At 38.4% G+C, this 72,089-nt stretch overlaps 1 protein-coding gene across 1 annotated transcript; it reads right to left on the bottom strand.

Annotated features, from left to right (window-relative positions):
- Window positions 1-13,250: 13,250 nt before the first annotated feature.
- Window positions 13,251-57,277, bottom strand: SLC13A3 (solute carrier family 13 member 3; the record flags this gene model as incomplete). Its single annotated transcript, XM_083357657.1, has 13 exons — window positions 13,251-13,442; window positions 17,104-17,241; window positions 18,239-18,400; window positions 20,010-20,122; window positions 23,393-23,490; window positions 24,826-24,930; window positions 29,626-29,721; window positions 33,018-33,143; window positions 33,624-33,809; window positions 36,249-36,315; window positions 39,626-39,789; window positions 44,351-44,616; window positions 57,167-57,277. 13 exons carry the CDS (start codon window positions 57,275-57,277, stop codon window positions 13,251-13,253), a joined length of 1,824 nt encoding a protein of 607 aa, XP_083213783.1.
- Window positions 57,278-72,089: the final 14,812 nt, after the last annotated feature.

Genomic DNA, 72,089 nt, shown 5'->3' with positions numbered 1-72,089 from the left:
ACCACAAGACTGATCTGGGAGGCGGATGGAGACCCCATCCAGGGGAAAACAGCATACCCTCATGGATCTCTCACTTCCGGAGAGCTAGCAGATGGAAAAAAACTGAACCGCCCTCTCACAGCGACTCTTCACCCTGGGTCCTTCTGAGTCTTTGGAGGACAAGGGAAACAGCATGCAGGAGTCCATCTCCATATAGGTGATAAGCGAGCCCGGCCCCAGCCCCGACCCCAGCCCATGCCGTGCTGACTGTCATGAGACCAAGGCACCTCACCACAAGGGGGAGGATCCTGGAACTCATAACTCCTGTTGCTAACAACAGGCCAGTACACCACCTAACCTTCCAAGAACCTGGGAAGCAGGCCAAGCTGCCTCAGATCCCTTAAAGGCAGCAGGTCTTAGCCAACATAGGAGTCCACCACCGTCCTGATCTCCTCCTCGATGGTCTCCAATGGCTGCTTTGAAACAAGCAGGGAGTAGGTAGCAGTAGGTAGCAGATAGAAACAGGCGGGGAGTAGATAGGAGTATCCCGCTGATCTTCTGCTAGGCCACAAACCAAGATGGTCCACGCTGCCCGGCAGTCCGCAACAAGGACCGAACCGCAGCATTCTAACACACCCACGCCATGGCTCCTCCAGCAGCATTCACTCACACCGCAGTTCCTCTGGTTGCTCCAGCCATTCCAAGCCGTGGCTCTATCTGCCCCAAAAACCAGCTGATTGGGGCGTTTCAAGCCACGGCTCCTCCAGCAGCATTCACTCATGCTGAAGTTCCTCCGGTTTCTCCAGCCATTCCAAGCTGGAGCGTTCCAAGCTGGAGCGTTCACTCCCGCCAAGGTTCCTCCAGCCATTCTAAGCCGCGGCTCTATCCACCCCGAAAACCAGCTGATCGGGGCGTTTCAAGCTGCGGCGTTTCAAAACGGAGCTGGAGCCTCCACCACAATCTCCCAGCAAGACTTCCAGCTGCCTCTCACCGACATGGAGGGCACTGACTCCCCAAAAAGCAGCGATGGTAAGGCAGTCTGATCACCCAACCCTAACACGGAAGCATAGTGCACCCCCTAGGGCACCCCCAAGACCACCAATTAACGCCGAACTCATGGAGCTCACGGAGCTCAGCTCGACAAGTCTGCCATCTTGAAAAGCTCTTTCTACCCAAATCCCTGCTTGTGCAAGAGTTTCTGAATCTCCTTTTTTCTCCTTTGAGGAATCCAAGAGCCAGAGACTACAGGGGGCTTAGGAAAGTGCTTTCCTTTTACATGTTCCCAAAGCATCCCATTTATGTCCTATTCTCATGTATGACCTGTGCCCACAGTTCTCTCTCTCCAGTCCTGGAGAAACCATTCCAAGCTATTTACAACCTTCTTCCAATAGTAAGGTACTTCTGCTCCTGTTTTTTTTTTTCCCCTAGGTACTTTTAATCTCCTTTTCTTCTCTTCCACAGCCCTTCGCCATGCACAGGATATGTTATCCTCATCCACAGGACATTGATGAAAATAATAGGAACCCTTTGCAAATGGAACCAGAACTGTACTTATTAGGATTTATGGAAGAAGAACTGAGTAAAAAGCACAGTGTCTTATTATTCTATATCAGGGGCTTCAAACTTGGCCTTTTTATGATTTGTGGACTTCAACTCCCAGAATTCCTCAGCCAGGCATGCTCAGGCCCGATGAATTCTGGGAGTTGAAGTCCACAAGTCATAAAAGGGCTAGGTTTGAAGACCCCTGTTCTATATGATTACTGCAGCAAGATTACATGTGCAGAAATGGAAAACTAAAGAATCTCCACATGTTGAAAATGGGACATTTTAACTATTTTTAACAGAGATGGCAAATGTGACATGCCTAGTCATAGAAATGTATAGAGATTTTAATAAGGACTGGAGTCTATTTATGGATTATATTATATTACAAAAATAGAGAAATTTGTTGATAAAGAGCTTTATAAATTAAATAAGGGGAGATAATAAAAAGTTCAAATAGTAACTATCATAATTAATGGATTCATGAGGAAAGCATATATAAATATTTTTAAGTTAGATGTTTAGTTTTGTATTTCAAGGTTTATGTTTCAGTGGGTTAGGACACCAAGCTTGTCGATCAGAAGGTCGGCAGTTTGGCGGGTCGAATCCTGAGTGCTGCATAACAGAGTGAGCGCCTGTTACTCGTCCCAGCTTCTGCCGAAAGCACGTAAAAATGCAAGTAGAAAAATAGGCACCACTCCGGTGGGAAGGTAACAGCATTCCGTGCGCCTTTGGCGTCTAGTCATGCCGGCCACATGACCACGGAGACGTCCTCGGACAAGTGCTGGCTCTTCGGCTTTGAAACGGAGATGAGCACCGGCCCCTAGAGTCGGAAACGACTAGTACGCATGTGCGGGGGAACCTTTACCTTTTACCTTATACAATTATGTATTTATTTATTTATTTATAAATGTAAAAATAAATGTATTTAAAAAACTGTTATTGTCCAAACCATGAGTTTTCAGAAAACATACCTGGGCATCTATTGTGCTGACGCAGTGGCCAGACTTTCTCCTTAATGAAACCACTGACTGTTACAGATCTTTCAATGTTAATATGGGGCCACTTAAAGAAAGGACTTGAGAATTTTCTCTCCCACCAAGCATTACCTGCCGGTGTAAGAGATGACAACCTGCTGTTCCCTCTAACATGAAGCAGGGCAAGTTGACCAGTTAGCTCAGTTATTTTTCAGTGTGGAATTAGAGACTAAGAATACTAGATCTGTGCTCAGAAATATTCCAAACAAAGATCACAAGTACAGAAGTGGGGCTGTAAGGAGCCCTGGGGTGTTCCCTCCCTAATCAAGGTAGTACTGACAACATTGTGAAATAGCTCATGGATAAGTCAAAATGACACTTCCCCAAATAATGAAAAAGACTTTTAAAAAAGAGTCACATGGAACCCGATTAGAAAACACAATGAAAAACCTATACTGTACTCATTAGTCATAGAATCATCAACACAAAGTATACAGACACAAGAACTCTCTTCCCCAGTTTAAAAATGAACCCCAAATCTCTGCATATTAGGAGTACTTTGGAAAGCACTGGTGAGGCATCATAGAGGCAAATTCCCCTATAGCAGGGGTGTCAAACCTCCGGCCCATGGGCTGGATGCATCATAGTGAAACCGTGCCCACTCCGGCAATGGCAAAAAAGTCGTGATACATCGCGACACGTCATGTTGCGAGTTTGACACCCCTGCCCTACAGAGAGTTAGCCATGATCTTGGAAGATCTGAGACTCTGGACTGAGAGAGACCAAACTGGGAGTGGTTTGGATCAGGATGGATCCTTGGCTAACTTAAAGACTACCTTTTTATTAGGATGGAAAATCTCTAAGAAGAAAAACCAAGGGCTGGTAAATCAGGCCACAACAGGAGCCATCCAGTGAGTCTTGCTTTCCTCGCAGGGATGTGAAAGGCACAAAGCAGAGAAATGAACAATCAGATATTGTAGTGGTCATAGTCCAGATTAAGAACCAGTCCAGCTGCGTTGCCAACCCACTGCAATCCACTGGAAGAGGTGGCTTAAGAAACTGCTTGTAGAAGCATGGGAGACGAGCAGTGCAAAACTGATTCAAGATTAGTTTAAAGAAAAAGAAAATTAAGAAGAGAAAAAGAGTGATGGGGGGGTTACTTGTCCCCATAGCCCCCACATTTGATCAGAAGACTGAGTAGGCACATCACTCATAGTCATCTTCTTAAGTTGAGGTACATTTCAATCCTATTTCAGTCATAGCCATGATCCATGTTTGTGCTAGATTTTTAAGGGGATGCTTTTTCTTTCTCCTCTTTCTGTCTCTTGGTAATGCATGTTCTGAACCAGCCCTCTTCTATCAAACCCCTATTCAAAAGAAGAGACTGGAGAGCGTCCAAGGCTAAAAGGCTTCTGCCAAGATTTAATTACGCAGTTAACAAAAACACTAGAGCTTGTCTTCTCAAGCGGAAAAGTTGCTTTCAGCAACCAGCCCCTCCCCAAACACTCCTTTTATAGAGAGCTCAGGGCGTGGTCTCCCTGTGCCTCCTCCCGAGGAGTCCCATAGCCTTTCTTTGTTTGTTCCTGCTCGACTGCCTCCTGCGTCGGGCGTCCTTGAACAGGGCCAGCTGTGGGTCATCATCCTCCGCACTCTCGGGCTCACGCAGCTGAGAAGAGGTCCCCGGCTGAGGACTCTGCAAAGCCTCCAAACCATCATCAGCCGGTTCGTCTCCCTCCTCCCCCTCATCTGAGTCCTCCGATACATCGGACCCGGCTGTCGGACCCACAGGCTGGCCCTGAGTCACAACAATGCATTAGAGACAAGTAATACTGTTTACAGACAAAAGAAGGAGAGAGGGAAAGAGACATAAATTCTTCAGCTCCATTTCTATCCTTGCCACAATTATGACTCAAAGCTGCCCTCTTCATAATGAAGACTATTTCATTAAAATTTCAGTAATCTTCCTTGACATTATAGCAGGATTTTATTTTATTTTTTTATTTTATGTTCACTATTTGTTTCCGGCTCAGAGCTAAAGTCATGGATATCCTGACATCATTGGTTTTAGTGATGGGTGAGAGTGAATTTTTCTTGATTTTTTTTCCCTTTACTTTTCTTTTTGAGATTTAATGGGTATTCTCACATGTGCAGCGGCTTATGGTATCATTTTCAGCCATCCCTAAATGGTAAAATAGGCCTGATTTGAGGAGTTTTAAAGAATACCTATTTTGCCACATGTTTTATATAAATTATTGTTATTATTAATTTTATTTGTATACCGCCCTTCTCCCGAAGGACTCAGGGCGGTGAACAGGGCAATACATGTTAAAAAACAAGAATACAAATATTAAAAGAGATTAAACAAGATGCCCAAAAACTACAGCAATAAGTTAAAATACATTAAACAACAGTAAAACCCAAACCCATCACCCATCAGGCCAGGCCGGCTTGTTCGAACAAGTAGGTCTTTAGATCGCGCCGGAAGGAGCAAAGGTCGGGCGCCATCCAGAGCTCAACCGGAAGAGGGTTCCACAAATCCGGCACGCCCACAGAGAACGCCCTCCCCCTGGGGGCCACCAGTCGACATTCTTTGACCGGAGGCAAAGAGTAATAAGAGATGATCTCTATGCATCTGGTTCTGCCACTAAGTATCTAATATATGGATTTGAATTCAAGCACAGCTGGTTTTATTAGAAGTTAACTAGAGATCACACACAACCTTATCAAGCTTTATTTGATTTTTTTTTGTTAATGCTTTGCTGTATCATTGGCTTACATAGTTTGCCCTGCTGACATGTACATTCTTTTGCAGTACCTTGGGACGTGAATGTTTTTCTCCTTTTTACCCTCTTCCTTTCATTTATTGCAGATAAATAAAATTGTAGAGGTTTGTCAGAGAAAAATCTTAATTGATAAGAGTGTCCTTCCAAGATTTAAAATTACAAAATATTATATGTATCAAATAACTTCGCTTTATAGACTATACAAGTTATCAAGTTGTTTCTTAAATTTAATCCCCAAATTGTCCAAGTCTACAAGAGTGAGATCTTACTAGGCATTTGATATAATAGCAACATACATTAATCTCTTCTTAGCAAATTGTTTGAACATTAATGTATATTGATATCCTTATATTTTAAAAACTAAACCTACGATTTGAAGCATTTACTAATAGAGTAAAGCCTACTAAGAGCCATATCTCCTGCTTGATTGTGCCTCCTTGCAATAATTCTCACATCCAACTGTAGTGCTCTACCATTTCACAACATTTAAGGCTAGTCCTAAATCACAGTCCTGCAATGATTTCTTGGCATAATCTCAATGCCATCTTAAGAAACAGTTCTTCAGAAGTGCTATTTCAGCTATCAACATGCCTATTCCTCTCTTATCCATCAGACAAGTACCTGAGGAAAGGAAACATGGTCGATTTGATTTTTGATTTAGCTGGGAATGAGCAGATTCATTCAGTTTATGAGAGCACAAGGAAATTGGAGCTAATGATTTCCCCTGTTTGTTATCTCTCATGAGGCTCCAAACCAGCCTTTATTTTTACCCTGGAGAAACCAAAGTAAATAAATCATTGAAACCATTTTCAGGTATCAAGGAACACTTGTACAAAAATGGCCAAAATACAAAAACTTCACAATAGAATCCACATCTAACGTATCCAGTCCATGAATGACAGGTCAGCAGCCGAGTCACGGCACATAAAAATTTCAACCACTGCAAGTACCAGCATTGCATAATACAAAACGTTATTTAAAACGTTTTTACAAAAAAAAAAAGATCAGGAATTCTCACAGAACCCCTAGCAATCTCTTGTCATTCTGCAGAACCCCAGTTAAGAAAAGCTGTTCCTAAGGATTCGCCCCAGTTCTCCAGAGTTTTGGGGGACATAGGCAGCTGCAGAGAATAGAGCTTGCATAGAGTTCTTCTCTCTGCACCCCTACTCCTGTGGTGAATGCAAACCCATCATTTGCAAGCTTGTAATAGACTTCTCCAAATTTGAATTCTAGTAATTGCAAAACGTTTTGTTTGTCATCATCCTTGATCTAGTGTTAACATTCTCAGATCCCTGATTCAGAGACACATCTTAATAATTTCTGCAGTTGATATGTTCAATGCATGTGTCTTCATGAACTCATTTATTTGCTCTCTGGTTGATGACTAGTGAAAATGTTTGTACAAAAAACTTTTTAGAAAATGTTAATCAAAGCATCTTATGGTGGTTCTTGTTCAGAAAAAAAAGAGACAGAAAGAGCACAAGCTTTTAAACAGCAGCTCTCCTTTGAGTAATTCATCAGTGATCTTGGTGGTCTGCTGGAGTGTTGTCTAAAGCATGTGAAAAAAATATATTCTGTGGTATTATTAACACAATACTGCTGTATAACACAATACTGGCTCCTTGTGGCCAAAGCTGTAATTTTACTACAATGCTGCCTGAAAATGCACATTGTTCTGCATTGTGACCAGAGGTCACTTTATTATGAGTATAAATGCAAAGCAACAGTGTGTATCATAAAACAAACTAGCAATTATTTCCATTGTTTAGATAGGAACATCTCAAATAATCAACTAAAAGTCATGTCTCTAATTTGGGTGGTTGTGTCATAACAATAAGATGAATTAATGTTAAGTCACATCAGTCAATTGTTTTAAAGCTAATGGTTGAATAGTTATGCTAAAAAGATATTTTTTTAGGAGATAAAAGACCCAATCACCTAGAAATGTAAAATAATCAGGGATCTTGAGATTTACAAGCTTATTGTATGATCTGGTATGTGATGGTTTAATTTTTTAAAAAAAAACTTTTTTTAAAAAAAATGAGGAATTATAGGGTCATAAAAAGGGAGTTTATATGTTTACAGTGGTTAATTGCTTTAGCTGCAGAAGAATATATTTTGTAGGATGAGTGGCAATATTTATTTTATTTTTATTTAGAAAATTTATATTGCTGCCTACTGGCTTAACACAGATATAAAAACACTCCATAACCGCCCACCTCCCCACGCTGGCAACAACACATTCAAACTAACCATTTAATGGTATCTAGCCTGCTGTGGGTTCCCCAGGCCTGCTGGCAGAACCAGATCTTTAGGGCCTTCCAGAAGAGTGTTAGAGTGGGGGCCAGTCTAAGCTCTGGGGGACTGATATTCCAGAGAGAAGGAGCCACCACAGAGAAACCCCTTCTTCTGGGTCCCGCCTGATGTATCTCCTTATGGGACAGGATATGCAACATTCCTTGCCTCCCCGCTCTACTGGGTCGGATAGATGTGACTGGCAATGATATAAATCACTTAAATAAATAAATATTCACTATATAAAATGATTGCAAGAAAGTTAAGGAGAGTCCAACCAGGTTAGTACTCAGATAGAAGACCCCCAGAAATCCTATAACCATATGCTAAACTGGGAAGTCAGAAAGACATCCCCAGAAGGCAGCCATGGCAAACCATTTCCATGCTGTTGCCAAGATAATTTCACAGTGCATGTAGATCCAAGAAGTTTAATCCAGCTTCCAAGAGGTTAAAATGGATGAAAGAAGATCAGGAGTTAAACTTTATAATAGTAGAAATGCTGGTCATGTTTCAAGGAAGTGCAATTTCTATGTGTTGTTTTGATAATACTTGTTTGGTAAAGTGACCATTCCTGAATGCTTGCTATTATGGTATGTGTCTCCAAACGTTTCTATATCCTGCATTATAGAGCATTCAATAGTCATCATAAGTCATATGGTAGAGAAACTTTGGCAGCACTTAGCCAACCTAGGCTGATGTTGAAAATTTAAGCAAAGTTGGACTTGATTAATACCTGAATGGGAGACCACCAAGATAGCACAGACTTGTTGGCTAGACAGGGAAATGTTATATTAGCTACTGACCAATAGGAGGCACTACCCAACCAGTTACATCCCTACTGACCTTTTCTGTAAGCTACTGACTACAGGCCAAGATGACTGTAAAGCTAAATGCATCACGTAGTTAAGCTTGTGGGTTCAAGAGTTAAACATTGGGTTGAACATAGAACATTTAGCATGAAGAATATATATGTCTAAGAATCACAATAAGGATGAAAGTGTGTGCATAGTGCTTCCTTTTGTTCAGTAGCTAATATATAACATTTAAAGCAAGATAAGGACCCTTTAAGGGAAGGCAATCTTGAGGCTCAAACCAATACAAATCTCAAAATTCTCCAGCAGGAAAGCATATTTTAAAAAAGGAAGACGTACTTGCATAGCTTCTTTAAGGCAAGGAAAACAAAACACATCTTAGAAGAAAGGAATGTCAAATACATTATTACCAAACAAATTACACTGCCAAGAATAAAGCTTGATCACAGAAGCCTTTATTTTTTTAGGATCTGGGCAAGCACATACAACAAACACAACATGGCAGAAGTAGCTGCACCCATAACTAAAAATAGGTGGGCCCACTCTCTTCAAAGTAAAAGCTATACAGTATGATAGATGCAAAATTCCTGAAAAAACAGATGCTAAGTTTATAGAGACCAAATTAAGGTGTGTTTTTAATGGTTGCATTTGTAATCATGCCCAATACTTAAACATTCAATAGCTAGTTTATTTTCCATGCATGCTTTTATAGAAGTAAAAATTTCAATACTTAAAATTTTGTTCCCCAGTCAGAGGTGCATGGCAGCCATAATATAAGCTAACAAAGAAGGGTGTTGAATAAGTTCTGTCATTCAAAATGCTGACATTACTGGTGCCTCAGTATTTTTAAAGCAATGATTTTATTGTTTGTATCAGTTATTTATAAGCATGGTGATTTATCAGTTATATTTCTTCTATGTATTTTTTTAGAAGCTTCATAATACTTATGTCAAAAAATCAATACAGTTTTGCAGTTTTAGCAAAAATATTTCATTTCCTTAAGGCTACCAGATCCAACCTGCACAAATTCAGACAACCACTGCCATCGAGTGGATTTTTTCAGCCCAGATCTTCTACAATTATACTGTATAACTAGCTTAGTCGACATATATTGTTTTATAGTGTGGGAATTAATAGAAAAGTTTATTTGGACAATACATCATGTTCATGAAAAAAAATATCTAAGGATCATCCCTTCCTTGTGACTCACAAACACAGAATGTTTCAGTGATCACAATTATGCACCTTAGGTATCTGGAGTTATTTCATTTACTCTTGGGTACTTGTGATGCTTGGGTGGTTATATGTCAATGATTTTAGCTTGACCTTTTCCTATTTTCATATTGGTGATGTTGATTTAATATAATTTTTATAATAACATGAACCTTAACAAGAGAGAGTAAGAAAGGCCACATATGCTCCAGAAACAAATCCTGAATTAAGTCTAGGCAAGGAATAACAAAATTAATCATAGCAAAAATTCATGGCTGAACTTCCTTACAGCCTCTCAGCACAATTCCTTATATTATATTTTCCAAAGCATGCTTTCAACATTGATCTTATAATTGCTTAAGGTCCATTTCTTATACATACATTTTTAATAATATAATACAGAATCAGGTTTAAAGTGTTGATTGGAATCAATATTCATACACAAACACTTTCACTGAAAGTAGACAGATCATCAATCAATAAAAAACTGATCAGATTTTAACATCCATCTCTCAAATCCAAGCAACAAATAATTCCCCACAAAAGACTAATGGACATGAGAAGATCAACAATCAGAACTTTTACCATTTTCATGATTTGGCACATATGGTCACTATGATCTGTGATAAAGCATTCTCAGGTATGATGCTATCAATAACTAATGCTACCACATCAGCTTTGTCACTTTACTTCATACCAGATAAATTTCTCCAGTGAACAATGACACATCTAAAAAGAAGTCACACCCTATTCCAGTTTTGCTCAACCTAAGTCACTTGAAGATGTGTGGACTTCAACTCCCAGATTTCCCTAGCTAGCATGGGAAACTGAATTCTGGGAGTTGACATCCATACCTCTTCAGCGTTGAGAAACACCGCTCTATCCTATACCCAGCACACTAACTTATTCTATATGAAGTCAGATAGTGAATTTGCTGGAATTTAACACACTGTAGAGCAGAGTTTTTCAACCTTTTCACCCATTGTACAACTTTTAGGATATGGCAACATCCGAGTACCACCAGTCACCTAGCAAGATGTCAAAAACTTGATGACTCAAAAAAAAGGAGGGGGGGAAATGATGAAGTACAGGTAGTATTTCGCTTAGTGACTTTTCAAAGTTACAATGGCATTGAAAAAAGTGCCCCCCAAGCCACAGCTGAGCAAGACACCTGCCTGCCCGCCTGGTGGCGCTCTTCCTCCTTTACTGAGGTTTTCATTGTTGTGAGCATTTCTGTTGAGGATTGGCAGCAGGGATGGGGTAGGGGTGTTTGGTTTTTATTCCCCCTGTCTGCTGGGTGGTTGCAGCAGGTTTTGGTCACTTCACGACCCTGGGACACTGTGACCATCATAAGTATGAATCAGTTGCCAAGCATCTGAATGTAAATCACAAGACCCTGGAGATGCTGCAACATTCCAGCTGATCGGTGCTTCATCTGGGCTCAGCAGAAGCGTCAGGATCAGTGCCGAGCTCCAGCTGGAGCCTGGCACTGATCGTGGCGCTTCTGCTGAGCCCTGGCAGCCCTGCAGCTCCAGCCATCTCTCGCTCAGGCTTGTGCAGTGCTACCACCAATTCAGCTCACTCCCCTCCCCCGCTACCACTTTTCTAGGATGGCCGCATACCACCTGCCAGGTGCCAATGTACCACAGGTGGTACCCATACCACTGGTTGAAAAGCCCTGCTCTAGAGGACAACAGTACAAAACAAACCTTAGTACCAGTTCAGATCTCCTTCATATACTTTGCTGCCTACTGTAAAAATCTAGAATGATGCTAAGGGTAACTGATCTCTTAAGCTTAATGGTACTTTTCAATGAGAGCAGACCAATATTCAGCTTTACTTTCCACTTTATTTTGGATTACCTCAAGTTCCTGCCATTAATGGGATCAAGAACACACTGAAAGAATCTAGCAAGCCTGAAATAAGACAGGGTAGGGTCTAGAACTGGCTAGGCTCCCATTTCATAATCTTACTGTTGACAATTTTTTATAGTAATTGCTTTTTGTGAAAGGATAATTTTAATTAAGAAAGTCTGCATTCCTAACTTTTTTCCTCCAGTTTATTGTTTAACATTTACTGGACTAATAAGCTTGTGTGTGGCACTTGTGGGCACCCAACATTTTATGTTCTGCAGGACTCATTTGAACTTGAACATTGTGTTCTAAAATTCATGGACATATCCATGGCAATAACCCTACATAATTTCATTTTGCTCATATTTACGTGCAACTAACATTAATTATATGTCTAATGACTACTCTCTAGCCATATATTTAGCAATTGTCCCTTTTTATCACATAAAATACTACAATTTGAGAGCAACTTTCTGGGATGCTATATCCAATTCTTCCATACAGCTTAACTTCAGAGTTTATATCAGTGGAGAAATGGTTTAGAGATCACCGTGCACATATAGAATTTATCAAGAATATAATTAAAATCCCTAAGTGTGTAATTCTGGGAGGAAAGAGTGTACGTATTCAGACAAAATAAAAAAAACCAAAATAAGTACTTTGCAATGGTGGGATTCAGCCAGTTTACACCTCTTTGGCAGAACTGGTAGCTAATTTTTTGTTGCCCAACCCCAGAATAGACTTCCGGAAGTGGCATCCACACAGAGAAGCAGTTGTTCACATATTTGAATCCCACCACTGGTACTTTGGTTTCAAGAAACAGACATAAAAGGCACCAAGTCAAGAATATTGATCTACTGACATGCCCTTTAACACATATCAATGTTTTCAACAATTTTGAGAAATGAAACCCTGGCCCAAGAACATAACAGCATTTACTTTACTATAAATTCCTATCAATGTTCAACAGAATTGGCTGTCCTGCCAGTTCTGAGTAGCCTTATTTGGCCTTATTATGACTATTTTATTTATAGGTGGTCAATAAATATCACATAGAAAATAAGGATGGTAAACACTTTTCTTTCTTATTATATTCAATACTTTCCCACCCATATTTGCACATACATACAAACCCATTCCTTTTCCATTTTATCTTTCTTATCTTTCAAAACAACTCGGATTTATAATTTACCTGTCCTCCTGGATTCTTCTAAAAACCACAGATTAAGCCAAGTTGTCACCATCCTAGTCAAACAAGGTCATATGTTTTTTAAAAAACATTTCTGCTTTGATAACCTGCTCTGGCTGTATCTGGCAGAAAATATATAGTTTACAATAGGCTTTGTGATTTAAGGGAAGATACATTGTTTAAATTGCTTGTGTGCTTCTGTATTCAGATGGCAATATGTTCCTACATTAAATAGCCAGATATTTCTGCATTTAGGCAATGATCATCATTAGTAAAGTAAAATAATCACCTTTCTTTGAACAAGGAAAGATGGTAAAAGATCTTCCAGGCCTCAAACAGTGAAAGACTAGGCGTATCTAGAGCTACTTGATAATTCTTTGAATGAAAATAAAAGTCTTTTATGTCTTTCAAATAATCAATGAACATTTACAAAGATTTGTAAAAAACAAACAAAAGTACTTGATGGTCCTATGATGCAGGCACATCCGCAGTATGTCTTTCCATGCATACCTGCATTCAAAATTGATTTAATTTAGTGCTCAGATTTGAGGACAGATGTTTTCTCACCCAATCTCAATAAAGTTGCTTTACTTATAGTTGAGTAATAATTATATTAGTTTATTGATAGTTAAGTTCAAAGTAATGTTTTCAGCATCTCCCATTACGGTGGTTGCATTTCCTGTATGGATGTTGGCCCAGGAAGGAAAGCTGCCTAGCTGAAAAATGCTCATAGCCCAAGTATTGATGGCCAAGCTCAGAAGACAGATTCCCATCAAATTCATCAATAGGCCAGTCCTAGCCTGTAAGGAAAGAAAGCAAAGGGAGAAAATGGGTCATTACAGACTTAGAAAACTGAAGCAGGCTTTAAAAGTCATCAATCTAAGACATTTAGAGCTCCATGACCTACGGTACTAGTGGCTGTTCAACCTTGGTCTGGAGAGAGATTCAATGGCATACCAAATATTTCCTTCTGGAGTTGGATGTGTGTGTGTGTGTGTGTGTGTGTGTGTATGTGTGTGTGTGTTTTATTAGGATATTTCCTCTAATATTCAGTTGAAATACATCCATCTTAACTTAGAACTCTTAGAACTAAATCAAAATAATCTGTGCTATTTGTTTTCATTAATAGCTTCCCATCTCATCTTCCAGAAAATCATCTGTGCAACTGCCTTAAGCATGGGATTTCAGACACTGTTTCCTGATCAAGGAAGCCAAGAATATTTCAGTGCAAGAACTTCATGGTGAGTTAAATTCCAGTGATAGTACAGAAATGTGTTCAATGAGTTAATGTGGAAAATGTGCATTTTAGGCAATGAGGGGAGAGAGAAGGTGTTTTTTACTGAATATCTGATAATGAGCTGTTAAAAGATTAACATGCAAACAATTACTGTACTATTTTCTATTTTAAAACAAGACAATGATAAATTAATATCCTCAGGTCCTGCAAACCTGATCATTAATAAAATGAGACAGTTTTTAGTTACTTGCTCAAAGCTCAAACTAGATATTTACCAATAAAAGGAATAATTTTCCCAGGATTATCTGTTTAGACCTCACTTGCTAATGTCTCTGCTCTGGCTGGAATACAGCCATACTATATTGCTGGATACATTCCTAATGCTGTATATATAAAGCAAGGTTGTTAATATTGTGGTTCACTGCACAGTCATCCAAATGTTCAGACTGGGTTTAGCATTTTTGTCTACCTATCGAGTCCTTTCCAAGGACCTGGGATAGGCATATCTCGATGTTTGGTGGTATTACAGATATTGTCACAGAATAGAAGCTGTTCTAAGTAAAGCTGCCTTTTACAATTGACTGATGGTGAATTTGTATCTTCTTCTTCATCATCATCTTCATCTTCATCATCCTCATCATCACTGTCATCATATGGTGTTGTTACATTAGCCAGGAGATCTCCAATTTACCAGGTCTGTTGTAGGACACACTCACACTTCCCAAGGTATGCCACAGCAGGGCAAGCTGGTTTTGCACCAGAAAGAGAGATGAGCAACTCTTCCTTCAGAGTAATCCCTCCCTTACTTGGGGCCACTTTGTAAATGGGTACCGAGACCGGGAAGATTCAGAGCCGAAAGGAATCTGAGTGCTTTCACATAGCACCAGTTCGTCTCTGCACCAAAGTGGTACCTATTTATCTACTTGCATAGAACATGCTTTTGAATGGTTAGATGGACAAAAGTTGAGATGAGTGACGAGAACTCACCCCAACACACAGTGCTAGGATTTGAACCGCTAGAGCAGTGGCTCCCAATCTTTTCTATACCCCGCACTCCTAAAACGCTTCTGATATATTCTCATACTCTTTATAAAAGTTCGAAATAACAGCAACAAATTATGCATATATACTCTAATTTTGAAAAGCCAAGTTTTTGCACCCCCTGGAATATCATCTTGCACCCCCAGGGGATGCAAGCACCCCTGGTTGGGAACCTCTGCACTAAGCAAAGACCATCTCCAGCATCATTAAGCCACTGAAACCCTATGTCTCTAAAACGCAAGGTGTGTAGTAGCTACAAAAGATATGGAGATGATTCATGTTCTTCTCCAAAAGTTCCAGCTGGTGTCTACTGTTATATTCTTACAACGTTTTAGTGAATTTGGATAGCAGTGGACAAAATGGAAATCTCTGCATAATCATAGAACACAGGAACCATCTTGCAGTTTGGGCAGAAATAAGCAATAGGTTTTGGTCATAGTTTTTCTTTGTTATTATTAATGGCCTCCAAAGGTCATAGAAATAATAATGACAGGATGTGCTCCATAAATTGTGAGTTGCTTCATAGGTCATGAATTGGTTTTGGAGTGCTTTGTAATTCCTTTTTTTCAATTTCTTCCTAAAATTGTTGCCTCATGTGCAACCGTGCCAATGAATTACTCTACTTTAACCTCAGACAAATTATGGGGAAATTTGTAAGAACTGGTTCACATGCAGATATTAGCATAAGAATATTCAGCCCTTTATGTTCTTTAACCAATCCAAAAGAGAAATAATACTTTTATCCAGATGTGCATATTTATTCAGAATCCTTTGGTAAACACATGGTCTTTGAAAGTCCAAGGACTCCATCTCAACAGTTCTATACTTATGACAGGCTGGTAGCTAAATTGGGAAGCTGGAAATGAGGGGGAAGAGAAGAATTGTTAATTGTTTTTTCCCTATGCTCTTTTCACTAGTTGTATTCCACTGCTATAAAGCTATGATGTCTTCCGTTAAGTAAAATACACAGCTACCAGGCAGAGTTACATGCCATGTCATATCATACTGTACGTGTTTCCTTTGTGGTACAAATCAAAGCTATGAAGGAAGATTGGGGAAATGAGAGAGAAGTTAATCATTGCTTAATCATTGCTAATTAAGTTCTTTCTTAAGTGTGTATTATAATGTAAACAAAACAAAACAAATGAATTCTAGTGTCGGATGAATAGATTTATCAATGTGACAGAGAAATTGCTTTAGAATTTTTTTCTTTTTTGGCAGATGAGAGAACAATAAATCTGAAATTCTCATGGAAGAAGTGTGGCAATTGGATTTAATACAAAACATCTTTTACATAATGAGCTTCTCCAGTCATTATGGAAGTACTTGAAACTCGGGGAACAGTATTTCAAAGTTCTTAGAATTCAAAATGATTAGAATTGGAAATATTTCCAACACCCTTAATGTATGATGAATGTCTTGTCTTTCATTGGAAAATAATTTCTCCAGCTGTCTGTAGCCTCCCTAGCTTCCCATGCTTCAGTCAAATTTCAGATAAAGAACCTGGAAAGGAACTTTTCATAGTATTCATAGGGGTTTTTTTTCTTTTCAAAAGCAACGACAAAACCATCCACCCATTTTTTTCTCCCCACAAATTTGATGGTAAATTCAAAATACTATCTGTATGCAATTCTAATTTAAACATATCACTTACCACTAGCTTGAAATCTCTATCTGGCACACTTACCTGTACCCATTTTCTACTGATTTTTTTTAAATCTCTCACTTTAAATTAATTTTAAGTTTCATATGATAAATGATCTATAAAAGAAATGGTAACTACGTTGACATGTGGTACTGCAAACTATCTGGGCCTATGGGGCCAAAATATCCATCTTCCTCTATATTTGGTAATTTTGCTACAGTAGTAATTACCTCATAAAGCAACTTACCATGTCTTTCACCATCAAATGCCCAGAAGCAAAAGCAATGGAATTTGGGGGTGTAGAGACTGGAAGCATGAAAGCAAAAGAGCATCCTGTACCCATTTTCTACTGATTTTTTTTAAATCTCTCACTTTAAACTAATTTTAAGTTTCATATGATAAATGATCTATAAAAGAAATGGTAACTATGTTGACATGTGGTACTGCAAACTATCTGGGCCTATGGGGCCAAAATATCCATCTTCCTCTATATTTGGTAATTTTGCTACAGTAGTAATTACCTCATAAAGCAACTTACCATGTCTTTCACCATCAAATGCCCAGAAGCAAAAGCAATGGAATTTGGGGGTGTAGAGACTGGAAGCATGAAAGCAAAAGAGCATCCTACAGTTCCTGGTATCATTAAGTAGAGAGGATTCACCTTCAAACGAATGGCCTTTGAAAAGCAGAAATTAAAAATAAAGGGATTTTAAATGAAAATTTATTAGTGAATTACATATCTCTGATGAAGGACTGAAGATATATCTCTCCATCTCTATTATATGAGCTGCACTGGTTGCCAGTTTGCTTCTGGGTCCAATTCAAAATATTATTATCTATAAAGCCAACTGTGGTATGGGTCTAGATCAACTGAGGAACCATCTCAGCCCAATGCAATTGGCCCACCTCACTTGCACCAGTAATAAGGGCATGCTGTGGACCCCATTGGCCAAGGAATTTCAGCTGGGGGGGGGTTTCCAGGAGAAGACCTTTTTCTGCCACAGCACCAACCAGTGGAGCATCATATTTCTCCGATATGAGATTTGCTCCAACCCATTTGACATTCCATAAAGGCCTAAAAAATCTATCATCCTGTAACTGGTTTTTGGATTAGAAGATCCCATTTCTATTCTGTTGTATACCCCTACCATCTTGGCTATTTCTTTGTTAATTTTAATGTATTTATTATCTTACTGTTTTAATCTTTTATAATATTGTTTTATTGTAAGCCACCCAGATTTGCAAGAACAAGATAAGCAGCAAATAAATTTAATAAATGAATAGTATCTGGCATTTTGTACATGCTTTCACTAAATAATTCCATATGAACCTACTTGACAGAATAATTCAAGGAAAGCATCATGTTCATGGGATCTCTAAAATAAGATCATCAAAATAAGATCATCAAGAAAAGGAACTCCCTTTCTGAAGTCTCCTCAGATTCAGTGCAGATCTACACAAATTCAAAGTTCCAAGTCCTATGAAAAGGCTTCTACAAATGTGCTTATCATAAAAAGGTTGCCACGTGCAAGGATATAATGCAACCCAGAAGAAAAAATGAAGGTAAGGGCAGCTATTGCTGGCTACTGCCTGGGCCAAGATCTCCTCACTGATAAGAGAAAAGAGAGGTAATGCTGCAAGCTGTTCAAAAGATACATATGAGGTTTTTTTACCAGTTCTGCCAAGACAGGCAAGAAGATGATGATTGTAGCTGTGTTACTGGCAAATTCTGTGAACATAGCTATGACTGCTGTGATGAGAATTACAGCCACAGGAGGAGGGAGATTCTCTAGAGGGTCAAGACGACCTCCAATCCAGACAGACAAACCTGATTCCTATAGCAAGAAAAGAATTTCCCCAAAGTTATGTAAGAGAATCAATAATATTTAAACTCATAAAAATCTCCAGTTCTTATCATGCAATGACAGCATTTGGGACAAATCATTTAACTGACAGTTGACAGGCATCCCTGGAGGACACCAGCCAGGAGGACCAGGGAGATGAATAAAGGCAGCCATTTTACCCTTCATATTTACTGCCTCATATATTGTTGGTGTGACAAAATACCTCTTTGTACTATTAGGATAATAAAGACATCCAAGCTTCTTGGGACCAGATAATTAATTGTAAAAGACGTGGCACATTTGTGTTTTGAATTATTACCAACATCTGTGGTTGTTTTCAATTAAGCAGTCACTATAGTTTTTTTTCCCCTTCGGGTTCATATGATGAATTTTCTATGATCTATTTATTTTGCATTTCAGCTAAATATGACTCCTAGCAATTATATGAACAAATCCCTGTCTAGTTATTTGCCACTAACTTCTTCCTAGGGCTAAAAAAAAGCAAGTGACCAAAATCACCCAGCTGGTTTCTGGACCTAAGGCAGGACTAGAACTCAAATTTCCCCACTTCTAGCCAAGTATCTTAACCACTAAACCAAATTGATTTTTAGCTAGAACAGAACAGAATAGAGCTGAAAGGGATCTTGGAGGTCTTCTAGTCCAGCCTCCTGTTCAAGCAGGAGAACCTATACCATTTCAGACAAGTGACTGTCTAGTCCACAGGTCTGCAACCCGTGGCTCAGGAGCCGCATGCGGCTCTTTCAGACGTCTCTTGTGGCTCCCAGTTCTCTGCCATGTGCAGTCCAAAAAAAAAAAGTGGGACTAAAAAAGTTCAACCAATCAATTCAAATATACAGGGTAGGTGTATATCTTGCCTTGGCTCCACTCTTCAGTCAAACCCTGTTCTGCACATGCGCGCATGTATGTGCATGTGCACACATTTTTTGCGGCTCCCAGTTTTTCCTTTTGTGAGGGAACCGGTTCCGAGTGGCTCTTTCACTGTTTCAGGTTGCTGACCCCTGGTCTAGTCTCTTCTTAAAAACCTCCAGCGATGGAGCGCCCACAATTTCTGAAGGCAAGCTGTTTCACTGGTTAACTGTCCTTACTGTTAAGAAGTTTCTCCTTAATTCCAAGTTGCTTCTCTTTTGGGTCAGTTTCTAACCATTGTTTCTTGTCCTGGTGTCTGGTGCTTTGGAGAATAGTTTGACCCCCTGTTCTTTGAGGCAGCCCCCCAAATACTGGAATACTGCTATCATGTCACCCGTTTCTTCTTTTCTTTAGACTAGCCAAACCCAGGTCCTGGAGCCATTCTTCATATGTTTTAGTCTCCAGGCTAGTTAAACAAACTATATTATGCTGCCTTATCACGTGGTTGAGCTGCACAGCTATAGAAATTGAATAAACAAACAAATAAACAAATAAAGTGGCCAGTTTCTTACACACACTGATCAAATTACATTGAATTTAGTATAACGTGTGAACCAGGCCACGGTATGTGCATGTAGCATAATATAATATAAAGTCATATATCACAATAGTGCCTATAGAAGATCAGACACATAGACACAATGTTTCACAGGCTGAACTTTAACAGACGTACCTCACATCCTTTTGCCATTGCAAACCCTCCTCCAAGCAACAGGATTATATTCCAAGGCACGCTTTCTTGGGCTTTGCTCCAAGTTAGCAAAGGTTTATTCTCAACATTTGATGCTAGATGAAAAGGTTTGTAATGAAGAAGGACAGAAATTAGTAATATAGTCTATGGCAGCCTTCCCAGCCTAGAGCCTCCAGATATGTTGGGATTATCCAGATGTTTTGGAAGTACAAGTCCAGCATCCTTAACCAGTCAGCCCAGGAATAAAGGTGGTTAGGAATGATGGAAGTTACAGTCCCAACATAGCACTTTTTTTTTGTATTGAGGTACCTTAAATCTGCTAACTTAAAACAATGCATACAAAATCCAGGACCCGTTATTTCCTTGTAATTGAAATTTCAAGGATCTTTAAACCAGTTGTATTCACAATGTTGTAGTCACTGCAGCACTGTAGCCACAGTCAGTGATTGGGATTTCTGACACTCCATGCTAGCTTCCCACAAGCAAAGACAATGGGGAGGCCAGCATAAAGTTAGAAGTTGCTCCCGCTGCTACTGCTTTTTTCGCCTGTCCATGATCCTACCGTTTCTCTGTTTAGGTAAAGAAATATTTTTGAAATGATGACCCAGGGGGGCATGGGTAGTCTAGTGTAGCCTTAAACTGGTATCCTTTCTGCATATTTGCATAACAAAGTTATTACAAATTGATTTTCTTTTATATATATCTAGAGCAGTGGTTCGATCTGCAATGTTGTCACAGGGGGTCCGCGAAGGCTTGAAGAAATGTTATGATTTAAATTTTGAGTTAAGTCTTTGGAGTGCATGGCCATGGTCCATGGCCACAACAGGTATTTAAAGGGGGTCCATGGTGAAGGAAAGGTTGAGAACTACTGGTCTAGAGGGTCAAATATATCAAATATATGAAATAAATCAAACAGAATCATCAATTTGTATAGGAGTTCTGGAAACTGTAATCTCAATGTAGTAGAGGGCACCAGGTTTGAATAGGCTACCCTAAATAATAGCTTAACATGTGAAGGAGCCTAGATAAAGCTAAGCTGACGTCTTTTGCCCTTCTCCAAATTCAAGGCAACCATAATACGTGCAGCTGTTTTTGCATCTTTTGCCAAGCCTCAAGCTTTCAAATAAACTAGTTAATATTAACTATGATTTCCTAGTTCAGGCAACATGATAAGCAGTGCTTAAGCAAATATAAGAGCAAATCCTCTGGAATCCTCATGGCTATGCCGGTGGGGGGAGGAGGGAGGGGAGGGGTGATAGGAGCTGAGTTCATGATGCTAAATTATGAATTATTTTCCTGTTGTAATGGCTATCTCTTATGTCATAAACTAACTTCCATTAAAGAAATCCATTTATGAAATTTTATGCATATGAATCAAAATTTCACAGACCAATGAACCAGGAATTGATTTTATACAAATGCTTGGGAAGACAAGGCTTTTCAGTATAATATAAATGGTAATGTTAATACCAGCATTTCAGATTTACAGAAACCCTGAAAAGAAATACTTTGATTGGGCCTTAAAAGTCACAGAAGTGGAAGAAAATAAAAATATGTCATTTAATTCATTTCGTACACAACCATACTGTTGCATTCCAAATATGATAGGTTATGATTTCCATAATCAGCACCCATTCAATCAGCCTATTCAATCATTGGCCATTTTGGCTAGAAACAAGGAGCAATAATGTAGTGTCTGAAGAATACCAGATAATTAAACCTGACTTATACCACTATGATATATAAGAGCATTTTTCACTGAAACAACTTCAGATTATGAAAAATATGGATCAGAAAATCTACCACATTGCAATTTCTGGTCAAACAAAGGATGAATGCATGTGTAAATTGATAAATAAACTTCTTCCAGTAAATGTGATTCAACACTTGCTGCAAAGAAAAAATGGAAAAATCTAACGAATTCAATCTGTAACCTTATCCCTTTAGTAAAGTAATATATATTTTAGGATATAGCGTGCAGATATATTGTAACTTCAATATTTATCTAATGACCTTTGTCTATACAAATATCAGAGCAGAAATATTGACTATGTATGAGCAACATTTTTACACTTGTCTTTGAAATCACTTTTGTGGCTTTTGCTTTTATCGTATGCTTATTATTTATTTGCTATTTAAGGTTTTGGACTTGATTTTTGCTTATTTCAAATAAAAAAAATATTTAAAAATCTAATGCAACAGTGGGCATTTAAAAAAAATAGTTTACACTTTGGATTTAAAGGGTTAATTTTCCACTCATAGTTCAAACATAACACTTATGGCAACAAATAATCCAAATCTTATCAGAAAAGGTTTATAAATGGATTTTTGCAAAACAAGGCATCCTGACATCTAACAGGATTCTTATTACTAGAGTAAGCACATTTGTGTATTTATGTATTTATCCAAATTATATCCACCCCACAAAACAACTGAAATAGCTGTTTTCTGTCATTACTATAGTTCTCAAATGATATCCTTATACTGAGGACAAAGTTAGCCAAGTAAAATAATTTTCTGCAATATTGTCTCTGTATTACTTATCCAAATGTCTATAAATTAGTCAATGTCTATATACATCACTAGAACAGGTGCTGTTGGAAAGAAAGGCGTGGGAAGGCAAACAATTTGAGGAACTAGAGTGAGGATTTTCAATAGTCATTGCTTCCAATGCCCTCTACAATCTGTGCTGAAGAGAGCAGAGAACATGGTGATTTGTGGTGTACAGAGAAGTTGGCACCTGACAGAACACATTATCAATGAACTCATTGGTGGTTACCCCTTTCAGATCTTCATTGTCCTTCCTTCCTCAAGGTTCTTCAGAACATGTTTGGGTATGCATAACATCTGCCTAATCTTTAAGCCCAATGAGGTTTTTTTTCCCCCGGGATCACATAATACCAGGCATGTCAAACTTGCAACATCATGTGACATCGCACAACGTATCGGGACTTTTTCCCCATTGCCGGCAGTGGGGTGGGTGCAGTTTCAATGTGATGCATCCGGCCCACAGGCCGGCAGTTTGACATGCCTGACATAATAGAAAGCAACCACATTATCCTGAGGAAAGATACAGTTGTTTTCAAAGTGCTGAAAGGTGTTATGTGAAAGCCTCTGTGCACTCCAAGAAACCTATTTTTTTCAGTCCAATGTGAGGCACAGTTCTAACATCAGTAAATGTTGTCCCTTGTCCCTGTTTGCCTAGTTGAATATTTTTAATCCTCCATAGGATAAATGTGTTAAAAATTAGAAACCTATCAATCAATGTTTTCTATGGGGCTGTGGAAACCAGTGTCACAACACAATCTAGAGAGAACTCAAAAATATGACACTTGAGAGCAAACTTTGATAAACCAGCAATGTACCTTTTAGATCAAACCACCATTTAAGAGATGGCTTTTTCGCTGGGAAGAAGAATAGTATTATCACTATTGTGATTCCAGTAACTGCATCTGAGACAAACCTAACAGAAATGGAAAGAAGATTCTATGTAAGCAAATCATATTTTGTCAAAGAATAAGTTTTTACATCAGGTTTAATGAACATTTATAGTTTATAATTATTCTTTTTTTAAAAAAAACCCCTACAAATTATTGCCATAAATTAGAAAATAATTTGGAACCTAAAATTACAAATTAGAGAAAGCTTGACAAGAATCCTTTATTTTTTTTTAATCAAGCCTAGTCTTTAATCATTGAGTGATTATTGATAACAGACAAATTTTTGAGTACAATAATTGAAATAATCATATTCTAAAATGAAGAGTCTAGGCTATTTCACCATGTACAGGCCAAAGAATTTTAGAATCAGATACCATATATCCAGTAGGGGACCCAGTGAATATGCCTTGTTAAAGACCTGGAAGAGTAGGATGACTGTACAGTAATAGAGGATCCTGAAAGTAATGTGGATGTAGGACATTGAAACCCCCTACTGGCTTTTGAACTGGATTCAAAAAGCAAGTGTAGCAATGCAGCTTTTTCAATACAGGGTTGAAGTGGAAATTAGGCTTAGCCTATCTTAGCAATATAAAAAAAACTACTTTTCCAAAAGACAGGTGAGCATCCAAATCTTGGCCCTGTCCACTGCATGATGAAAATTCAAATACCCTCCTGGCAAATATTAAGTGTAGTCTTTAGAAGTTTGCCAGTCTTTGCTCTGGAGCCTTAAGTAAAAGTCTTTCAATTTCTAGATAGCAAGTTTGCTTTTAATTGGATATACCAGGTGTTTAATTTCCATGTAAAGTATTATCCTACAATACAACCATTATCTAGAGGAAATAAAAAAAGAAAAACCTATGACTCTTTCCTCTGATACATGAAATATGACAGTTCTCTCTTACATGATGCCCTTTGGGCATAATGAGATATAATTTCCATCTTTCTCTAACAAACACAGCAAAGAAGAGGTAGATCTGGGAACTTCAACTAAGACATGATCAAAATTTGGCATCACATAATTTCTTAGATACAGGAAAAAGATTTAAAATGCAATACATGCTGTTTTTGAAGACAATTGAGGTCAGTGGATTATACAATTCAATCCCAACAAAGTTTATAAAGTGTGATATCAGAGAAAATTGGAAGCATGGTTTCACTTTTCAAATCACCATATAGCTGCATTAACCTGATAGATATTTTACAGCAAAATTGTTGTTGTTGTTGTTAAAGTCAAATTAGAATGATATTTTCAAACAATATGTGAACATTTGGTTAAATTTTCCATTCAGTAAAGGACAGCATTCCTAAATCTCCTATTTACCTGAATGAGTTCAAATAAACTAAAAGTAAAAGCTTACCCTGGTTTAAATAAGCTTGCCCAACCTGTGATGAATTTTGGATCTCTGGAGAATAGCAGGATGGCAAATAAACAGAAGAGAACGAATACTGCCTGCTCTGCAAACCTGTTTTGGAATAAAATTAAGCATTGCTTTAAATATTTGCCTGAAATAGCAAATGGTAAGAAACATGAAGAGGAACAAATAATTTAAGGTGTTTTGCATGTGAAAGTCAATAAAATGCAGGAAAAACCTATGAAATGAATATAACTCCAAATGTTATTCATATGTTATGTAACATATAGTTATGTTGTATAATGAAAGTCAGTTTGGTTTATTGGATTAGGCATGGGTGAATCTGAGCTCTTATGTTGCTTTAAACATGAAGCCAACTGGGTGATTTTGGCCAGTCACTTTTCTTAGCTATAAGGAGAAGGCAGCAAAAGATCACTTCCGAAAATGCTGCCAAGAAACCTCCAGCAATTTCTCCATTCAATTGCCAAGAGCCACTACACCTTCTTATTTGAATCTTGGTTGTACATAAACATGGATATAATCTACCTTCGGGCATTCAAATAATGTGATATCAGTACAAACAAACATGAATTTTCTTACGTACACTTTTATTCCATTTGAGGAACTGATGTCTGAAATGGCTAATGTATATCTGGAAGGTCTTGAGTAGGCAGCAGCAGCAGCTGACCTGGGCTGATTATGAAAACCTAAGCAGAGCCAGACCTGGGTAGTATTTAAATGAGTGACCACTGAGAAATACTGTATATAACTGTTTAGATAAGTGTCAACGCTGCAAACATTGGATGTTTTTGCTTTGACAATATAAGAATCAGAACCATGACAACAAAGCTCTCTACATGGGGCTTCCCTTGAAGACCACTCGGAGGCTCCAGCTGGTACAGAATGCAGCCACGAGAGTTGTTTTGGGAGTTTCCCAGTACTCCCATGTTACACCTCTGCTCCGCGAGCTGCATTGGCTACCAGTTGTCTTCCGGGTGAGGTTCAAGGTTTTGGTAATGGTTTTCAAGGCCCTACATGGCATGGGTCCGGAGCACCTTGGGGATCACCTGCTGCCGGCGTCAACTTCCCTCCGCCCTGTGCGTTCCCACAGGGTACCACCGGTCAGAGAATGTCGGCTGGGGGAGGGCCTTCTCTGTGGGCGCCCCGGCTTTATGGAATCAGCTGCCGGTTGAGCTCCGGATGGCACCTGACCTTCGCTCCTTCCGACGCGGCCTGAAGACCTACCTATTTGAGCAAGCCGGCCTGGCCTGATGGGGGATGTGCTGGGGTTTTTATTGGGGATTTTCATTACTCTACTGTTTTTAGCTCAGGCTCTTATTTAATTCTTTTTTAATTTTTGTATTCTGTATTTTTATGTGCCCTGTTCACCGCCCTGAGTCCTTCGGGAGAAGGGCGGTATACAAATATAATAAATGAAATGAAATGAAATGAAATGAATGAAATGAAAATTAGGAAGTCAAAACAATTCCAGAAGAAGGCATCAGCAATCCATTTCCATACTATTGCCAAGACACATGAATGGATATCTCTGGGAAGCTCAACCGAAAGGAGTCTTGCCTATATTTATATCTGAAATAGGTTTGTCATGATGTTCCATACCTTGGTTATATTCACATTAAATGATTGTCATGTGCTATTAATGAGACTGCCCTTGAAGCCAGTAAGAAAATGTAATAGATATGGAATACAATGCCAATATACTTGTGGCAATGGAGATAATCTTCTACTGATTACTTTGGCTGCTTATTGTTTCCATGCACAATTCAAAATGATGTTTTTGGACTTTATGAACCTGCCCGTATTTTAAGAATGGGTTGGAAAACTTATTCTCTGGCTAGACAGTGAGAACTGATAAATTGGCAGGTACAGATAAATTTGATGCATTAAATCATCGTGGTGCAGTGGTGGAATTCAGCCAGTTTGTACCAGTTCAGCAGAACCGGTGGCTAATTTTTGTTGCCCATGCCCAGAATGGACTTCTGGAAGGGCATCCACACAGAGAACCGGTTGTTCACATATTTGCATCCCACCACTATCTTGCTGCCTTTTTGTGTGTACATTTTGACCTATATTTTCACATGCTTTGTGATTTATACATCAATGGCTGATGATAGTACCCTGAAAGGTGAACTTTGTTTTTCAATAAATAGATTTTGTACACATGGAGAGTATGTTTGTTTCAAGATTCATATAGGATTGTAGCATATAATGGTCAGAGTCAGAAATAGAAACTGCTTTGTTCCATATGTGCATTGTTTTCCAGGAATGCAAAAACAATTTAAATTTAATTTGGTTATATTAAATATAACACTGTGTACTAAAAGTCTAATTTAATAATCAGTTAAAATCTCAGTTGCTGGATGTTGAGAAGGGGCAGTATAACCGAGTATTTAAAAGGAGATTCATTACTAAACAACCATAGCATCAAAAAACACTCTAAAGGCAACCAAAGCATCAAAAGCAAATAAATAAATAAAAGCAGAAAACCATCAATAGATTTAAAGAAACAAACAAGAAACAGAAGCCATTTCAAAGAATCTGGAATTGCTAATCAAATTGGCAGGGGCTGATTTAATGGAGTTTTTATATTCATAAAACAGTAAAAGGCCTTTGATTTTTTCGGTGACATTTTGCAGGTTTCTGATTTATAATCACTTGAATGGTGGAGTGGAAAACTAATTTCTTGCATAACCATCCCTTAATGATGAAATCTTATAAGCAGCTTTTTGGGTAATCTGTCCCACCTTATTTTTGCAGTATCTATGCAATAGCTATACACAGATTTTAAACATCAGGTTTATAAAGGTAAAAGTATAAAGCAAAAGCAACAAAAATTTGAGGGAAGTGAATAATTAAAAAGGTTGTCTGGCTTTTTCTGAAAACGTCCCTTTTATTATTCTATCTGAGAATGCATAAATATAGATGCAATACACAACTACTGAAGCTGCACGAAGTTGCTACCTTATTAAAGAGGAAAAGTGAAAGTAATGATCTCCATGAATAATATATAGAACAGCCCTCTAATTATGTGGGCTGATGTTTTTTCAGCTTTTGTGATCATTATATACATGATAATTTATGAAGGACATCATTTATTACTTTAGGATTGTTCTTGAGTGCCCTGAGCTACAAATTTTCAAAACTCAATGGACTAGCTAATTAAATAATTAGCTCACTCTTTACTTAAATAATTTAGTAGAGATAATTAAACACAACAATAGCTACAATATTTCAAACTGATTCTGTCATTTGAAATCTGCACTCGAAGCATGGCTCCCACTAAGCAGTCTTCATCAATGAAAAGAAGACATGAAAACAGAAACAGAAAAGCCATAGGAGAATGTGTATTTCATGAACATTCTTATCACTACAATGATTTTTCTTGTAAAAGGGTTAAGTGCAGCAGATGATATGCATTCAAATCTGAAATTTGTGAAAAATCCCCATTATTAGATGACATTCCTGACATCAGATTAAATTAATTCTAGGGTCCTTAATTCTGACCTAGATATACAATCATAAACAAAGTGGTTTCGGGGTTTCGGGGTGGGGTATGCTGATGATACCCAGCTTTTTCCTTCCACCCCGAACCAACCCAGTGATGCCCTCGACGTGATGTCCCGTTGCCTGGAAGCGGTCCGGGTTTGGATGGGGAGAAACAGGCTTCGTCTCAATCCTGCCAAGACTGAGTGGCTGTGCATACCGGCATCTCAGACTAACCAATCTTTTCCATCGTTAACTATGGAGGGTGAGGTGTTACCCCCTGTTGATAGGGCCCGCAACTTGGGTGTCCTCCTGGATTCACGGCTCAGTTTGGAAGATCATATAGGAGCCGTGGCCAGGGGGGCTTTTGCTCAGGTTCGCCTGGTGCGCCAGTTACAGCCCTATCTGGACCGAGATGCGCTACGCACAGTCACCCATGCACTCGTGACCTCCCGGCTAGACTACTGCAATGCTCTCTACATGGGGCTGCCCCTGAGGACCACTCGGAGGCTTCAGCTGGTGCAGAATGCAGCCGCGCAAGTTGTGATGGGAGTCTCCCGATACTCCCATGTAACACCTCTTCTCCGCGAGCTGCATTGGCTTCCGGTTGCCCTCCGGGTGAGATTCAAGGTGCTGGTGATGACCTATAAAGCCCTAAATGGCATGGGCCCGGATTATCTAAGGGAACACCTGCTGCCAGCGTCAATTTCCCATCATCCTGTGCGCTCCCACAGGGAGGGCCTCCTCAGGGTACCGCCGGTCAAGGATTGCCGACGGGCAATCCACAGGGGGAGGGTGTTCTCTGTGGGTGCGCCTGCCCTATGGAATCAACTGCCAACGGAACTCCAGACTGCCCCCGACCTTCGTTCATTTCGCCGGGACCTAAAAACCTGGCTCTTTGAGCTATCTGGTCTGGACTGAGGGGTTTAATGTTTTTAAATTGTGATTTAATTTTTGCGGCTAGACTTAATTTAATTTAATTTTAATTTTATATTGGATTGTTTTTAAATTTTGCCTTGTAAACCGCCCTGAGTCCTTTGGGAAAAGGGCGGTATATAAACCGAATAAATAAATATATAAAGACATTTAAACACATATTGCACATAAAAAAATAGCACAGCTTCCACTGCATCATCTCAACCACTATCATAACTTTTTTGACCTGCAGATACCTATGATGTTAAATGTGACTGAATAGAAATGTTACCATTCTAATGCATCTATGTGATATCTCACATCCTTTCCAAATACGGTAATTTCATCTTCTTGCTTGTGATGTTTGTTATTCCCATTGTGACTTACTTTATTGGTCCCAGTTTCTCATAGTCTTCCTTTATAACTGCCCGAGCTCTGCCTTCTGCATCAGCTCTTATCTCCGTTTTCTTCTTTCTGCAGCCTCTGATAACCGGAAAAGGAAAAAAAGTTGCTCAGTTTAAGTTGTGTAGCCAATATTTCTCCAGATCATCCACAATACTTATTGTAAGATCCTGGCTTGCAGAAAAGAATTCACACTGCTCTTGATGAATATGATTCTATTTTCTGATTTTTCTGATTTTAAAGTTTTGGTTGGTTATTTTTTAACATTAAAAAAATGTTTTAACTTTAGAGAAAATAGGCTATACGTCTAAAAGATACCTCTGAATGATAATTTTGTCGTGCTATGAAAATACGCTATTTACATATAATGTACTAACTATATTCAGCATTATTGGGGCATTTTAAAAATATATTATCACTATTTCAGCAGCCAAAGGTTCAATTTAATGCCTATAAAGTCCTGTTTTTGAGAAAGAATTCTAAAGAAAGTGCCATAATGAGGAAGATGCAAGGTTCACACCAGTCTGCCTGGACATTGGTACATGTTGAGAATGTTCATTTTTGACAAATACTAATTATAAAACTGGAAAGAGTTAAAAAAATGTGGGAGAAAATTGTTGAGAATTTCCACAAAATGTGGCAAATGAAATGTTCTTTAAACCAATGTGAAATAGAATTTAAGCAGCTATGATGTTGAGAACTGTTCAGAGAACTATTCAGAGAACTGTAAGAAACTCAAGATTTTTTTAAAATTTTTAGTCAGTAAAATAACTGAACATCTTTCTTTTCTCCTATCAGTAAGCCCCGAAAATATTGTAAATGCAAAAGAAAAAATAAAGAATCTCCCTCCCTAGTTGTAAAAACAATGTCCTTGTAACTATAAAAACTACCTTCACAAATCTCCAATCTTCTGCAGCCATGCATTATCTCTGTGCATTATTTTAGATTAGTAGATTTTTTTTATTTCATCATAAATTTGCTCCATTTCAAAGGGATTTCTCAGTTTCCAGCTAGTCTAGTTATGTAAATTAGTGCTCACTTAGAAAAAAAACAATATGAGGAATTTTGTGGGCATCAAATATGTTCTTGCTTATTAGTCAGACTAAGTCCCTTTAAATGAGTAGGATTTGGCTCATATGTAATTTGACCCATCTTGTTATTCCACATATCTCTGCAAAATACTATCAATAGTATGCATAAAAACACATTCCATTTCTAGTCATATCTATTAATATCCATGTCACAATGTTAAATGTGTTGCTGGATTTCTATTAACACTAAAAAGTCTTGATCCATTCTGTCAAATAAAAGTTTATATTGGGAAGCTATCAAATGTATAACTAAGGGTTTTGAAGAAAAAGATCTTTGCCTATGTTTCCGTTTTTTAAAGCAAAACTGGCAGCTATTTGTTTTCTTACAATGGGGCAGGGGAAAAATAATTGCAATCAACCTGTTACTCGTCCCAGCTTCTGCCAACATAGCAGTTCGAAAGCACTTAAAAATGCAAGTAGAAAAATAGGGACCACTACGGTGGGAAGGTAACAGCGTTCCGTGCGCCTTTGGCGTCTAGTCATGCCGGCCACATGACCGCGGAGACGTCCTCGGACAAGCACTGGCTCTTCGGCTTTGAAATGGAGATGAGCACCGGCCTCTAGAGTCAGAAACGACTAGCACACATGTGCAGGGGAATCTTTACCTTTACCTTTATTCAATCAATCAATATGAATAAGGATTCTGACAAGTACTTAGGTTTAAAAGGTAAGGATGCATCTGAATGAAGCTCAAGTTTTCAACGGGATATACTCATAAAGTTTTTTTTAGTAATACTATGAAGATGTGCAGTGATGTTTCTTTTCACTTTCCAGCCTAGCCTACCTGAAGTACTAATGATGTTTAACTCTATTTATCTTTAGATCCAAGACAAGGTCAGCCAGATGCTATCACCTATTGACATTTAAACATAAACCTATTTAAATTTGATTGAGAAGAAAAAAGGTCTAGTAGAGAATAATTTTCATCATAAAAAGCCAACATCTTTAAAACAAAAAAAGAATACAATAAGGAAACTGAGGCCTTAAAGGAACCCATTTATAGTACCTGAACAGGTTTATGGAGCAGGTACTATACATAGTTCAGCTAATCATAGTCCTCTCCACTATGGTGAGACAAATTTCTATTTAACTTAGATGAATTCTTTAAAAATTTGCACAGATTGTATATAATTTGTTATTCAGAAATTAAGGTAATGTGCTTTCTTTGGGGAAACAATATGTGAATGTCAAATTACATTATTTTATAACACAGATTATTTTACATATAGTATTATTTCAAATACAGATATTGCATTATTATAATCTTCATCACCTCATCTTGGCAGTCAAAGCAATTAACATAAAAAATAAAACATCAACAAAACCAAATTAAAAACTATTAAAAATAGCTGTGAACTAGCTCAGACATCTTATCCTGTGCTATGGGCAGATTACTATTATAATGATTATCTTTAAAGTTTACAACATCCTCTTTTGAAATGCCCCTGAATTCCTTAGAAATGCCTTCAGTTTGAAAGCAAATGAAGAAGGAATCAGTGGAGATGAGAAGTGGAGGTTGTAAGTATCCAGATTACAAAAGGTTTACAATAAAAGAGTTACCAATTAACAAATTGCGTAATGAAGTCACTGAAGTTTAATCCTTGTCAGATGTAACATGCCCTGGTCCAAATTTCCAGGGAGATACTTTAACTCTAATTCTGCAAAATCACTGAAGCTTGAAAGAAGGAAAAACCCATAAGCTTTTTACTTTCATAAAATGTGAATATTTGCTGTCATCACAGAACATTTAAAGAAAATCAATAACTACAAGAACAGAACATTTCTTCTAGTTACTGAATATTCAACTTTTTTTAAAAAAATACTAGTCTTTGAACCCTGTACTCATTACAGCAAATTAGTGAACCTCCTGCAGCTCTCAACAAAACTATGGCAACATCAGTTACAGAATTTTTATCATGAGGAAAGAATAAGCGTAGAAAGAAATGAGGACTCTTCCAGGCTTAGCAAACAACAGACTGGAAGAGAAATATCTTTACAACTTCCATTTCTCAATTGAAATATCTTGCTGTGTATCTTTTGTGTAAAGTGGAAATTTTCAATTTTAAAAGTCAGCATGCTTAAGGAACAAAAGAAACAAACCCCAAAAATGATTTTTAAAAAATGAAGGACATCACAGAAAATTATATCAACGAAAGAGGTTAAATATACATTCAAATAAAGGTGTCCCCCATTCCAGCTTTTGAATGAACACCAAGTTAAATTAATTATTTCAACAGCAAATGAAAACAAATTCAAATTATGCATATAACTCTGATGTAACACTACCTTAAACTAATGCATCCATAAAGGAAGCATATCCAGAGCCATCCAAGAAAAAGGAAAAGTAGCATTAAGGGAAAGGCAAACACAAACCAAGATCCAAAGTTCACAACATCACATCCTGGAAAATAACTTAGAGAAAGAAAAAGACCAATTAATATAAAGTGGACAAAATATCGCTGAGTACATTTCAAATATGAAATATATAACCAATACAATATGTCTTACAAGCCTCCAAAATCAATTTATAAAATGCAATTAATAAAAGATCAGCCAAGATTATCTGATTTTTTCCCCACATTCTCTAGGAAAATCCTACTCAACAATCCTAATTCTGTAATTCCTGACACGTACACAGACTGACTTCATAGATTGCATTAATCTATGTTGTACTTAATAAACATTTTTTAAATAGGTCATAATAAGTTGCTTCACCTATTTGGGGGTCACAAAATATGGTGGCTGGATTCACATAATATAATACACCAATATCAAAAAGTCACATTATGGCTAAGTGCCTTGTGTGAACCTGTCCAGTATCTGAACATTTCCTATTATTGTGTTGTTAGTTTTCTACAAATACCAGACGCCCATTTTTGACAAAAACGGTACCTCTTTAACTGTCCTGAAAGAATGAGGTTTGGGGCTGTCCCAGTCAGTGTTGCTGTTCCACCAATACTAGCAGCATAAGGAATAGAAATCAGAAATGCTTTCCATACATTTGTCTTGTCATGTTCTTCCTTCGTTATATCCAAGGAAATGTCAACTGTGACTTCCTTCTCTTCAGTCATATCTTTCCTTCAAAACATTCCAAATAAAAATATAGCAATTGAAATACGTTTTTGCTTATAAGTCTACTGTTACCTTCAGAGAGGGATATTGGGGGCAATTTATATATTCTGTACAGAATATTATATATGCTATACATAATAGGATTAATTCTTCTGCAGGGGGGTAAGACTTTTGTGGGTTCAGGTTCGATTAAGTTGAAGCAGCAATAGACGGCACTAGTGACACCCAATCTTTTAATTAATTTTAATCTTTTTTGGTTAGGTTTGTGATTATCTTTAAATGAATGCAAAGTTAAAAATAGTATCAGACTACATTTAATACAAAGATGGGAATGCCATTGCTGACCATGGGACGTGGTCAATATTTTTGGAAGGATGGCATTATAATGTAAAGTGGTTGAAGCTATTTTATATGAACAAGAAAACTTAGATTAGGTTTTTTTTTCCATTTTTCCCATCCCTGCTTTCAAAGTATGTAGAAGATGAAATTTCAGCAGCCACAGGTTTTTTATCTCCTGCATGACAAGTCCTTTGTTTTTTTATCTTTTATGCAAGTATAAAAAATACTTAAATTCTAGACGTTTGTTCCCTTCAAAGACAAAAGGAGAAACTTGATGGCCCATAAACCTGGTATCAGAACATGCACTTAATTTGCAGAGGGCTCAAGGTTCAATCTTCAACACTTACTGTTAAATGAAATAAAAGATCTCTTGCCTAAAAGCAAGGAATGTTTGCCAGAAGGAAGGAAGAGAAGACACTGCCTCATATACAATAGGCGTATTCATAGTTGAATCATAGATAAACTATAGACTAGGTCCATTTGTCCAATACAATCAACACTGATTTGCAGAAGCTTCATAGATTTTTAGGAAGAGATCTTTCCCAACTCAATCTGGAGATGCCCAATATCCTTATAACACCCTTATTGAACAATGCCCTTGTTGGATTTTGTGTAAAATCACTACTTAACAGATTTAACAACACATGTGTGAACCTGCTTTCCTTTCCATTTTCTTATGCTGGCAAAGCAAAAAAGTAAGTTTTGCTTCCATTGTCAATTAATTACAGTCTTGTTGATTGAATCAACTGTACAACTGTATCAACTATTGTATCAATAGTCCAGAGGTCATCAACCTTTTGGGCACCAGGGACCGGTTACATGGAGAGAGATTTTTCCACGGACCGAAGGAGGGCGTGGTTGTGTGTGTTGCCTGCATCCTATGGATGGGGTTTTCCTGGTTTGTGTGGACCGGTTGCTGGCATGCTGCGGCCTGGTACTGGTCCACGGACCAGGGGTTGGGGACCCCTGCCGTAGTTGATTTGAACTGAAATTTAATCAAGGTAACACAATCTTTTCAGCTTTGGAGGCCACTAAGGTGGCCACAGAGTTACCAACACTGCATTGCAGTGTCTTCACCTTCCCAACAAAATGCTTTTCCCCCAATGCAGAAGCTTTTTATTCCAATCAGACAAATAAATGATGGAAGGACTGTGCTGCGATCCTATTCCACCATTATAATTACACTTGGTATCATGATATGTAGGGAGATGATTGTCAGGAAAAAAACATAGTACCATTACAGCAGCCTCCCTTTCTATTGATTGAATTCATAGGAAACTCATATGGAGAAAAGAGAGATCTCTTTAGCATAACAAACCAGTGGGATAATGGGAATATGAGTACAGGGAGACACTAAACTGCATCTATGTTTTAGAAAATTAAAAGATTCCCCAGGCACTGATTTAGCAAGCAAGGAGTACAACCATATTTTAATCCTGATTTGTACTAAGTACTAAAACTAACCATAATTAGTCCTGGTTAGAAAGACATCCTGATAAACGGCAGCTTCTTGAAAATGGAAGCAGGTGATTTTCTCCCTGGAACCATATCCACAGAAAATGGAAGAAAGCATACACAAATCCCAAATTCAAAATTTCTCCAAAAAAAATTTCTCATCCAGTTGTAGGGAACAATGCCCAGAAGTCTGGTGTTCTTGAAAATTGTGAGAACTGTGATCTGCAAGCAGTATCTGGGAATGCTACTAATGAGGATGGGTGTGCTATAAAGTGCAATAAAATAGATTTATTGCACAGAATTACAAAAAACATATATAGAAAGATATTCTTCATATAGCACCTTAGAATCCTACCTTTTCTATAAATTCATCCCCAGATCCAAATCCTAGGCATCTTCTTACCATCTTTTTGCATCAAAATCTGTGCTTGTTTCTCAACTGTGAAGGTTCCTGCCATCTATCCCTTGTTTACAAAATGTCTTACCCCAGTAAGAAAATCAGAAATCCCCATCTCAGTTCCCCAACTTTTACAAAATATAGCAAGATATTTCTATAAAAACAGGAATATATGCCATGGTGATTACTGCCAAGCAAGCAGTTTCATATTTCATACTGTACAGATAATGTCTTCCTTTTCAATAGCAACTTACTCATTAATATTTGTTAGAAGCTGCATCTCAGTTGGCACCATGTGAAGTTTATTCTGATGTACTGAAGCTAAAAAATAGATATTTCAAAAGAGTTTTTACACAAAACAGAAAAATGTTTTTGAAGTATATTTATATTATTATCATATTTATCCAATTTCTATACAGTATATGTGAATCGCATTTAATCCTCCTTATCAAAAGTGGTGTTCCTTGATGTCTGTTTTTCAAAAAAAGGAGAAAATGCATATCCGCTTCTAGATATTCATAAAACTCATCTCAGACTACACTGAAATAAAGGTTAATATTCACCGTAATTATTTTTAAAATGTAATAAATAGATTAACCTGGCCCTAAGAGAATGTGCTGTTCTGATCTCACTAGAATTGTTGCAGCCTCCCCCATACACACACAAATTTCACTACAAAACCATATTGCTTATACTAGAAACAAAATACCGCCATCCTGAATTAGTAGTCTCATACCTTAGTGCTCCATGAATATATATAATCATCTCTTAAAGCCATATACTTTTAATCGATCTCTACCATTTGTAGAAGCAGAGTTGCTAGTCTCACTGTGCTGCATGGAATATTACTGTTTGATTTTTTTTGAGGCTGTAAGACAGGGGTCCCCAATCCCCGGTCCATAGACCGGCACAGGGCCGCAGCATGCCAGAAACCGGGCCGCGCAAACAAGCAAAGTCCCATCTGTGGGATGCAGGCAGTACATGAAACCACGCCCCCTCCGGTCCGCAGAAAAACATCTCTCCACAGAACTGGTCCCTGGTGCTCAAAAGGTTGGGACCTCTACTCTAAGATCAATTTAAAAGTTTGCTAGGTACTACATGGTATCATAAAATGGTTCACAAATCATAATGGTTCAGAATATGATTTGGTTGCTTTTTGCTTTAAAGTATTATACCACCAAGCTCAGAGAGCACTAAGGATCCCAATAATATTACATTAATGTTTGTTTTGGCTTTAAAAAAAAAGAACAATAAATCTACTTGCAGTTTCATATCTACTATAGCAGACAAATTCTCTGGAACTTTTTCCCTTTGATGGCACCATACTTATTTTACTAATTTTATTAAAAATTTTCAAGATTCATAATTTACAAAAATCATCTGTAACTTTGAAGCCTTTTTTTAAGAAAAATATACTTATTGGTATTGTACCTCGGTGAAATGCTTGTTTTCATCTTATTAGAATCTTATTACTACATTTTTTGCAGAGGGCCAGGATTAGGATCATTAGGGATTAAACTACCCTGTTGAGCCTTGATTTTAATAGAACAAGTGCTTTTTTGACCCTAGATCTTCTTGTATAAACTTTTCCACTTGGAACTGCCATCTGCTTTTACTTCTTTCTTCATACTGAGACAGACAGGATATTAGAGAAAAGCACAAGGTGGGCAAAGTCTATGAACCTGCTCACTCTGCTGTTGAAAGTATGTGTCTTACTGCTCAGTGAACCTGTGACTTTTGCACTGTCATGTTTTATACTTCACTATTTCACCAATCCTGGCATTCTTTCTTATTTAAGCAATAAAATGGGGTCTCACAGCTCATGATTAGAACAACAGAGAAGGAATTAAAACAATAATATACTCCGGATGCATTTTCCATTCAACAGTACAAAAAAAATGTATGTCTCAGACTGATCAAATGTTGATACAATCTAGTTTTTAAGTTTGTTCAAACTGTTAGGAAAAGGATTATGTTCTCTGACACAGCAGGTAATCAAGAACTTCTTGTCCCTGGCTATTTTAGATCTACTGATGATGGTGGTGCCAGGATACAAGTGAACTAGGGCTGGTTGGATCTGGCCACAGTTATCCATGCCTTGGTAGCACAGAATTCTATTTGAGACTACCCTTGAAAAATAACAAAAAGCTTTAGTTGGCAAGCAGTGAAGTAGCTAATTTGCTATCATGTTGAAAATACCATAATCCCATCATATCCATACTGAAAAATCTTGATTACCAACCATTATCCAAACTCAGTTTAAGGCGTTTAAGACTAAGAGCCACAAATATAGTAGGACATAGCAACCTGAAACAGGGCATCCCTAGGAAGGGGGAAGGGGTTGTCAATAGTGTAAAAACAATGTGAACTGGGCATGACTCGGCAATCAAACCCCCACCCCTTTTAACATTCTCTGTTGTTCTTCCCAAACTGTGCAGCTCATAACCTCTAAAACCTTAACTAATGACTATTCTCCCTGCTTTTAAGCAGAATATGAACATTAAACTCTTAAACTTACATTTTTTAAAAAAATATTCATTAGACATAATTATTTTATGTGTTACCTTAATTATTTTTGAGTCATTGGTTTTTATATTTCTGATGACAGTAGCCATCTTGAGTACCCTTTTTCAGATAGTAACAGGAACATTACTATTGTAATTTACACCGTAGTAATTTATAATCATTCTTGCCATTATTATTATTATTGTTGTTGTTGTTACTATTATGGTAACCGTAACAGTTCAAGTCCTAACCAAGGACCTGTTAAGGTAACATCTGAGTATATAGGCAGTTCCAAATAAGATTTTTTTTTGCAAAGTCAGATTACTATTATTGTTATTAGTTTGCCAATAATTCTTTAAAAAATAACTTGAATAGTAAGTCATAAAATATTTATACTGATATTTCTGAAATCTGGCAGGCTCTGCCTACTCCACCACTCATGTCTGTAAATGTTATCATATTATTTCAAAAAGTATAGAAGATACTGTCCATCCAAGCAATATGAGCAGCACTGATCTGCTTTCTTGTGCTCAGGTGAGATTTAAATCAGATTTTTTCCCCTTCAATTTGTACTCTTGTTGTCAGAAGAAACATTTTCCCATACTAAGTTACTGTTGTTAGAATACAGGAAAAGGCAGGTTTGAACACTGTGTACATCCATGGATCTAATGTCCTTCTTATTCCTTGTTGCAGCACCATGGGCACTAATATGCATATACATATACAGGTAAAGGTTTCCCTGTCAGTCGTGTCCAACTCTAGGGTATGGTGCTCATCTCCATTTCTTGGTCGAGGGAACCAGTGTTGTCCAAAGACAATTTCTGTACTCATGTGGTCAGCATGGTTATATGCCAAAGGTGCATGGAACACTGCATCTTCCCACCAGAGTGGTACCTATTAATCTACTCGCATTTGCATGCTTTCAAACTGCTAGGTTGGCAGGAGCTGGGGCAAGTAACAGGAGGAAACCCCGTTGTGTAGCACTTGAGTCTTGAATCTGGGCTGTCAGATCTCCAACTGACAAGCTCAGTTTCTTTAACTGCTGAGCCACCACACCCCTTTGTATATACATGTCAAAAATGAACTTATACTTTTAGGAACATTGAAATGGGTCAATCATACTTACCTTTATTTTCTTCTTTTACCTTATTGCAATCATTAGATGTTTCCTTATCTCCGAAAAGGCTTTTTAAAACTGCCAGTGCAATTGGTAGCATCATAGCAGTAGAGGCTGTGTTACTCAGCCACATAGACAAAAAGGAAGTTGTTAGCATCATGCCTAAAATGAGCCTGAAAGAGAGTAGAGTAGAGGAGAATAGAGGAGAGGAGAGGGAGGAGAGGAGAGGAGAGGAGAGGAGAGGCTAAAAAATCTTATATTTTTTTTCATTTCAGTTAAGTAAATTCCATGGTGACACCGTTCAAGATTAATCAGTACAGTACAATATCACCTACCAGCATATACCAGTTTGGTGCCTTACTGTCAGGCTTATCAGATAGCCAGACCCAAAAACAGATTCCAGGTATGCCTAAAACTACTTTTGTTAAAAATGGCTATAATAACAGTCTTGCAAGTCTGAATGTGCTCCTGCTCCTATCTTTTTTATGTTCATGTGAATTCACATAAAGGGTTGTCTATCTGAGGCATTTTCAAATCTTTCTTGCCACATTTGGGCTTCCACAATGTTTATCTGCTTTTTAACTTCATTCGCTCTATCAAGATCATCTTCTGCTATGTTACGTGTCTGGAAAAAGTATTATTATAAGGTAAATTATAAAATACCGATTTGGGGAATTCCCAGACACACGATATAAGGTGTATCTATGGGAGTGAGTTTGGATATGGTTTCCTATAAGGAATTACTTAGATTGGAAGGGAATAATTGGCAACTTAAATTATTAGATGAGTTAAAACAAGAAAACATAAATTACTCTTGGTTCCAATACACCCAACTGAAAGCTAGGTGGAAGCTGGATCAGAAGGTTGGCATTACAATTATAGATGAAAATTTAGTAAAACAAATTAGAGATTCGAATCGTGCACATATAAAGAGGATATATAATGTTTTAATTTAATGTTTTGTAAAAAAAAATTTGTAAAACTTTTTAATAAAAAAAAGATCATCTTCTTTATTCTCTATACTTCCATATATGTTGGACTATAACTGGCCTTCTCTGTTCTGACTGTGGATAAGCAAAATTGAGCCAGAGTACAAACAATTAATAAGGGACTAATAGGAACAGGATTTAAAACTAGCCACAAGGATTAAAAATCCTGGCTGATCTCAAAAAACTTGAGCTGGGACAGACCCAATTTATATTTAGATAAAAGACACCAGAAAGCCACAGGATGTTTGAATAGGTTGAAAAATTCAAACAATATCCTAGAAGACAGCAATGACAGCAATACAAATGTGTTCATGTAGTAGTCAACAGGAGCTGAGATTGACTCAAAAATGTCTTTATTTTACTTTCTCACTTCTGGCAATTGCCTCGACTAATGCCTGAAAGTTTTTTGGCTAAAGTGTTTTGGAATGGTCTGCCATTGTCTCGTTCCCAGGGCTGAGAGACAGTGACTGGCACAAGGTCACTCAGCTGGCTTGGTACCTAGAACTCACAACCTCCTGGTTTCTAGCCTGATGCTTTAACCACCACACCAGGCTGGCTCTCTGACTTTACTTACTTAAAATGCAGCAGAAAATGAAAACTACGAGAATAGAAACAACTTGATTTGTTGTCAAGGTGACAGCCACATCCATAGTATATGTTAAACAAGTTTTATGTTTTGTAATTATTTTCAATGAGCAGCCATTTTGGAAATATTTTTCTAAGCAAGTCTGCCCTATGAAATCTTGCAGCAATATGAGTAGTTGTGAGCACCTTGTGTTGCTCTGTGTCAAAATAATAAGAGATTATAACCAAACCTACACCATGAAGGATTTCAAAGGTGATAACCAGCATCTTCAGTTGCACCTGGAAGTCCACTGGGAGCCTGTGCAGCTTGTGCAGAAGTATGTTACCTGAAAGTAACTTAGCGCATCCTTAACTATTCACACCACTACATTCTGGACCTGTTGCAGCTTTTGATAAGTCTTCAAGTAAAACTCCATGTAGATTGTGTTGCAGTAATCTGAATGGGAAGTGACTAAGGCATGATAAGTAAGGCTTCCCAATTCAGGAACAGCTATAAGTGGTGCACAAAATGGATTTGTGTCCCCTTTTTGTCAAGTTAAAGCTGAGAATCTAGGAAGTCTCCCAAACTGTACACTCTTTGTGATACTTTTTGTGAAAATGCTATCCCAACCACAACAAATGATGGAAAATCCTCTGGTTTAGTGAGCCCTAAGATTCCTAGCCATTCAATCTTGCTAGAGCTAAGTCAAAATCTCTTTTTCCCTCTCCAGTTCCTCACACTCTTTGAACTTATGGACAAAACCTTGATGTCATCACTTGCTTGGTCTGGTGCAGAGGTAGTATATGTAATTGGGTGTCATCAGAATATTGATGATGATTAACCCCAGTCCAACTGATGGCATCATCCCATATAGGTGTTTAACAAGAATGGGAAGAGAGCAGAGTCCTGAGGAAACCTGCAAAGCAGGGGCTTAACACTACATGGAACCCCCACCAACACTGACAGGAACCTGCCCCAGTAGAAAGAGAAGAACCACTGTAACCACTGTGCCCTCCATACTAATCCTTCCAAAGTAATCCAGAAAGATACCTTGCCCAATGTTACCAAAGGCCATCAAGAGATCCTTAAAGGCCAGCACCACTATCACTCCAGTTTTTGCACTTCAGACTGAACTTTTGAACCCCAGGTAAACATAGAGGAGATTTTATTAAAAGAAAACAATATCCTAGTCATTTAACTCCAAGTGCTTCTTTTCCTGCATGCCTACTGCAACAGATTGTACAAAGTAAAGAAGAGATGGACAATATATGGAATCGGACTTGCCGGCGGTTAGTGAATTCCAATCCTCATGAGCTCTACTTAGTGTGGCCAACTGTCCAACTGCATCTTTGAATATCACGTATTGCCAACCCCTGCAATAGCTTTGTGGCAACCTAAGCTATACATCTGTTTTAATTTAACCAGTGTCAAGCATGCACTGCATTTTATATTCCTGACATGTTTTGAATTGTGAAACTTGTTTTCTGGAGTCATTTCTCATTCATGCTTCTCATTCACAGAGACAATTTAGCTCTTGATTGTGACCCCTGGCTAAAGTTATCACTGTGACTTAATCTTTGACATTTATGTTAAGCAATATGTGATTTTCATCATTTCCCTTCCCCCATATGGGAAACACATTAAAAATAAATCACTCGGGTTCCATCATTTCAAAGGGAGATTTATATATTTATTCAAGTCTACACATGGAGTTTAATGAAGCTTATCCCAAAATCAGCTGAAAATTTAGTTTAGCCATTTTATTTTATTTTATTTTATTATAATTGCCCGTCTCAATAAGTGACTTTCAGTGGTATACATCATGAGTCATAATAACAATTAAAAGTAGCTAAATTGCACAAAATAAATACATATGGCATCAAATAAACTGTTCTTACAGGTATTAATACAACCAGGATATGGGGCCCTTAACACACTTGGGTTGTTGGGTCCAGGACTGGGCTCACAATCAAGACTTCACAACCTTGCGAAAAGCCAACAGGGTCATCCTGATATCTGAAAGGAGAATATTCCAGAGACAGGGGCCAGTTGAATGGTATAATTTTAGGGATGTTTACTTAGAAGTTCTTTCCACCAGGAAACTCCAAAGCAAGTATTAGTGGGTTCAACCATAGCTGCTTCTAAATGAAATCACAAAGAAGTAAATCTAAGTCTCATAACGTAAGGGAATATGCGGATGACCTTGGGGAAGAAGAGAAGAGATGCTGCCTAGGAAACAATCAGATAAGAAAGGCAGGAGTTCCTAATGACTTAGCTTAGGAAGGACCCACCCTATGGAAGTGGTGGTGAGAATTCTGTACTTTCAGACTTGCAAGACTGATGCCAGCTCTCCCAGGTAAATCAGACAGGGGACACAATTAGATGAATTAATTCTATTTTATTGTAAGGCTACATTATCATAGATTTTCAAGTGGTTGTGTTTATTTTTATTGTATTTTCCTATGTAGGTAGCTACCTAGAGTGGTCAGGACAAGACAGGCCACCATACAAATCAAATAAAAATCTATACCATACCATACCATACCATACATCATATCATACATTATACCATACCATACATCATACCATACCATGCCAGCTTATTTGAAAACGCTATAGAAATCTTTTTAAACAAAACTACAGGAGTCATGGTGGTTAGAATACAGTATTACAGGCTAACTCTGCCCACAGCCTGGAGTTTGACCCTAATCAGCTCAAGATTGACTCAGCCTTCCATTCTTCCAAGGTCAGTATAATGATGACCCAGGTTGTTCAAGGCAACTTGCTGACTTTGTAAACCCCTCAGAGAGTCCTGTAAAGCACTATGAAGCAGTATATAAGACTAAGTGCTATTGCTATTCATCATCCAAATTCAACAAATTAAAAAAAAGAATCTGACTAACCTGGGTTAAAGGCCAGGCAAGGTTACTGCATAATTGTGCACAACCTACACCACAGCATTGTGGTTGGGGGGGGGAGGCAGTGCAAACAGAGAGTACCTTATGCCATCTTTTGTTCTTGGAGGATAGGAAATAAATATAACAAATAATACGTGACTGGGATCCACACATTTCTGCCTTATAATAGGTCACTGTGACAAATGCAGTGTTAATCTACCCCTTCTTTTCTTATTTTGGACACAACTAAACTCTAGTTTTAGTTGCTCCTGTAATTACTTACCTGGCTGGTTGGACTCCCACTAACATAAGGATTCTTAATGCAATTCTACGATGCAGATTCCACTCTTCAATGGCAGCTGCCATAGTCAAGCCACTCAAAAAGAGGAAGTTGGTGTCTAAAAAGTATTGGGGACAAACTTTGTTGGCTGGGAGAATTCCAAGGAAAGGAAACAGAATTATAGGGAGAAGAGCAGTCACTGATAAAGGCAGAGCTTCGGTGCACCAATATATCGCCATCACCAAAATGACATAGAGACATTTTCCTTCCTGCAATGAAAAAAAAGGATTATAAAGGATTTCTAAACCACTTGGAAAGTTGCAAAGACTTTTGTCATTCATATTTTATTCTCATTGATTACAATAGCAACGCTACAAATTAGGTTTCTGTTAGCCTTGCAAAGGAGTGAAGACAATCACAGTCAGGAGTATAACTTTTGCAAGATTAATTGATATATTGTTTAATCAAAGGTAAATAGCTGACCATTTCATCAAAGTAACTCGGAGTGGCACAGAACAAACAGGTAAAACTACATATAAAAACTCAGGTTGAAAAAAATATAAAAATCCCATTAGCAGTATGTATTATTATTGCTTATATTAAACAGAATCATGCAAGTCTGATGGTACACCACTCTCCATAAAAGCTATGGAGGGTGCCTTCTGCCGTATTTTCATCCACCCTCCTCTTTCAGATTCAATTTTCATTGATTGGACCATTGTCTACGGCTGTAGCTCTTTCCTCTTGTCACCAACACTTGTCATCAGTGAGTGTTAGTAGCTGCCTTCAAGGAAGTATATCCGTGGTGATGCCTGAGCCAGGCATCTTGGGCTTCCCTTGGGGGAAAGGGCGGGGGCTGAAAGTTTGCACCCAGATGAACCCTAGATAGAAACAAAGATTAAGTGTTTCTGTAGCTCTTTAAAGCCATCTAGTAGCTACCCTAATCAGCACCCACTGAGGTTCTCTACCACCTACAGCCTGCTTTCCTTGCCCCTACCCATTGTGCCAGCCTACGCAAATGCTGACATTCTCTAGGGGTGTATGGCAGTTCTGCAGCTCAGTAGAACCAGGTACAATTTTCTTTTGACAGAAAGGGGTCAGTCTGTCCATGAAGCTCAAGGTGGCTTCCACCCTGTCTTGTGCATTTCTATACCACTGCATATCTTCATATTTATTATAATAGTGATCTATCATATTAAAGTTTGACTATAAACAAGAAATACCTGAATTATGCAAAAGGTGCTTTATAAGTGTGGTTGATTATAAATAAATAAATAAATCATTTATGCTCTACATGAGCACTCAGTAGATTTCTTTTTTTTAAATGGATTTAAAGATGCAAGTAGAATTTTAAGTTAAAGATATGCATCAGATGGATTAATTTCATTAATGGAGAGAGATCAGATAAGAAAATAAAATAGTCATTCAGGTGAAAAAAATCCAAGTATGAAAAGAGCCAAGGAAAGAAGAACATTATCATTAGCTCATCATTTGATATTTCATAAGTGCTGGGCACATACTGGAATGGAAACTATACAAGCTGAACTAAGAAATCTACTTAAACACCCACTTAAATGCAGCATGCAGAATCTGAGTTGGCAACAAGAGTTGGCAACAAGACTTACTAGACAGAAACTTTATTTCTGTCATTGACCAATAAAAGTGCTAGTAAATAACATCACCTACATTTCCACAAGCCATATGAAGTGATTAATCTTTATTCGAATACAGAAGTCACAGCCACAGGATCACCAACTTTAGGCAATGTAATTCTAAAGTTTTGAGAACTGGCTGCAAAGAAGTATCATATGTAATTTGAAAAAATGGGAATTTGCAGTCCTGACAAATGGGCTATTTGTGTTGTCCACCTGTTCTTCAGGTTTCCAAACAGGTTTCTGAACATATCTGTCAAAGCAATCAAATTTCCCATCTCTCAATTTTAACATAAAAACTTTTGGGAACCAAAATTCCTGCACAAAGCATCCACATGGTGAATTTGGTCAAAGGGCATCAGCTCCCATGGAAAGAGAATAATATGTAAATAGCATCTTTCTTGATTCCACCAGCTTTGACATCTACCTTACTGTGCTCTATGGCAATGACCAATTCATTTAATACAGCCTCTGAATGAGTCCAAATGTTTTTTTTAAAAAATAATTATTTGACTTGATTAAAGTTCAAATGACTTTTTTGTTACAAATGCAAACTTTCTTATGAGTCTTGTGACTGAGTTAATTTTCCAACTATGTAATAATTGCCAGCTGAGTTGTTTTTTCTTCAGTTATCCAAGACATATTTTACATAATCTGTTACCACAGAGAAAAAAGAATATTTTTCGTCATTGTTCTCTCTTATTTACTTATTTTCGGACTTCCATTCCCATCAGTGCAGACAGAATGCCATTATTACAAGATTGTGGGAATAATTGCTCAAAATATCTCTTAATATCTGCCTTTGCTATAACTTTGTATTTAATCAACAGCAAAAAGTTTTCAATTACCAAGATGGCTGAATTCCATCTCAACAACTGACAGCTGAGTAAGATCTCCCATAGAGGGCAATGGTCTACAGAACGCTCTAAAAGAGACCATGATATTTCTGTGCCTTCTTCCTTTTGTGATCTCCCTCTTCTTCTCTCTCCTCCCACCCATTCACTGTTTTTGTTTTGCCTTTTCCTCTTCTATATAGCATCCTTTTTTCAGAATTACAGTATATAGATGGCAGAAAAGCTGTGAAAAGAACTTTTTCAATATTGGGACAAATTGTGGGCCTCCTTGGAGTGTCTTGTGCAAGCTCAAGTATACAATAATCACAGTGGCCTTTTTGGTGGACTCTACTATTCTCAGGGGATATTTAGTAGCAGTGTGGTTAGTTTCCAATATCTCTCCTGCTCAAAAATATGCTATATATACAGTAACGTATATTAATTATATGAATAATATATATAAATACATATATTAAGTGTAGGAAGATTTCTGGAGCTCGCTTGTCTCTGACTCTCTTTTGGAAAGGATGAGAGGTGAACTTCAACATTAAGGAGGGAGCTCCAGGTATAATATTCTTTCTGTACATATTGCTGTCTATCACAAAATGTGCCTGTTGAATGTATGAAACTGGGAGCTGCTGCTTCTGAAGATGTTGCTGCTCTTTTCAGTAGCACTGCATAGAATTAATAGGGCCTAGGTGCATGTCAGTTTCCCTAAATTGATAGGTATGTAGAACTAACGTTCTTGCTGGTATCAACTAGAATACATAGCAAAAGATTTACTCTGAATTACCTTGTGTTGACTCTTTGCTTAATGGCATTGAAGCTTAGATTTTGGTGCCCATTTTGGCTTTGTCCCCCATTGAATGCTCAAGTGTGCTTTTATGGAGACACTGCCAAAATCTGAATACGGTGCCCTTTTATTGTGGCACAAAGGCTTGTAAAGCTAGCTATACCGTCCTAGTCTCTAATTCATTGATGGAGAGGCATAACTCCACCTTGGATTTGGACCCATGAGTTGAATGACTGAGAAACTGAGCTTCCCAGCCTAATAGGCTAGACTCCATAATGATTTCACCCTTGCATCATTGTCTCTTTTTTACATTTTTATTAGTTTATTATATCATTTTTATAAATAAAAATAAAGATCAGAAAGAAGGGACTAATACGTGCAAGGTAAAAAAGAAAAAAAAACAGTAACTTCCAACTATCTTCAGTGTTTCTTCAGAACAATGTTTCTCAACCTTGGCAACTTTAAAATATCTGGACTTCAACTCCCAGAATCCCCCAGCCAGTGTATGAATACCAAATGCAGTTACAACCTCAACTTTTTGTAACATTCTCTCAAGGGCATCCCTTTTAGCAGGTTGGTTGAATTTAGACACCATTGCTGGCTGGGAATTGATCACTGTGCCCAGGATTCTTCGGAATTAAACTAAATTAAAGCAGTCTATTCCTGAATATTAATACTTTCAATGTTGTGATCTTGCATTTAATGATTTCATTGATTTGAAAGGAGACATTTAGATGATTCATGAACCAAAAAAGGTATTTGCTAACTAACAAAGATGCAAGTTCATGAACCCTTTCAATGACCCGTCTGTTATGTAGGATCTTTTGCGTGCTATTTATAACTCTTTTTCTGAAGTCTGCATAATGCTACTTGTCTGGAAAGGGAAGAATGTGATGGACATGTATATATATAACAGTATATATAAAACAGATGTCATTTTCCAGCACTTTTGCATTGGATGCTATAACCACCAAGTATTTCAGTTGAATGGTACAAATAAATTCTCTGAAGATCCGAACATTGATTTTTTTTATTGGTAACCAAGCACATTGATTTTTATTGATATCCAAGCACATGCAGATACAGTATACTTACTACAGATTATATTAAAAGAGAAGGAAGCAATGAAGAGAGGTCATTGGAATTTTATCAAATTCTACTTAAAATACTAGCCAAATTTCCCTAATTTTCTGTGGGAACTTTCACAAATAAATCATCCCATCTTTTTCTATCTTAATCTTCCCCTCCCCATGGCTATACTCACAAACCAAGCAAAGCTGACTTAACTTGATAGAGGAGATTTACTTGTTAATACATTTGATTTCTTAATAATTCCTTCATTCCTTGCAGATGCTTCTCTACACTGACCCCCCTTGCTGTGTTGGGATTCTGGTTATCACCAAACAGCACTCTTCCCTCTTGATATTAATTGCAATTACAACATCATGTTCCCCAGGACTCATTTTTCCTTTTAATTTTTCTAAAATTTCTCTGAGTCTATTTCTGGCAATTTACATTTAATAATCTATCAATAACCCTATTGCCCAATGTGACTAAACTAGTTTTTAGCCTTTGGTGAACATTTTTTATAAAATTAAAGCTGACTATAAGAGTTGAATCACATCAATTTTGGATTCATTCAATTACAAATTTAAGCTGAATTCATTATTATAGTAATCTACATTCAAATCATATTTTACGTATTTTCTGCAATGAAATATAAGCACATATAATACATTTGACAAGAAAATAGCAGCAAACCTGTGAAACAGCTTGTCTGCAAGTATTGTCTCGGTTTTTAAATTCTTGGAATACTAAAGCATTTTTTTGAAGGTCCCAGAAATTTATTCCTCAGATTTAGTTCTCCTAAATATAATGATGACCAATTTTGTTTTAAAAAAGCAGTGTTTTATTTCCATTGCTAATACACACACACACACATTTTCAATACATTGCTAAATATGTACATCATATTTAAATTATTAAATATATTTATGGGACTAAAATGTGATAATTTTGTTAGAGATAATATTACAGAGGCTGGGAATGGTTGGTGACAAGAAGGCAAACAAACTGAAAGCACCAAAATCCAGTTAATAAGTACTTATTACATATTATATAGGAGGGAACAGGTGATGTGATTAACCATTTTAGAAGGTGCCAGAAATTTATTCCTCAGATTTAGTTCTCTTAAATATAATGATGACCAATTTGCATCTTGCTAATTATATGTAGGATGTATACAATAAAATTCTTGTATCGTGAATAGGAAAATCATAGCTTGCTTTACTGTAAACTATGAATGTGGTAGAGTAGGAAAAAAGTAAATAAAATTAAAATAGCAAAAAATAAATTGTTTATTAATGGTACAAATGAATTATTTTCTTATTAGATATTAGCCTGTGCAATTTCAAATCTTAGAATTTCCAAAATCTTTCTTTTTTTTGGAAGGTTTCAGAGAAAAGAAATAAATATACCGGCTGAACAATTCTTGGATTTAAAGTCCCCACATCTTAAAGGTATCAAGCCTGAAAAACACTGACTACAATTAATAAACTGACAAAACTAACAAAACTGGGATACATTCCCTTCCATCTACAAATAAACCTTGGGCAGACTGTTATCCTTCCTAAGTTTAATGGGCAAGATGATATTAGAATTCCCTTCTCCATCTCTGCCTCCATGCTAAGCATTTTTCATGGATTTCATTGCAACATTTGTGTTTGCTGTTTCAAAATAGCTGGAAACCCACAACTGACGTTCAGCAAAAGTGATCAGTGAAGCCTCTAAGATACACTCTGTGTGCGTTTGTGTGTGTCTGTGTTTGTATCTGTGTCTGAGCATGCAATTCTAGGGTATAGGTTGCTCATCTCTGTGCTATACTCATAGCAAAGCAAACACTAGAAACAGGAGTTAGCCAATGAAGCTGTTTGGCAAAAGAGTCAGGACAAAGAGAGAAAAAATGCTTTTCTGAGGAATTAATATGGAGAAGTCACTAAAGTAATAGAAGACATGCTGATGGCCACTAATGTAGGGGCAAAAGACTTTAAAACAGAATCAACAGTTTAATGGGAAATTATTGGCTACTGCTTATTAAATAAATGCTGCTTCTGCTTTCAGGATCTGAAATTCAGGAATTGCTCTGAATTATGTATTACTGGAAGGGACAACAGGAGCAAGCTCTGTTTCGGTATCACTCAGAAGTAAGTGAACAACACTTTATGTAACTGGATGCTAGACTAGGTAAGACTGATCTGATCCAGCAAAACTGTTTTCTTGTTTTATTTCAATCACAGTATGATCCAAGTGCTAGCAGTATTACAATGGAAAGTTTTAGTACACTTTCATCTGGTATAAGCGTACCTAATACAGTCATGAGTATTTGTGTTCCCAACAGGTTCCTTCATACCTGCCAAATTCAACACTCCACCTGACATTTTATACTTAAATAAATATAAATATTTTTGTTTTATGAACCTTAAATGCCACTTCAATTCTGAGCAACCAAACTAAGGCTAAATATATAAAGGTAAAGGTTCCCCCGCACATGCGTGCTAGTCGTTTCCAACTCTAGGGGCCGGTGCTCATCTCCGTTTCAAAGCCGAAGAGCCACTGTTTGTCCGAGTACGTCTCCGTGGTCATGTGGCCGGCATGACTAGACGCCAAAGGCGCACGGAACGCTGTTACCTTCCCACCGGAGCGGTCCCTATTTTTCTACTTCCATTTTTGCGTGCTTTCGAAGTGCTAGGTAGGCAGAAGCTGGAACGAGTAACACGTGCTCACTCTGTTACGCGGCACTTGGGATTCGACCCGCCAAACTGCCGACCTTCTGATCGACAAGCTCAGCGTCCTAACCCACTGAGCCACCGCGTCCCTTGCTAAATATATACAGAAAAATAAAAAGTACCTTTACAGACCTGTGTGTCAGGGGCAGATATATAAACTCAATTCAAACAAACATATCATATTCAAAGAGGAAAGAATTCACAATACATCTGTTTCCCAAAGCCTGTTTGAAAAACCAAGTTTAATCCCCTTTCTAAAATTGCAGAGAAGGCCATATCAGTCCTTTTTTTGTAAGTATACACTGCTGTCCAGAAAAAAAAGGACAAAGATTAAATAGAGGTCATTCAACTAAAGTCAGAAGTTCTCCTTTTAGGATTAATGGATGAACAGTTAGAAAAATGCAGTAGAAAAATATTTCAATATGATTATTTCAGCAAGATTACTATATTCACAGAGATGCAAAGATTCTACACAATCCACTATGGAAGACTGGTTGGTGAAACCGACAGATTTTTTTGAAATTGGTACCGTATTTTCCGGTGTATAAGATGACTTTTTAACCCATGAAAATCATCTCAAAAGTTGGGGGGTCGTCTTATACGCCCAGTCGTCTTATACGCCCAGTTGTCTTATACGCCGGAAAATAGTACATAAATTGAGCGCCCCCATTCTTGCAAAGCAACTTCAAGCCTCCTTAGTCCAGTCCCCCCTCCGTGACTCTCCCTTCCCACCCCCAAGAGCCTCTCAGCCCCTTCCCCTCCCCCTTGCAAATGCCAGACCCCGGGAGCTCTTGTGTCTATTCCAAAGGGTGGGTGGAAGGAAAAGCCCCTTTCGGCTCCGGCTTGGCTGCAAGTCAGCGAGCCCAGGAAGGCACGCCCTCCCCTCTCACTGTGGAGGAAGCAGGGCAGGCTGGCGTCTGGCGGGAGCCGGCAGGGCAGTCCTACGCACGCGCGCACTCCCTGGCTCCTAAGGAGTCCTCAGGGAGCCATGGCAGGTGCCTCACGCTCTTCCCTCTTGAGGCAGCATCGGCGGAGCCGTCTGGCATCAGGCGGGAGCCGGCAGGGCAGTCCTGCTAACAGCCGAGGTGCGCGCACGTGCACAGGACTGCCCTGCCGGCTCCCGCCCGATGCCGGATGGCTCCGCCGATGCTGCCTCAAGAGGGAAGAGCGTGAGGCGCCTGCCATGGCTCCCCGAGGACTCCTTAGGAGCCGGGGAGCGCGCGCGTGCGCAGGACTGCCCTGCCGGCTCCCGCCAGACGCCAGCCTGCCCTGCTTTGTCCACAGTGAAAGGGGAGGGCGTGCCTTCCCGGGCTCGCTGATTTTCCGGCGTATAAGACGAAAAATCTTTAAAATCATCTCAAAAGTTGGGGGGGTCATCTTATACGCCCAGTCGTCTTATACGCCGGAAAATACAGTAAATTGATTTTTTCTTGATTAGAGAAAAGACATTATCTACATTTAATGGTGACTGGAAGCCTATGAATTGCATGTTGGAAAAAGAGTGGATATGTACATTCAATGTTTAAACTAGACTTTCCCTTAAAGAAGTGTTTTTGCAATCTTTGCAACTGTAATATGTGTGAACTTCAACTCCCAGAATTCCACATTCACTCCTGGGAATTGCACATATCTTTCAGTTGCCAAGCTTGAAAATTACTGCCTTAAAATGTACTACTTACTTCTTTTCTCCTACTGAGGGAAGAATGGTTTGGGAGAGAAAGTTACCTGTCTCCTTGATATTTAATGTTTAATTTTTTATCATGTTTATTTGTAATTATATATAAACAGTAGTTACTGTTTAATATTTTTCTTAATTTTTTTATTGCACATTACTAATTCAATAGGAAGTGTCTCAGGTAAAGAATATACTTCCTGGGAGTCAAGGACCTGTTTTCATAGGATTTTTGATTGGCAAGGAGCTTCTAGTCCTGTTCAAGAAAAAGAAAGCCGGAACCCCTTCAGTCTTTATTGCTGAGATCTGTAAACTTATAGGAAGCATATTTGTCCACTGGTATTGGAGAAAAGATCAAGATTTCTAGTTTCTGCCTTGCGTAATGTTCGTATCTTATTTCCCACAGATGTTGCATAGGTGATGTAAAGAAAAACATCCACTACATATAAACAATAAAGCCAATTCCGACAGAAAAAACCAATTTGCCCTTTTTCATCAGCAGAAATTCTTTACAAAGGACTGAATTATAAATGAATAGCAAAACAGTGGTTTTTATATTCACCAGGAATTTAGGGCAGCACATTTATGAAGTCAAATGTGAGGTCATAAAACCTGAAACTAGTGAATTGGGAAGACTTAATTCTTAGCCCAGAAAGAATTGTGTGTTTTTTTAAAAAAAACACACAACAACACAACATTATAGATGTCCCCAATGCTCAAGGCTGGAAAATAGCCAGGAGTCTATGGCTCAAAAAGGTAGAAGAAAAAGCCAGGAGATGTCCTATGTATAGGCAAAAAATCCCACACTGTCTTATCCAACAACTGAACTTCCAAGTAAATGGCCAGATTCATACCCCAGCCATCTTAAAACACTATCTTCAATGGTAAAAATAAAGAGCCTTAGTATTTTTCTATTCATTCTGGTTTGTGTGAACGTGTATTTGAATGCAGTTAGAAAAAGTTTAATTAGTAAACAAAGCTTCTAAAGAGATCCAATTTGGTGTAATGATTATAAACACCAGGCTAAAAACCAGGATATCGGGAATTCCAGTCCTGCTTTAGGCAAAGCTGACTTATAGTGAGACTTAGGGTCAGCCTAGCCCTAGGAAAACGACAATGGCAAACCACTTCTAAAATGTCCCAAGAAAACCACATGGACTTCTTCAGGCAATTGCCAGGAGTGCAGACTAATTTGAAGGCACTAAAAAAGAAAAATCTTCATTTCCAGTGAGTTTTATAGCTCTGCCAAGTAAGCAGATCAATGGATAAGGAAATTTAACAGGGGGTCACATGATATAGTTACATTAATACAGGTAGTCCTTACTTAGCAGCTCTCTCAGACAGTGACTGTTTGCAATTACAAGAGTGCTGAAAAAATAATTTTGCGACTATTGTCCACATTTACCGTCTTCACAGCATCTCTCTCTTTCTCAGTTCTGTGTTCACATTATGGTCAGTTAGTACACATCATCCTGTATAAAATCATAAGAACGTTTGCAGTCACATGATTTTTCACTTAGCAACTACTTTGCTTAATGACTGAGCTGTTAGACCTAATTGCAGACGCTAAATGAGAACTACCTGTAGAAACAATTTCATTTTCATGGTATAAGGAAAAATACCACAAGATTTCTATCTGATTGATGGGAATGCAGTTTAGAAGAAAGACAATGTAGCTGAAGAACATTAAATTGGGTAAACAGTGCTACACCGTTATCCTGAACATATTCAGGAACGGTCAAAATACAATATACAATGAGAGACAGTCCTTGAAAGCACTAGTGCTGGATTTTATTGCACATGATTGCAGATCTTTTAATCTGAAAGACATTTAAGGACTGAAGCTGCAGGTAAGACAGTGACATTTTGTCAGACAATCGGAATTGGGTGTCCTAGTTGTTGGTCTCCCTTGTGTCAACAAAGCTCTGAATATCTCAATTAGAACTTGGCAAGAGGGGAAAAAAGGATGACAATCCTAGCATTTATAAGAAAATTCTGTATCATTTTTCTGTTTGATTCTATTTTTAAAAAATCCTATTCCTTCTCTAATATTATTGTACATCAGTATGTATCACCTATAAATGTACTGAAGAGCTAAAAATAATCTACAATTATATAGCAAACTATGCATGGAGTGACAAATATAGGAAGTGGACCAAAAAAAATGCTTAAAAAACTCTTGATCAAATTGTTTTATAGTTTTTCTTAAAAATAAATTGCACTGGATTATAATCTTAAACTACTACAATGGAACCTGCTTGTATATTAAAATGTACAGAATTTACTTATTCTATTCTGAGCATTCTCTCTGCAAAATCTTTTGTGATTAAAATATAAAATGGAACAACAAAATATTTTGGAAGCAATGACCAAGAAAGAAGAGACAAAAATTGGAATGAAGCGATGTTATTTTATTGACCATGTTTGCTTGGAGCACAGAAACAAAAATGTTTTTGTCACTAGCGCTGATGGTATTACCTAGTACAGGTAATGAAACATCTGCAAGAAAACAACCAAGCTCAGAGAGCACCAAGGACCCCTCATTTCAACCCTGAGCTATAAATATTCTCCTTTATTGGTACAAAAATGTTTGTCTGGACTTGGCATCTGAAAGAACAGTACTGATCAAGTTTTGGTTATTTCTCCAGGAAAAAATATTCTTATCCTTGTGATATAAATGAGAGGCAGTTCTTGAACCAAACTAACTACATTCGTTTTGCAATGAAAAAGCAATCTGTAACTGTAATTTACAATTCTTTTACAAAATGGAATGAAGGTTTCTCCAATAACTTGAAATAGTCAGTCTTCTTCAGTTAAAATATTCAGACTTAGAAGGATGCTGCATTAAGAGACAATCTTGTACCAGGGAATCAGGCCAGAGAGCAGTTGCTACAATGTTTAGCTGGACAGAATTAATTGGAGAGAACAGTACATGGCTTATAGTATTCTTGACTGGATGGTAGGGAAGAGTTATTCTCCTACAGCTGCAAGTCTTCTAACACAGCAGAGAAGAAACTGGAACTTTAAAGACAGAGAAATATTGCTTTTGTACAGAAAGATTAATGATTTAGATCTGAAGAAAAAATACTCCTTTGAGGCAATTTTTTCCTAGGGATAAAAAGGCTGGGGGGAAAGGGAAGAAACCTGGAAAAGAAGAAAGGAAATACATTTGGTGCATATAATACAGAACAACTATCATAGAAAGTCACCGTGTATTTTGAAAGATTCTTATTTGGGAATGTCAGTTATTTCCAAGTTGCTGCTCTTCAAACACACTGGATTAGAGCTATGTTTTGAGTCATTATGACCTTCAGTCATCAAAAATCAAATTCCCTGGGATGTACAATGAGTAAATTATAGGAGACCAAGATGAAGGCCAACAACTTTTAAGCTTCTCTGAACTGTAAAAGGAAAAGGCAGCATAAAAATATTTGAAATAAAAAAATAAGTTTGCTGAGATCAAAAAGCTAGTAATTATTCCCATAGAATATGATAGCAATATTTTAAAATCCTGAGAGACCAGAGAGGTATGGCATGGATTAAGTGGTTGGGACATTGAGTAGGATAGTTGATAAAGAGGGAAAGGGAGGGAAAAAAATCAAGTTACCAGAGAAGTGGGGAAGAGGAACAGGGGCCAAGGTCTCAGAATCTCTGGGCTGTTCCAGAGAACAGTACTTTATGAAAAGACATAACCTTAATTGAAGCTAATGTTGCTTTACTGAAGAAATAACGAAGGCAGAGATTTAGTTCAGCAAAGTAGAGGACGTAGTACTTCCCCCCACCCCCGCTGCTTTAACTACTACATGCCAGTGCTGACAGTCAGAAAGTTATTTGAATCGCGCTTCCCTCACCACACTAAGAGGAAAACATCACCCGCTCAGATGTAGCTTATCTTAGTTAAACACAAAATTGGAAAGACTGGGGCCCCCAACTTGGTGGCTGGAGCAGCTCGGTGGTTACTCCGCAGAGGAGGGACACGGAGTCCGGGATGGGGTCAAGGAAAGCAGGAAAGGAAAAGAAGCTTCTTATAGGGCTACCAGAAGTGCAAGTAATACCCTACAAAGGATGGCGGGCAAGGCGTTACCTTGGGGGGTAAGCTGAAGAGGATGGGGAGCAGCACCAGCGGAGCGCACAGAATCACCAAATAGCGGCGGATACACCACACTTTCTTCACTACGGCTCCGAGCGCTGCCATACCCTGACAAACACCCGCACGGGAGCGGCTTAAGGGAGACCGGCCGCAGCGCCGGCACCGAGGTTTTATCTCAGGGGAGGAGAGAGGAGGAGGCGGAGGCGGAGGAGGCGGCAAGGTTTTTACCTGGGCGGGGGGCGGGGGGGAATAGCCGGCCGGACCGGAGCAGGGGGCTCTTCCGACCGATTCCCACTCCGTACCAGCACTCGGACCCAGGAAAACGAGCCTCCAGGCCCGCTGGCTCCTCCTCGGGGCCCGCCCCCTCACGCCGTGTCTACCCGCCGGAGGGGAATCGAGAGGGCGGCTCAGCGCCACAACAGCCCCAGCCCAGGAGGCGCACGGCTCTTTTGAAAACTCTGCTGGTTGGTTCGTGAGGAAGCGGCGAGAAAAGTGGAAGGGCAGAAATGATCCCTAAAGTGCGGCGGGATCAGAGCGGCGCGAGGCCGGAAAGAAACGAGGCGTCAGCCCTGCCCACCCGTCTGACTCCCATTGCCTGTCCTCGGACGTCAGTCTGCCCAACGGATGGTTGTCATCTTCGAGCAGGGATAATCCAGGTAATCCTCGACTTACAACAGTTCATTTAGTGACCATTCAAACTTGGCACTGGAAAGAGTGACTTATGACCGTTTTTTGACACTTACGACCTTTCTTACATCCCCATGTGATCAAAATTCAGATGCTTGGCAACTGGTTCACAGTTACTGTTGCTGTGTCCCAAGGTCATGTGATCACATTTTGTGATCTTCTGACAAGCAAAGTCAATGGGGAAGCCAGATTCTGTGTCACTAACTGCAGTGATTCACTTAATCTGTGGCAAGAAGAGCTGTAAAATGGGGCAAAACTCACTTAACAAATGTCTCACTTAGCAACAGAAATGTTGGATCAATTGTAGTCATAAGTCTTGGATTTGCCTATACTCAAATCCATCTTTGCCCTCTTTTGTATTGCTCTAGGTCTGCTCGTTCCACTTCCGTGGAATTCACTTGTGGGTAGTTTATTTATAAAATTTATAGGCCGCCCATCTTACCTGAAGGTAACTCTGGCGGTTGACAATTATAAAAAAATAAAAAACTATATAAACTAAAAACATAGATAAGTTATTATAAATTGCAGAGCTTCATGGCCCAATTAAAAAATGGGGGTTGGGCAGGAGCAGGATGGGGGAAAAGGTTAATTGATCCATTGTTAATTGATCAACCCCCTCCACTGTGATACTCCCCCATTAGAGCCCCAAGCTATCTGGCAAAGTCCAGGCCTTCATGCTCTTTCCAGAAGGTCAGGAGCGTCAGGGCCAACCTCACACCAGGGGACAAGTTGTTCCACAGGGCAAGTGTCCAAACGCAACGCTTTGATGTGCAGCTCTTTTTGGGCCTTCCCTTCCCCTCCATCAAAACTATAATGTTCAATCCTGAAAGAGTCACTTGATCATGGGGGAATAAAGAAACCCCAAAGTCTCAGAAGGTTGATGAATGAATTGGTACAAAAATATCAGAAGGTCAGGAAGATGGGAAATGAAAAATGTAAATAGGTAGTCCTCAGCCTCTGATCACAATTGGGACCGGAATTACCATCACTAAGTGATGTGGTCATTGAGTTATGTCCAATTTAGAACTGTTTTCGTCAAGGTCATTAAGCAAATCACACAGTGATTAAGAGAATCCTGATTTTCTCCCATTGATTTTGTTGGAAGCCCCTTGCGAAGGTCACAAATGGTGATCGTGTAACTCTGGGATGCTGTAGCTGTTGTAAATATGTTGGTTCGCAAAAGCCTGCATTGTAATCACATGATCATAGGGATGCTGCCATGGTTGTAGTGAGGACTGGTCTTGAATCACTTTTTTCAGTGCTGTTATGATTTTGAAGTGATTAAACAAATGATTACAAGTCAAGAACTACCTGCAGTAAATGTGCTCCCCACTTTAAAATATATATATATATTTCTGTGCAGCATGAATCCACTTTGTGTGTGTGTGTGTGTGTGTGTATGGGTGAGTCTTCAATTTAGTCTTCATAGTGGCCACCCCTCTCTGTTCAGTTTTTGGAGAAAGCACTGATGAGGCCTATTAAAAAAAATGAGGCCAAGTTGCCAACATATTCCAATCTAAAAGCAGGACAGGATGAACTCATCCAACTAACCCAATACTTAGAAGAAAATGAAGCTTTTGGAATTCCAACAGCATTAGAGCCATTTATATCACCGAAGATTTGCTATTCCAAGAAGATGTGTTTCCTAGGTGACTCTTTCACAGAGGAGATTTGAAGCATGTCCACCCTGCCAGATCTCATGGGACAGGCAAAGAATCAGAAATAGGCAGTCTGGCAAATTGAGCCCTACCCCATGAATAGCTTTAAACTAAGATTACAAAGTGCACCTGGAATTTTATAGGAAGCTAATGCAATTTGTGGAACAGCAGTGTTATATAGATGTGCCACGGTGAACCCATGTTTTCTGCACTACCATATTTTGGACCAATTGCAGCCTCTACATGTTCTTTCAGGGCAACCCCATGGACAGTGCACTTCAATAGTCCAAAGAGGAGGTGATTTAAGAATGGGTGACATTGAGCAGAGCCTCCTAACCTAGGAACAAGAAGAATTCTTACATAAGGTAGATTTGCATGTTGGTATGGTACTGTTTGCACTTCCAGCAAGAGGCAGGACCCCCAAATTGCACAATAGTTCTGAATTCAAAACTAAAGATGAAATGTCCCCAGAATCAGGACACCCCCAGCCAATGCCAGTCAATCTAGAAATTATGGGACCTGTGGTCCAACATAACTGGAAGAATAATGGAAGCCCATGCAGAATCATCAAATTCCAAATTGAAGTTATAGATTGGGTATCCTTTGTCTTTGCTTGATAAAAAATAAACAAGCCTAATCATTTATGTATTGATTTTTTTGTCAGATTTCTAGACCAAAGCAACTCTGGACAGCTTCATGAAGTTAAAAGAAACAGCAACATTATCTAAAAGGAAGAAAAACAGTATAATGTAAACATACAGCAATTGTCAGATGGACAATGTACTGTAATATATTTTTACATCACTCCACTCATTCCCTGCAAGAAAAAAGGGCTACCTGAAGCATAACCCAAAGCCTAGTTGGCAGGACAGATTTTTGAATATGGCTTGAAGACAAGTAAAATGGGATCCCAGGGGATGTTGTTCCAAAGGCAAATATAGAATAGTTCAGACAACACTCCAATTTCTCCTTAAAGGTTTACAGTAAAGGAAAACCCACCCATCCCCATATGATTGATTCCATTAACAAATGAATTTCCGATATTCTCCTGAATTTAAGCCAAAATAATGTTTAATCCTTTACATCTGGGATACCCACCATGGTATCTAATGATGCTAATATGCCTGCAATACACTGGGAGGTGGGATACACTTCTCATGTAATCTAATGGATCCCCTACATGAATTGCCCCTGTGACTATGTAGGACAGATGAGGAGGAATCTAACCATCAGACTGCAAGAACACAAGCAAGTGGTCAGATGAGGAGACCCAAACTCATTGGTAGCCTCACACTGCAATGAACAAAGACGTACAGTCAATTTGTTCAAATTGTTGACCGAGCAGGTACAAAAATAGCCAGGGGAATTATTGAAGCTTGGGAAACTGGTCAGTCAACAGGAGTGCTGATTTACCACCAGTTTATCAGGTAGGAACTGAAGACTTGTTAACAAAAGGAAACAACAGCCAACAACTTAATAACTGACTATCAACACCCCAATTAACAACTAAAAAGCCACACACAACTAAGCACCACATAAATACTACACATAGTAGTAGTATTCTGGTGAGAGAGAAGTTCCCTGAATGATGTACTCCAGCATGAGTCTGAAAGCTTGGAAAACTAAACCTCTGGTCCCAGTGACCAACCCAGATTGGAGCCTGAAAATACTTCCTGTTCCATGGCCCACCTGATATTTAATTTTAAAAAATAACAATTTAAAAATGGAAAGTTGTCATCTTGCAAAAGAAAGTGCTAGCTAGCCTTCAGCATCATATTTATATCACACTCTCTCTTGGCTCAAATAAGATTCCATAAGCTTTCTTAGTGAACATCTGCACCCTGGTGCATTAGAACAAAATCTACTCAATATAGGATGAAGGGAAGTAATGAGAAATCTGGGGAAGTAAATATAGAAAAAGATAGCAGTGGACCATTTTAGTCCAATCCATAATTCAGAGCCCACTTTCAGAACTTATGCTGAACACATTACATAGAAGTACTTTTCTATGGTACCCAGTCCTCTGGAAAAATAACCCTCTACTGATGTATCCTATTTTTTCAAAATCTCTAAGTGTGTTGCTTCACAGCAAATCCTGGGGCAGGGCAATTTGTGACCCCATCTTGAAATTCAAATATTAATCCCTTGGTGTTTATGGTGTTTACATTCCCTGAAAGAAGCTTAACATGTTTCAAAGTTTAGGTCATTGTTTTTTTCCTACCTTTTAAAATATACTATATATCATCTAGAGTCAATGCAGAGATTGAGGCAACTCATAAATTGAACAAATAAATAAGTAAATGCTTACATCCAGAACTTCAGTTATTAATATATAGAGAAGAAAATGTCTGACTGAAACTTGAATGGGAAAGGTTGCATTTGTAATCATATAAAATTTAAATTGCAGAATTATAATTTAAACCAAGCATCACTATCATCAGTGTAAATGGAAAGAAAGATATCCTACATGTGATGGAATAGTTACAATACACATTCTCTTTTGTCCCAAAAACAGCAATAATAATAGCACTTATACATAAATATCACTTTGTAGTGCTTTACAGCCCTCTCTAAGTGGTTTACAGAGTCAGCATATTGCCCCCAACAATCTGAGTCGTCATTTTACTGACCTGGGAAGGATGGAAGGCTGAGTCAACCTTGAGCCGGTCAGGATCAAACTCCTGACAGTGAGCAGTGGGTTAGCCTGCAATACTGCATTTTAACCACTGTGCCACCACAGCACATCTTAAGGGATAGAATGAGGGATTTATTAAGATACTTTGTACTGTATTGGTATTAACTAAAAGCTATCAATTTGCACCACAACTAACTAGAACAAATCAAGGTGGGGTTTAAAATGAACCACCAAACTTAAAGGCCACTGAGAACAAGTGGGAGACTATTGAATGAAATGAAGGATTAAAGGGCAGTGAAACACATACATGTCAAAGGTTACATATAAACAGTTGATAAGGCATCCTGTAAAGAACAGTTCCATTGAAAAAGACTGGACATGTATACTTAAGTTATTTTAGTAAATGAATATTTGGGTTACAGTACTTCTATTTATTAACCTGTTTAGAACATGATCCTATGCTCTCTGACCATTCATTTATTCTGGTGGCAGGTTCACCCTCTTTATCCAGAATAAGGAAGCACCGATTCTACACTGAAACAATTTGGCAACAATTGATAATGTGCTCTTGTGTAATAAAGATCCTTCTATTTGAAAAGATCTTAGCCAGAACCTGTGCAAATGTCAAAGCTCTGTTACTAGGGCTGAGTCAGCAGCTATGTTTTCCATGTCAAAGGCTAACTTACATATAAAAAAAAACATTTCAAGAGTTTGCTAGAAAAAAATGAAGGGAAAATATGCAAATTTACTCCATCTACTAGGTCAGGATGTAATCATAGCTAACACTGGGGAAATTCCAGAACTCATAGGTGCATTTGAAAATGTATGGCTGTGCCTTGAAAACCCTCATTCTATAGGGTCATCTAAGGCTTCTTCAGACAATTATCATATGTTAATCCTTTTTTCATGCATAATGTGAGCTGTCTGAATTAAAGTAAATTACACAGAACAATTGAGTTATTTATACTTAATAGGAGCTGGATCCTGAGCCAGAAATGACTGGGTCTTTGGATTCACACAACATGCTGTTTTTTAAATAAACCACCAAGCACTCCACTGTCAGGTTTATGAATGTGTCTACATTCCAGATGAATGCAAGGATTTATGTACATATGTTCACTTATTTTATTTATTTATTTTATTTATTTTAATTCCATTTATATCCCGCCCTTCTCCGAAGACTCAGGGCGGCTTACAAGCTTAGCAGTAGCCTTCATTCTATGTATATGCCTGCTTATTAGGGCTTTCACACACACCCCAAGCGGCATTATTACAAAGTCAGCTTAATTGTCCCCAACAATCTGGGTCCTCATTTTACCTACCTCGGAAGGATGGAAGGCTGAGTCAACCTTGAGCCTGGTGGGATGCGAACCTGCACTAATTGCAGGCAGCTGGTGTTACTTAAGGAGGCATTAGCCCACTGCTCCACCAAGGCTCTCTTTTATGCATGTAAAGTGAAACGTGCAGCAAAAAGATATAATTTAGGAGAATTGTTTTGTACCCAAAGTTTGCCTCATAAAATAACAATTTATACATAAGCAAATCTTGCCATAACTGATACATTACAAAAAATCAGGCACTATAGCTTTTCAGTTCCATAAACAGAGAAAATTGACAAGAAGGCAATGCAAAACCAGCCATTTCAACAAGGGAGCTAATAAGAGAATCTCAGCTACAGGGAAAAAGAAAAAAATACCACTTTCATGCCACATTTTATCATGAAATACAGTAGAAGAAGATATCAAAGCATAGAAAGATAAGAGAGTGACGGACAATTATCAGCTGGATTTGCCTTCAGCCTCACTGATCTGATGTGTTTAAGAAAAAAATCTCCATAACAAGAAAACGAAACAACTAAACTTTTTCTATTTTTATGGTATCCATAATACTTCTTAGTACTTGTTCTAGACATTGATAAACAAACCTTGTAACAGTGACAGACAAGCTTTGTACTTCCTACATAACTATCCAGCAAGAGAGATGGAAGTACTAGATGGAAGAGATAGAATTATATATTAGCTGTAAAACAATTCTATCACAGTGAGCTGAAGTTGCACCTTACAGTGGAGGTATGCACAGGAAAGGCTCAATTGAATAATTATTGGATTAATTTGGAAAGAAGGAAATCCTCAAGTCACAAAACAATCACAAATGAAACTTCTGGTGGACGGCATCTCAGAATGCCCTGCTAACTTTGGATAATTGTAGTGCCAGGTAAGCTATGCTCACCTTTATGGAATAGGATCTTTTCCAACTGCTGAATTATAGCATTACCTTGCAGAAAACTATAGTATCAGTACTACTATACTACTGCCTCCATTGTTGATCCCTATTCAGCTTCTATTGTGTTTGTTCCCAGTCATGCCAGTATAATGCTGTCCTGATTTTTCATATGAAGCACGTGATAAGCAAATTGGTTGGTTGACTCTTCTAGCTTCAGTCTACTCTTTTCTCTGTATCACGAGTCAGCAGGAAATAGCCCTGCCAATCACCAGTTCAGTCAAAACAATTGGGTCTAAACCCCCAATATAAAATATTTATTTATTTAGAATGTATATGACAACAATATAGCACTTAGAAATCAATATATTAGATACATTATAAAAACATCAATATTTAAAAGTATGATCTAATGATGAAAAAAACAATATTCTAACATCTTCTTAGATTCCAATGGATCATCTGGGTCTGTTCATCCCACTGATCTAGATTCTTTTCTGAGTTGTGGAAGATTTTTGGGAGGCTTTAGATTGGCTGGAATATTACTGTGGCATAATTATAAAATAAAACATAACATCAAAATCATACTTATTCTCTGTGATGCTCACTGTCTTCCCACTGATTTTCACATTTAAGATGGTGCTGATATGTAAGTCATTTAACAACTAGATGAATCTGGCAGTACATACAAAAGGAGCTTTATGGTGTTGGCACTGCCAACATGAACAACACAAATGAACGACTTTTCAATTGCATTGCCTTTAGTTCTTTGGATTTTGTATTTGATGTCTTATTATTAAAAATCATTTTTTAATTTATTTTTTATTTATTAAATTTATATGCCATCAAGTTGATGTCAACTCTTAATGATCACACATGGATGTACTTTCTAAAGAATCAGAGCTATAAGTTAATTTGTGATTTTTAATAGGAGAGTGGAATATAAAGTTATTTGAGCATAAGAAATGCATCTTCTAAATTGTACAGACCATTGTAGCCAAATCAGTTGTAGTTTACTTCATTAGAAACCCCATACATGCCCAAATGCCTACATCTGTATATAAAGATATATACAGGTATTATATAGGAAAATTTGTTGCAGAGTATTTTCTTTGTCATTGAAGATACCTTTTTAAATTACATGTTAAAGGTGAAATACAAATCAGCGTTTATAATATATAATTTTACTGTAACAGTTCTTTTCTACTGTTTTCCTCCCTTTGTTCTCTTTTCATTAAATAAAGAAAATATATATAAATTCCACAGCTGGAGAAGGAACAATGACCAGAGCTTAGTTGAAAAAGGGAGAGCGACATCTGTTGGCTGTGGACAATATTTCACTTTTCAACTCTTGATGCTCAATCAAATTACGCTACTTGGTTTGCTTTTACATTATATTGTATTCATTTCCATTTGAAAAATACTGTTCAAGTTTCCATCAATATAGAAAATATTTTTAAAATATATTCAGGTTTTCAGGTTGCCGACTTTTAACTGCAGTCATTGTAACTGTATCTTTAACAGCAGCTTGTTTTATAGATATTAATTAGTAATTTTACTCATGTGAAAACAATCACTTGCTGATTTCAGTTGTCCAATCTTTTATTAAAGGCACAAATACAAATGAGGGCAATTTTCATTTGTTGAACATATGCTTCAAAACAGGTGTGCCTGTATGGTTTGGTCAAAAGGTCAAGAGACCTGTGGCAATACAGTAAAAGCTCCACTCAGTTTTAATGTGCAGACACCCCTGCCTTTCAAAGTAAATTAACTGCTTATATTAAACAGCTTCCTTCCTTAAATAAAGAGTACTTTTAGGCAAGGAAGCCTGGCTGAGGCACAGTCATCCTAAACAGGGCATAGTCTTGGTGGAGCAGTGGGCTAATGCCTCCTTAAGTAACACCAGCTGCCTGCTATTAGTGCAGGTTCGCATCCCACCAGGCTCAAGGTTGACTCAGCCTTCCATCCTTCCGAGGTAGGTAAAATGAGGACCCAGATTGTTGGGGGCAATTAAGCTGACTTTGTAATAATGCCGCTGGGGGGGGGCGAAAGCCCTAATAAGCAGGCATATGAAGGCTACTGCTAAGCTTGTAAGCCGCCCTGAGTCTTCGGAGAAGGGCGGGATATAAATGGAATAAAAATAAAAATAAAATAAAATAAATTAATCTGAAAGTAATAGAAAATAAGCAAACTTAGGCAAGGAAATCAGAATACAGCAATAGAATCTGGAAATATCATCCCCTCTTACCAATTGTTTTTTTAAAACATGGGTATCACACTCGATCACGTCACATGACGTATCATGACGTATCGGGATGTTTTTTGCCTTTGCAGAGCTGGGGTGTGCGTGGCCTGCTCATGACACATCTGGCGCGCAGGCCTCCAGTTTGACACCCGTTTTAAAACAAAATCCCCAGAAATCATTTTGTTAAAAAAAAATCCCAAGTACTCACCTTAAATGGATGTCACTGTTTTTACCCGTTTACAATTTTGCATTTGCAAAAATAAGTGCAATTATTATTCCAGCCTGAATGCTTAATCCAATCATCAGCACTTAGCTATGGCATTTTGTTTTTACTGCTGAGTAAATCCACAGGTATTTTTTACCAATATTCATTCTTCCTCATTTCTCAAAATAAGTCTTTTTTCCACCTGGGAAGTCACACACCCTGATTCTAGTAGACAGGCCATTATAATTTCCACTCTTGTTGCCAGCTGCAAATTACTTCCAGGTGTAATTTGATTATTTCTCCCAGGAAATAATCAAGAGTTCCTAATTTGGGGGAAAAATATCCCATTAACTTATTTAATTCGGAATCTCTCATTTTGAAGTACAGAAAGAAACTTCAGAAGAAGGTGAATACCATTTGTGTTATTTTGGTTACCAGGGTAAATAAAAAAATTCAAGGTTAGCACCATCATAGGCTGTATCAAGTGGGCTTAACACACCAACATCTTCAGTTCCATTTCATCCACCCACAATGTACCCAAAGCAAAAGGACAAGCAGGAGATGGAGGCCTCATGTCTGGTGAACTTCCATTTTCATGGACCATTCTAGAGCTTCAGTTCTGCCTCAGAAGTGGAAATGAACAATTATTTTCCCCAGTTAGCAGTTTGCATGACACTACTGACCAGAACGAGTGAGTTAGTGTAGTCCTGGGGAGCTTAGCACTGAAGTTAACTCCCTCTGAGTTAATTGTTGTTGAGGTTAATTAACTGGGTTGGAGTGTTTGCAAGTTAACAGTGCTGTGCAAACAGGGTCAGAAGTACTTTGCCTCTCAGAGGTCCCACCAGCTGTAAAATCCGGGGGCCAATCTGTTTGTGTTCACATTACTTGCAGTCACAGGGAACAGTCATGGCTTTGATTGTAATAGCTACACCATAACATTCATAATTAGAAATGAACCTCTTCAAAGCTCTCTGTAGGCAAATTTTAATCTCCTTGCCACAGTATGTGGTATTTTCACAGATGACCATTTCAGACGGAAAGCCAAAATGTGCTGCTGTGCATCCTGCAGTGAAAGAGTGTCAGAATGCAGGTCAGGTCACATTTAAGTTGCTGCCTCACTGCTTTTCTATTCACGTGGCTTTATCAAGAGTGCATTTTTGCCCTCGTTTCAGCCCCCATGTTGTTTGGTCAAAGATTTTATCAATTCAGCTGTTCAAACAGACAGGACTCAGCATGCTTCTAAATATGTATGTACAATTTCTACACTATATTTTAATGCTCTGTGTTCTCCCCTGCAAGTAAGCCTCATATTTCTCAATTTCCACCATCAATGTAACTCTCAGAAGGCTTCTGGAGTACAAACCATTGGTGCCAATTACAGAGTCTATGTGAGAGACCCCAACATTTAATGGTTCCTTATCTTGGAACCAAATCACATGGCTCAAACTAGGAGAAAAATGTGTGGTTCAGCAATTTAACTCAACTGGCCATGGGAATTCAGAGTATTTCTGGAGTGAGCCCTGTTGGATGAAAACAGGCTATTGTCCAGTTCTGTGATATTCTAAGCCAATATTTTTCAAACTTGGCAACTTCTTTCAAATGTTTTTTTTATATAAGAAAGGATTACTGGGTCCAGCTGAAGAAAATCAACATAATGTAGATTATCAGATTTCCATCACTTTATTTAGATCAGGCATGTCAAACTTGCGACATCACCTGACATCACGCAACATATTGGAGCTTTTTCCCCATTGCCGGCAATGGGGTGGGCAAGGTTTCGACGTGTCCAGCCCGCGGGCCGGCAGTTTGACACCCCTGATTTAGATGATCCTCACATTGCAAACTGAAACTCTTTAGAAAATAGCTTATACAAGATTAGGCTTTCTATTGTAAATGCTGTCTGTGATTACTAGAAGTTAATTAATCCTGAAAACAAGATTGTGGCCTTGTTTTGTTTCCTAGTGTTAAGGAACATAATTAGGAAAGAGCATAGGCTCAAGGGAGCTGGGCTTTTTTGGCACCCTGTAAAAATATAAAGCACCTGATTAAGCAGCACTGAAAATAAAAAGTTTGCTGAAATTATAAATGCTTGCGGAAAACAGGAGTAAATCTGTCTGTGAGCTTCAGCAGGGATATCTATTAAGGGGTCAAAAAAGTCAAGATGGTACCTGTGATTTGGTTACAGCTACCATGCACGTAACACACGTTAGAGCTTGAATTGCAAAAATATCTTGACCTTCTCTCTCTTTCCCTCTCTCTCACACATTCTAGCTAGTAAATATTCCAAGTCAGTATTTTTCAAACTTGGTATAACTTTTAAGATGTGTGGATTTCATCTCCCAGAATTCCCCAGCCAGCATGCTTGAAAAACTCCTCTAAGCTCCAGTGTTGATAGTGAATATGAACTACTTGTGGTGGTTGTTCTTTAAAGCAGGTGGAAGAGAAGGGGCTCTTCAGCTCACCCACCCACCCAACTCCCTAGAGCAGGGGTAGGCAACCTCGGCTCTTTTATGACTCATGGACTTCAACTCCCAGAATTCCTGAGTCAGTTATGCTGACTCAGGAATTCTGGGAGTTGAAGTCCATGAGTCATAAAAGAGCCGAGGTTGCCTACCCCTGCCCTAGAGCATTGTTTCTCAACCTCAGCAAACATGTGAACTTCAACTAGCATGCTGACTAGGAAATTTTGAGAATTGAGGTCTACATATCTTATATTTGCTGAGATTGAGAGAATTAAGGGGGCAAAGGAAGAGAACTGGCCCCTAGAGTCTAGACTTCCCCCACTTTTCTTCCCCCTCCTGTTCTTATAATCAGAGAGTGTAGCTGCTTTGGCACCAATTCTCCAGCCTCATAAAAGATCTTAGTGATTTGGCTCCCTTCTTGTGGTCAGAACTCCTAATCCTACATTAGGGGCCAATAATGCAGGCAGCACATTTTAAAACTGGCATGTTTCCATGTGGTTCAGGGACTGCAGAAAACGGCTGTAGACCAGGCTTGGCAGCTTTCAGATGGATGGGCTTCAACTCCCAGAATTCCCAGCCAGCCATGAATTCTGGGAAAAGTTTGAAAAACACTGGTTTAGACATGCCCATGACAAAAAATGCTGGAAGAGATCTATGGCTATTCAGAAAGAAAGGCATGAGGTTGGCATTGGGGTAGAGAAAGTTCTGCCCCTTGTTTGGGTCCTGGGGCATCTACATCCCTCGTGCAAGGAACGCGAAAAAATTGGGAACCGGAGAAGTGATCGTAGCAGGTTAAAATTATGCCCTGGCCGGTGGAACCCTGGATCCACGGGGAAATGGGCACTTGGCCTGGAGCAACTTTTCTAGCAAGTAAGTGAATACGCCTCTGACACGAGCAGTCTCAGGCGCTAGGACGCTTGCAGGGAGACGGGAGACAGACAGAACGCGGTCTCGAACTCGATATCCGCTGAGCTTTTCATAACTAACTGCAGTTGCTCGTTGCCGCTGCGCCACGGTAGTTTGGAAGCACCGGCGTTGTTTTTAGGCGAATAAAATGGAAGCAGATTCCGCCAAGCCGTTCTATACATTTTCTAGAGTCGTAACCGTCGTTCTCGAGTCTTTTGGTTTTTCGGCTTTTCTGGAGTGACGATCAGCTTCATCCCCTAGGTCAGGGGTCGGCAACCTTGGCTCTTTTATGACTCGCGGACTTCAACTCCCAGAATTCCCGAGCCAGCTATGCTGGCTCGGGAATTCTGGGAGTTGAAGTCCGCGAGTCATAAAAGAGCCAAGGTTGCCGACCCCTGCCCTAGGTGTATGGCCTTTCATGAAGCTTATACGATATTTCGACATTTGCAACCCTCCGGGAAAGTAAATCCAATAGTGGCGAATATCTGTAGCTCGGATGTAGGTGAGGGTGAAGGTTCGTTCTCGGAGCCTGGTAACGAAACGTTCGGAAACCAACCCACAAGTTCGGAGAAGGAACCTTTACCCTCAAAGTAAATCCAGTCCATCGCCCCCACCAAGTCTTTTGGAAGAGTTGCCTAAGAGAGCAGATGTAAACCAGGACGCTGCTGCACTCGCTTACTCCAGTGTAATGTCTCTAAGGAACCCAGCAGACAACCTGCCGCATGTAACGCCACGCCTTGAATAGGAGAGCGAAGGCGACACAGAAATCTCGTACTGTGCTATACGGAATATGCAGGGAGGAAAACTAATCCTTTCCCACTAGTTTTCCTAACTAAAACACCTCACTTGTATCTGCCTTCTTAATATCTATTATTTTTCTCCCTCTGAGGCTTTGGCAACTATTTGTAGCAATTTGGCATCCATGCATCTGTCCATGGCTGAAATTTACCTCAGGTCGTAAATCCACACAGAACTAAGCTAATTTTATTTTTCTAAAGCTACTACTGTATGATACGACTTCAGCGTTCTACTTACTGTATCGTTTGCCAAATGGGAAAAAAGATATAAATCTTGTATGGAAGATGACATATTTATTGGAATTGCCACTTTTGCATTGCTAAGTATTGTATACTCTTAACAGCTTCATAACAGGCAGGCAATGAATAGGTAAAGATTTTTTTGTGCGCATTTGTACCTCTAATTCTGGGAAACCCTGCATGTTGGGAAATGAATATTTACCTGCCAGATGATTATTACAAGAAACTTGCAGAAGAAAATCTGTCAAATTCCATTAATTTAATAAATAAATTTTAATACAATTTAATTATTTAATCATAATCCTAAGAAAAGCCACATGGCTGGCTCATACCCTCTCAGCCCAATTCACCTCACAGTTGTAGGGAAAAACTGGAGGAAGGAGTATTAGGTATGTTCACCGTCTTGAATTATTTATAGAAATAATAAAAGTTGCCAATGTATACTGTATCTTTATCATCTATTTAGCAAGAGCTGCTACAGGAGAAATGGGAAAAATGTAACTTTAATGTTCTATAAATGAATTTCCATAATTTATTTCATTTCAGCAACTTCATAAGAAGCAACTGCTAAATGCTATTAATTTCTAACAATTTATACAAATATATACTTTAAAAGGTTGAACTTCTGAGGTTTCTGAGAAGGCAACGTAGCCTGTACAATTTTTTAATTTTTCTATTCTGAAAGCTCAAATAAGCTCCAACTTTAAAGGAAATCCAACATTAGTACCTTTTCTATTTCTTGAAAAACCCTGAAGTGATTCTGCTATTATTTGAAGGGGGGAAATGTATTAGAGGGGGAATCTATAATATGCGTCTAGACTAGCATCTAATCTGTAGTAGCCCTTCGGGCGATACATGATTT

The sequence above is a fragment of the Vipera ursinii genome (genome assembly GCF_947247035.1).
Source record: "Vipera ursinii genome assembly, chromosome: 3".
NCBI classification, from domain to species: Eukaryota; Metazoa; Chordata; class Lepidosauria; order Squamata; family Viperidae; genus Vipera; species Vipera ursinii.
This window is presented reverse-complemented; position numbering and strand designations above follow the sequence as displayed.